Below are 68,835 nucleotides of genomic sequence, written 5' to 3' on the forward strand. Positions count from 1 at the left end.
ACCCTCACAGACAGCAAAACCACAAGCCCCGCATTTATCAGCACAGATAAATGGTGCCTGTGTGCTCTCCATTTATTTTGTAAAGGGCACTTTCTGCATTAGGAAGGCAAAGATACTCCGGGTGCTGGTTTTTGCATGTTTTGCCAGGTCCTAATATTAGCTAAGGTTTGCCTGTTTACAATAAACCCTGATTGATCTGTCTGTAAATATTTAGCCTAGTGACTCCTCCCCTCTAGCTGTATGGTGAAAGAAATCTTTCTCCTTTTTGGGTATTTTGTTTCAGAGGAGGAACGTCTTCTTCTTGCACAGTCTTGTAGATGAGATGACTTTGGACATGTCTGTACCTCGTTTCATGCCCTGCTCCGGGCTGGGTTGTTCACCCTGCAGTTATGTCTGCTCAGCCCTGGGGACAAGCCATGCAGAAGGAAGCCTGGATCTATTTCTCTTCACACGTGGCAGGAGGGGTGAGGATCCCTCCACCAAGATCATCCTTCTGAGGAGTTAAAAATTAATCACAAAGGAGGAGTTAAAGCTGTGAGGTTTGTGAGGGTTATCTTGTCTATGGGCAGGGTTTTCACTGGGAAATAAGGGAGGGAGGGAGGGAAGACACTGAAAGTAGAATCAGCAGAGAGCATGGATGCCAGTGGAGGTGGCAGTGGACTGAGGAGCTGGGTGGGAGGCTGGGGACATGAGAGGGAGAGGACACCCAGAGTAAAAACTGAATAAAGCCCTGGAGATGAGATGTCTCTAGCTGGACTGCGGTTGACTGCTTTGGCTTTTGTTTTTCTGTTTCTTGGTAGCCCTTCCCTCCACATATAAGAAATAGGAGAAAATGTGAATATTTCCAACATTTTATTGTATTTCCAATCGGAGAGAATTAGTAACTCACACTAGAATGGCACACAGTCATTTTGTTAATTTGTGCTTGAGCAGCGCTGACAGGAGCTATGGAGTTCCCAGGGTGGGTGGGAGAGGGGTTTGGGCAGGGTGACAGCCTGGAGCGGTACAAGGACCTGAGTGGGGGACCAGGATGTAGCAGCCGAGTAAAGAAATCTGCTAAGAGGATACACGGTATGGCAGCTCCTCATCCCTGCTGCAGCTCCTGGCGGGGCTGGGAGGAGGTGTGAACATGAAGCTATGCTGACCCTCTCGCAAGGCAGGAGGATGGCCACTTGGCAGAAACAAGAGTGGAAGCACATCACAGCAGGCGGCAGCAGCAGCTGCTGGGTTTTAATTCAGACCATCTGAATGCCTGTAAGAGGAGAGACCTTATAGACTGCTCGGGATTTCTGAAGGTTCAAGTGGAGGACAGGGGCTGGGATGAAAGGGGACATTCCAGAAGGGAGGCTGCACAACAGCAGCCACTGACAGCTGAGCCTCCTCAAGGGCTCCCTGTCCCGACACTCTCAGGATTTCCTCTCTGCTCCTGTACCACATCACTGGATCCGCTCCTGCTGCGGGCAGCGTATCCACGCTACCCACCATTAGTTGGTGTGATGGCTTTGAACATTTCAGCTTCACAGGAAGGTGCAGCAGCGCTTCCCAACATGGTAGGAAACTGCTCAGAGGAAGAGGGAATCCTGAATGCCTTGCAGACATGGACCTCAGGATGTTTCATAACAAGATCCCATATTATGGCATTCAACAGCGATTGCAGAGCTGAAATGCCTGAAGCAGAAGTTTTGGTTCAGGCCACACTATTTGTCCATTTCAGTTTGTTCCAAAGCCTACATCTGCAGTGCCAGGAGCAGAAGCGCTTCCAAGCCCCTGGACCGAGAGAAAGCTCTTCTGCTTCACCAAGGCAAGCCCTGGGGATGATGCCTGTGTTCAGCCTGTCAGGAAAAGAAACTGCTGTGTACAGTAAGAGGGACAGAGTCCTCTAGTCACGGCACCTGAAAATGCCACACATTGCAGCACACACCAGCCCTGCCTGCTAGAGACAGCTTGGGTCTGACACCCTATTCATCTGACTGTGCCACCCACCTCTGTCAGTCCTCAGCTGAAGCTTTACTCCATGGCACACGCCAGCCTTACACACCCCAACCCCTGGTAAAGGGCAGAATTTATCCAGCCTCATTTGGCTTCATTGCCCAGCAGAGATCAGTCCCAGTATGCTGACAATATCTTGTCTGAGATGCAGGAGTACAGATGCGCTGTCATGCACCTTCCTACTCTCCCTGTGTGCTGAGGAAAGAGAAATGGACACGGAATAGTCATTTATAAACTGCTGCAATTTGGGGAGGAGGAAACTTTGAAACCTAAGCCAATCAGGTTTTGCCCACATCCTATGGACTTTAAAAATTGCTAACTAGATTAATTCTTCTAAATAAACGCACTAGTACCCAGATTGCCCTGTGCCTACGTGCGTCCTGCTGTGGAAGGAGCAAGCCAGCAGATGTACTGGAATAAAACCAACACTTTCAAATGCGAGGAGCACTGCTGCAACGCTGCAGTGAAAGGTAAGCCACCAGGTTGCTTGGCTGAAACGTACAGACAAACTATTTTTTGCCAGGTGTCATGCTTGCAACAAGTCACTTGTTATTTCTGAATGACCTGCACACCACAGCTCGGAAACCCTGCAAGACAACGTGGCTTTTGGACTCTGCCTGCCACTTCTTAGCTTGGGAGCATCTACCACTGCCAGGGATCCCATAACAATTACTGACATTTTATCTGCATTGTGTCACACAGTGAAATTACAGCGGGATGTGACAAGACCGGCTATCTAAGAACAAAGTCCTCTATTATATATGAAGCAAAACCTGCAGAGCGAATATCAGCTTTGGCTCCTCCTGCTGAAATTAACTTCTTGGTTACTGATCTTTTCACATCAGCGAAGACAAAAGTCCCTCTAGAAGCTTGTCTGAAAATCCAGCACAGTTTTTCCCCCCAAAAAAGTACTGGATGTGTAGATCTAAGTGCTAATGAATAGAAGTTGTAGCTGGGATGTATTTTTGACAAATGGCTACAATGAGCTGAATCACAGCCAGCTCCCTCAGAGGAAGTTGTTGCACATTTTGGGTTAAGGAGTTACTGGTTAAAGCAAAGAGTATTCAATCAAAGTAGTACTGTCAGCCTCTCAACTTCTTAGAATTTATGAGCTTGATCTCTACAAACTATATATAAAGATTTCTTTTGATACAACAACACTTGATTTTTTCATTTACTGCTTAATTCTCAAGAGCTGTGGCTTAAAAAAAACCCAGGCCACATGAATATTGTAATATTTTGATAAAAATTTTGTGCTTATTCCCTAATATATCCTTAAATAGCTGAGATGCTGTAAGGCTTCAGTGAGTGGCACCTCTCTTTAATACAACCTGTGACTCTCAGAAAAGTGATTTTTATGGAGCTGAGTTTGGAAACCTTTTCAGCCCCCTCCCAAAAAGACGCCATCACTACAAGAGAGTTCCCGTAATCTACAAGAAAAAGAATGCTCAAATTTCCTTGAACTGAGCAGCCAAGACCCAAACTCAGAGGCTGCTTTTAATAATATTGGCTTTATCTTTCCAGTGCTCATTTCCTCTTTTTATACGCTATGCTGGTGCCTCCACAGAAGAATCTAATGAAGATTCGGCTTCATGCAAGTTGGTTGGAAAAGTGCTGAAATCCTTGGATGACCTCCACAGCAGAGGCAAAATCAGTGTTTACTCGATACTCCTAACCATAAATGAGCAAACGACAGCTAGCCCTAGCCCTGCTCCCTACGCTCCCAACTCAGATCAAGAGCTCATTCTGAACAGGACACACAGCTGTTAAAACGCTGACATGTGTTTCCTGAAGATAGACCAGAGCCAAAAGCAGAACTTGTTCAGAAAGACAAGCAATTTGATCATATTTTGGCAAAGATAAGAGGAAGCTTTACAGAACTGTATTCCCTGCAGGGGCCAAACTCCGATTAATTGGAACTGCTTGGTATTCAAAAGAGCTGATGAAAAACTTTTGAAAGCCATTGAGGCTGTTTCTTATTTTTCACTGGCACAAGCCACGATTATGCCATTCAGATGAAAGAATTAGATCAACATTGTGTAACCGAGATCAGAATCAGACCCATTCTACAAAGGCCTAAATTTTCTGTTTCTGTACCTCCCACCCCAGTGAGATAACAAACCCAGCCTATTTCCAATGTTAGGATTAATTTCTGTTGACCTCTTCTGCATAGTCTTTTAGCACCAGAAAAACAGTCACATGCCAACATTATACAAGTCTGGGCTTTTAAAATCTTGGGCTCCATTTCCCACAGAGGTATGGCTGCAGCGCTAGGCTGCTTTGCTAACTCGTTCAAGTCTGGCTGTGACACACAGCTTGCTTGAAGTTACATTACACAAGAGGATGAGATAAGATGACCCATTAATTTTTAAATCCACCAATCAAGGTGTCTTCATTTGTTTCTTAATAAAAAAGGGATATTGCAAACTTACTCACATTGAGATATATATGTACATAGAGAGGATATTTATATATTTATACAGAATATTTATAAAACATCAGTACACGAGCACTCACCCTACAAAGACAGAGCCTACTGTTTGAATTTCTAGTATGGGTGCGTATATATATGTATACACACACAACACATGTAAAAATTGAGAGGAACGCAGTATCATGTGTTTTATATGGGGCTGAAACCAAGGAGCTAAGAAATTTGTCAAGGATCATAAAACTGTAGCAGAATCAGAAATGAAAGCAAACTACCTTAAATACTGCTTCTGGTTTGGGCAGGGAAGTGCTCTGAGATCTGTCGATAACAGTGCATATAAGGCACTGTTATTCCTAAGGCAACATCTTTAGCTACATGATCTCCAAAGAGCTCGAAGAAGTGAGTTTTACCATACAAAGTATAGTAATTTTGGCTGCAATTCTATTGCCATTTACTCTACAGCAACCCGCACCAGCTCACTGGTTGCAACATGAGTCTATCCCACCAAAGTGGGTTCCACGCCTTGTGTTTTACTCAAAGACTGCTCAAGGGTTAAGGCTGAGCATATGCAAGTTACAAAGCATGCTGTGTCTCATGTGTGGGAGTAAATGTCATATCCCACTGCACAGGGTATTTATAGAACAGCACTATTTGGGAAGTGAAACTTTTTAATGGTGAAGTTTTCAACCAGTTGCTTCAGGTTTAAGTTCTGAAGAATGAAACTGCAGAGAACCCCGTTTTACACTTTCTGGGTCTAGTTGGCTCGGAATATTACCATGAAACAAGCGGGGTCTGAGTCCAGTTACTTCGGGTTTAAAAGGTCCAGTCTCCACACCAAAGGACTGCTGCTGCAGCTGACACGTCAATCCTGTGTCCCCACCGCAGGACAGAGCACTACTTTGTCACCGTTAGTCACACTACCTGGTGGAGGAGCTCTTCCCACACACAAGTACAGCGCAGTCCCCAAGGGTCACCCTCAGACAGGCATGCAGCTCCTGGGGGATGCCGTTCTTCAGGCAATCCGGCCGGCTGAGCACCCCAAGCCCCCGAGCTACTCCACAGTGGTTCTCCAGTGTAGCTGCCCATGGCCAGACACCAACCTTCAACATAAACTGAAGCAGGTGATCCTCTTTTCACTGAGAACAGCAGCCCTGGGAAAGCCAGCAGTAACGTACGGCACCAGTGACCCCCACGCTGCCAGTGCTGCCAGCTCAGCAGCTCACGCAAGGGCTGGACGAGGGATTGGATGTGTGGGCACAGACTGCAGCTGCATAAAGCTGGGGGTGACAGGGGGAGGTAAAGCGGTCAGAATTCTCCCTTGTTAAACTGGTGACACACCACAGGGGCTGAAGCTGGGTTGGTGGGATGAGGCTGAAGATCAGCCAGGGTGGTATAAGCTGTCCCCATCTCTAGATCCAGACTGAAGCTCACACTGGCAAAGGCCCCCCTGGTTCAAGCTCTTACACAACTTGCTATTTGTAACACTCTGCTTTTGGCTCACACATACACAGTGAGCACCAAATGTGGAATAACAGATCGAAAACTCCAAGTGAAAAAGCTGTTTTTTGATCAGTGGTCCCAGAGTAGATCACCTTAACCAAGCCAGGCAGAACCAAAAGGCCTTTTGTGAAACTAACTGTGCTTTCTGAGCTGTAACTATAACCACAGCACAGATTCCAACAAGTATGTCTTGACATTACTGGGTCACCCAAAGGGCAGGCTACACATATCTTGCACCAATTATTAATGCAGCTATTTGTGTTAACTCTCCAAATCGAGTAACTGATACACCTGGTGCAATTTACATAAATAGGAACACAGTTACATTTGCATTCACTCCATTCACACTCGCGTCGATAACTACTTGTGGGTTTTATTGCCACAATAGAAACTGTAGCTTGGCTGTACATGGTCCTGTAACCACAAAGAAGGGGCAGAGCGGAGGTTGGGCAGGCAGTGCCAGTCTCCCAGCCTCGCCCTCACCAGCTGGGTTACTTCTGCTCCGGTGGGTCAGACACATGGTGCTCTCACCCTCCTCCAGACATGCTCTTCCTGCTGGAGAGGTGGCAAAAGCGCTCTGACAGACCGGTACACGCTCAGGTTATTTCCAACAAATGAACTCTTTGTATCTTTGAGCTATTGCAGTGTGCCCTGAATACTGCTTGCTTATTGGAGCAGTCATTATTACATTATTTACACTTTGTTTGTGCTTTCAAGACATTCTTTACAGCTTAAGAGTGACAAACTACTCTGCCAGCAAGCTGACTGAGACCACCGATTCATTTCATGTAACTTAACCACAAAAGACAAGCAGAGTATTCTGGATTTCAGTATTGAACTACGGCTTGTAAGAAGTGCCACACATGCTTCTCAAAATCTCATTCCCATACACCTCCTGTTTGCCCTCTTCAGACAACAATTACAGAATGTAACTTCAATGGAGCCCACAAAATGAGTATTAAGGTTTGTTATGTTTTGTCAAAACCATTGTTTGATCTTCTTTCCACTGTGATAAAAGTGTCAAGGTCATAAATACCTCTAAATGCAACATTATGATCACCTCAACTACTCCGGCAAAAATAACCTAACAAAGACTCCCTCAGATTTTTAAAGGCAGAACTGCTGCCAAATTATTTCAACTTCTGAAAAGCACTGCCTTGTAAAAATCTCTCTTAATTGTTCTTTATCTTGACCAGCAGACATTCCATATTCCTTAAGTGAGGGTAAGACAGTAAGAAATGTTGAAAAAGATGTGACCATCCATTATCATAACTCCTTCCTCACTTGAGGTTTTCCTACTGCTTGAATACAAGGATGAGTCTTCACTCGGGACATGAGAGATGGGGTGGATCTCAGGGTCTGTGCCTGTAATGCATGCCACCCGAGCGTAGGGGCACACAAAACATGAACTAACTCATCCCTGAAGCCCAGCTCTCTCCATGCACCTCACTTGGCATTGACCACAGCTCAGTTCCTCCAGGAAGGACTTGACAAACCACCCGTTACTACTGGCCACCTCCTCATGACAACTGACCCGACGATACCAACCCCATTCCCAGCATTTTCTATTTCCACTTCAATAATCTCCAAAAGATTGGAGTAATCTGCAGAACAGCCTATTCACTGGAACATACTATGTATGATAGTGATCCACCGTGACAGGTTCATTTAACCTGGTTTTGTACTATAACCAGGCAGCAGGGGATTATTCTGCAACATGATATAGCTCTGTTCACTTAGGAAAGAGCTCTCAGGACCGAAGAGTTATCTCCAAACTACATCAAGAGTCTGAGCAAACGAGGTACCTGTGCAGAGCCAGTTTATACTGAAGATGAGGGACACTTGATCTTGCTACTGCAGATTTCGAGACTGCTCAGAGCACTGTCACGGTGGTTATCATACACAGCCTCTGCCACCACTGTGGGTCATCCTCCTGCATGGGGCAAAGCACATTGCATGTCATACACGGGGTGCAAATCCAGAGGGAATAAGCAACTGTATCAGAGTCCTTTCTTGAAAGCTCTGAAATAATTTATTTTCTGTAGCCCCCACCCCTGAGGCAAGGGTTGGGAGTTTCCCAAACATCCCTTTACATAGCGTCAAAGCAAAGAATAACGCTTCTTGGGCAAACGAGAATCTGCAGAATAAACTGTCGCTTATTGGGGAGTGTCAGGGCCAAAGTGAGGGGTGAAAAAAAAACACCCTACCACAGTTCTCAGAAACTTACACTGCTGAAATCTCCACAGCAGGACTGAAGCCCTTCCAATCACCTCCACAGTACCTGGGGACCAGGGCTCCCCCTCTTCTCTCCCACGGCCTGGACAAAGCTCTGACATCAGGCCCAGACAGCGCTCCTTGCAGCCCTTCTCTTAGCATTTAACTGGCAGGAGTCAGCACAGGGGGAAAAAATAACCACAGAAAGTCTCATAAGCCCGAGGCCCGGCTGGATGGCTCCCTCCCAGGGGCACCGGGGCCTGCGGGGGACCCGGGCCCTAACAGGGCTAACAACCGACCCGGGCGGCCGTTTAACGATACCCCGCCGCGCGCCGCACCCTCCCCGCGCCTGCGCACTGGGCTCAGCCGCGACACCGCGGCGCCTCACGGCAGCGACGCGCATGTGCAGCGCGGCGGAAGTGGGAGGGGCGGGGAGTGCTTGGCAGGAAGCCCCGCCCGCTTCTGGGAAGCCCGGGCCGCCCCCGCCGCCCGCCCCCCATTTGCTCCGGCCCCCCCGGTCTCCCCAGGCCACCCCCCGGCCCCCGCAGACCCCGGGCCCCCGGCCCCTCCCGGGCCCCCCTTGTCTCCCCAGGCCCACCCCTGCGGACGCGGCCGGGCCGGGCCGTGGTTGGGCGCGCGCGGGCGGCGGGGCGGGTTGGGGCGGTGTCACACGGCACGGCGGGGCAGTGATTGGTTGCGCGGCGGAGGGGGGGCGGGGCCAGAGCTGGCCGCCGCCTGTCAGTGAGCGCGGCGCCGCTGAGGAGGCCTGAGGGGCCGTGCTGGGACTCTGGGCCGCGGCGGTAGGTGCGGCCGCCCTTGGGGCGCCGAGCGGGGCTGGGGCTGGGGCTGGGACCGGGACCGGAACCCGGACCGGGACCCGGACCCGGGGAGAGAGTGGGATCTCCGGGGGGCAGCGGCGGAAGCGCTCTGGGCGGGACCCGCGGAGCGCATCTGTCCGGTAGGGCCTGACTGGAGCTCGCTGCCGGCCGGCGCCGGCGCTTCCGCGGCCGCCTGCGGGGGCAGGGTGTGAGGGACCCTTCCCTCGCCGCCCGGCCCCGCGGTAGGGCAGCCCGGCCGCTGCCGCCACGGGGCAGGCCCTGGCCGCCCGGGAGGCCCGGGGAGCGGTGCCCGCTGGCTAACGGGCCCCGGTGGGGCCGCGCCGCAGCCCCGTGGCTGGGTCCCGCCGGCCCCCTCAGCCGCGTCCAACTCAGCGCCCGGGTGTCGCCGACTGGGCTCCCCGCCTGTCCCGGAGCACCCACCGAGGGAGGCGGCGAGGGGCCGCCTTGCCGTGCCTATTGGGTGTTGCTAGGTGCTGCCTCCCCCAGCGATGCAGGCCCGGGGAGGGGGCAGGCCTGACATCAGCTAATCAAAATATTCAACTGAATAAGATCTGAAGTTCAGTTAAAGAGCTGGGCCGCTTGCCCCTCACATCTCGCCATCGCGCTTCTCTTTGACACCGCTTTTTTTTTTTTTTTCTGGCAAAAGGTTAAAGTGCTTCTTTGCTGATTAATAAGTTGCTGCTGTGGCTGTGGTTGATTTCAGATGCTTCCTGTCTGCTTTAATTGGTTGCATTAGAAACATGTGTTCGATGCTTTGCACATGTAAGAAGCAGCAGTCTGAAACTAGCATCCATAAACAACATCTAAATTTCTTTTCAACTGGCTTCCTGAACTCTTTTATGAGTAATAACTCACACCTTCTCTGCTGTGACATTAGCGATAAGAATAATCGAATTGGGCTTTGAAATATCTGTCTGTAGTGTCCTGCTTTATTGCATTTTAACTAAGTTGAAATCTGTTAGTGGCACAGCCTCTAGATTCCTTTGGAATGAGTCATTTGCTATTAACTATTAAATTTTAACTGTTATAAGAGAGTGAATCTTTACATAGCATGCTGAGAGGAAGGAGTATAACAAATAAATGTACAACAACTCAAAAACCTAAGGGTCTGGTCTAACATCACTGGAGTTAATGAACTTTGCCACTGGCTGTCCTGAATCTCATTTCAGTGTTAAATGTGAGAAGGTAGAGCTGAGCTTTTAGCTTAACAGTGATGCAGTGCCTAATTATTACTCTGGCTGCTAAGAGGATGGAGGCAAACGTGACCATGCTGTCACTTTGTCTTTCCTTTTGTGACTTTTGAAGCTTGCTGGCAAGTGTCAGTCAAACCTGCTGCTGGAGACAGAGGGACAGAGGTCTAGAAGACAGAATGATATCTAAGTTCCAAGAAGAGCAGCTGGCTTGGAGTAAAAGAGACCTGAGTTAGGGAACGGTCTGGAGATGCTGGGGAAGAGAGATCAAGAGGATGCATGGGGGGGACCAGAAGGAGGCCTATGAGGCTTAGTCTGTGGGAAACTGATTGTGGTTTAGTGACATCAGGGCCCCGGGGCCCTGAAGAATGTGGACTCTCACCTTGTTTAACTCTTTTGCAGTTAATACGGGAACTTGTGTCATGGGAGTTATCTCAGGCTGGACAGTTAGAAACTACTCCAGTCTGTTCATATTTCTACTTTATAGTATAAAATCATCATAAGCGAATTCACAGGATCAATCGTAAATTAAGTTGCATTTAAATGTTTCTATCTATATGAAACTTAACTAAACTTTTGGGTTTGCCTAGCATTTCAGCCATTTCAGCCTTACTGCTTCCTTGTGAACTTACATGGCATTTTATAAATGTTGTCAAAAACTTGAAGCTGTAAAGCAATGTATAGCAATAACTGGTGAAAACTCGGTCCTGCCTGCTTGGGCAGAACTGATTTTAATGTGTGTTTGTGGTTACTGTTGGAAGTTGTCCATTTAGGTGCTTTATTATATCATCTTGTTATAATTTAGGAAATAGCTTCACTCCACAGGTGGGTCTTAAAAACCAGGATGATGTTAAGCAGTGTCTTGAAAGCCAGTGTGAGAACAGCTAAGCCATGCTGGAATGCAAAACCTTGTCAGGCTGAAGTTTGTTCTGATGCTTTCTGTTATGCTTGTTTACAAAGCAGTTGGGAAAAATTAGCCACTTCTTTGAATGAATGGGGTTGTGGTCATGTTTATAAACTCTGGGCAAATGTTGTTATTCCTATCTTTATTCAACAACATGAAAAGAATTGTTAAAGGGCGAGTTGCACTCAAGGTTGTACTTGAGGAAATGAAGACAGGAGTGTTTAGATACTTTTAGAAATTCTGCTGATGGTTAAGGCCAGTCAAATGTTTTCCTACAGACTTTGTAACCAAACTATTGCAATATACTAATGTCTGGCAGCTAAAAAGACAGTTGAAGCTCATTATCCTGATGTTTACAGTAAGCAATACAAAGGGCTGAAACAGGGTTTTGAAGTATTTACTATCAAACCACTTCAAAGAATATGTTTACGTACTTATTATCATTTGTAGCATAACTTACTCCTGAACATAAGGCTGATAGTGAAATCCTTCAAACAGGCAGTTCCGTGGTGGTTTAGGTAGAAGTTTTTGCTTTACCTGGGGATCCTAAGGTAAACCTGTGTGCAGCAGTACTTGACAATATATGAGTGACTGAGAGGATCCAGACAAGATTTCAAACAAGACAAATGGATAACACTGGTTAAAGAAGAGAAGATGAAGGCTGTGAGCATCCTGGAATAGCAACTGGTGGTCTGACTCACCAGTATTTTAATCAGTCAGGCATTCTATTTATTTTTACGTTGGAACTCTCAGATATGCATGGGAAGCCTTTCTTTTTTTTTTTTTTTTTTTTTTTTTTTTCCCCCCCTTCTTTTTAACTTTCCTCTTGCACATACTAAGTTAAAATGGCATTAAGTGTGTTTTAAGGTAGGGGTGTGTGTGGAGTGCTACAACTTTTTTTTTAAAGTCCCTTCTGACACAAACTGAAACTTCTCCTTGCTGACAGCACTGAGCTTGTTTAAATAACCACCCCCGCCCCCTGCTACAATAATATGCCTTAAACCAACACGACCAAAAACGGAATAGTCTTAATTTCAGTTCCATCTGAAACGTGGGCTGGCAAGGAAGCCCCATCAATAGCATCCAAGCAGAGAAAGACAATGGCAAGGAGGCAGGGACAAAGGGAAACGGTGCCTGGGGTTTGAAGGGGTTTTACATGTGTATCAACTCCTTCGGCCCCAAACCAGGTCTTTAGTGTGATTCATTTCTTTTTTAACAAGTGTCATCTTTTTTTTCTTTGGTGAAACTTGGTTTTTGACAAGGTTTGATGTCTTTGTATGATGATTTTGTAGCTAATACACTGGATAGGTTCTTTTGGCTGCAGACTTGCTGCTTTCTTGAGTACTTACGGACAGTTCTTAGGACTGGAAGGTCCCCAGAAAGGTGTATGCTGTTCTTCCTAGTTGACATTCCCTGCTCTAGTAATGCATAAATTCCTGGCTCTTCCCAGTTGTTGCTTTGTTGTAGTGGTCAGCAAAGCAACATTTCTGAAATGCTAGTTGTGTTGTTTTAATAAACCAGTAGCAGCTGCAAAAGAGAAGGCTAACCTAAGTTAGTGCATTGTTCATAAAACTCTTCTCAATAAGGAAGTGGGAAACCTCACTGAGACAACATGATTTTTTTTTTCTTTTTTTTTTTCCTCCCTTCTAACTAAATGTCAATGTGAAACTGCTGCTGAACATTCGCAGTCAGACTAGGAGAAGAGATCTGCATACTTTGAAGCTGACTTATGAAGTCTAATGTATGCTTTAAAGCTCTCTCCCAAGCCATTTTGAACCAAATCTATGGGCTAATCCACAAAATGTTAACTGAAGATCTCCAAAAAGCCATTGGCAGGGGAGATTTGACCCAGACAGGCCAAGCAGGATCCTGTATAATGTTGTGCTGCCTGTATTTTAGTGCTAGAGAGGTATTTGCTTTACTTTTTTCTTCGAGCTATGAGTCTTGCTTTCTATATACATAGTAACTTAATGAAACATACAGATGTTCTTTTAAGGTCCCTGCTACACGTAGCTTCCAGTTGAGATGGAAGAGGTGAAGTTGGTGAAAAGGGACATGTTTAGAGAAGGGCGAGGGGAGGAGGTTTTAATGGAGTAGAAAGCACTTGATTATCTCTTATATTAATAGTGTTTGAGTGTCTCCTTAATTCTGACTCCCTACAAGTCTCAGATGACCTTATCCAGTATATTAGTTTCTCACAGGAGCACAGACATCATTTGAGGGAGGAGTTGCCTCTGCCACCGGACCGGTGCCTCCACAGCACAACTGATACTGTGTTTGGCTTTCATTCTGTAAAAACGCACTTTCTTTTTTACAGCAGTGAAAACTAACATTAGTTAACTAGAGGTGAGTGTAAAACCTTAGTGAAGGTAAGAAGCAAGTAGTCTTCAGCACTGCTAGCAAAAGCCCATTGTGGGCTAGGAGTGTAGTATTCACTTTTATCTACTGCATCATGACCTGACTTCCTCTTTCTTCCTTGAAAATAATGAGCCCATATACACATCTACAGAAGGAAGAAAGTCAGGGATATTGAAATAAGAATTACAGTTAAATCTGAGTGACCTGGATGAGGGAGAGCAGGTTTTGAAAACCAGAGAAGCAGTTCAGGGTATGAAACAACTACCCGCCAGCTCAATAACTTGAAGCTCCTCATGTTGCACGTACATCAGTTACGTCTGTACAGGAAGCTGTGCTCATCCTGGAGTGGTGGCAAGTAAATAGGCAGTGAAACCATAGCTCCAGCGTGTCTCATGTGGATAAATCCTGTTCTTAGTGGTCTTGCCATGGGACCTCAGGTACCCATTTACTGGTCCCAAGGCTGCCTTTTGTCTAGAGCTTCTCTGAGAAGGGCTGTGTGCAGGGCCTGGGCCTGAGAGGTGGAGGGAGTGTCTACGTCCAAGTTAATGGGGCTTACGAATGCTTTGCACCTCTCTGGATTGCCACCCCCTCCAGGTGCGCAGCAATCGGTGTTGTCTGTTCAGTTCTGAATATTGTAACTTCAAGAGAAGTTATGCTTCAAAAATTATTTTTAAATTGTGATTGTGTTTTTTTTTAATGGCAACTTCTGCCAACTATGCCTTGTTGTGCGTACTGTAAAAATAGTTGGATTTTTTGATTCTTACAAGGACCTGAAAATTGTGCAGCAACAGTTAAACTGGGCTGGGCTTGCAGCTTCTGAGCCTACGCAGCCTTGTAGACTTGAGTCACACATTAAACTGTCTGAGCACAGGCAGCTGCTGTGTTAGAGGACCTTGCTTACAATAGCTACGTCTTATTATTTATTTTTTTTCAGTCCGTGAGTGAGGTATGTGCTTTGTTGACTTTAATCTCAGTAATGTTTCCTTGTTATTCTTTTCCATTTCAGAGGGCGACAAGGACTTGCGATTTTACTTCTCCCCTCCCTCTATTGTCTTTTAACTAAGCTGAGGAGTGACTTGTAGAATTATGTATTTTTTGGCGATGGGAATGGTTTTGCGCTGCAGACCTTGAAGGTCCTTGAAGGTGAGGGGAGGGCAAGGAGAGACAGAGTTAATGCAAGTCAGGAGAGAGTGAGTCTAAAAATAGCTCTGAACTTGTCAGTTTGGTCACTGGTGGCTTGGGTTAGTCATCTGGCAGGCTCTCTTTCTGCTGCTCCAAGGGATTATTTTACAGCACTGAGATTTGACATAATTTCTGTTGAGGAGAGGGAGTGGGACGGGTGTAATGAGTGGGATACTGTCATCACCACTTCTTTTGCACAGCAGCTGTTCTCTGCTTAGCCGCTGAATGTGGTCATTGTTGACTTTCCTTGTACACCTGCCAGGTTGTTAGGTGACTCATCACACCAAGGTTCGTGCAGTTGGCTCCCAAACAGCTCCCTTTCCCTTTCCTTGGTGGTCCTTTAGGCACAGAGCACCCACTAGTTTTGTCATTTTCCTGATTGATCTCTGTGGTGCCAGGAGTCAGTTAGAGTAAATGTCCTGTTTGCCCCAGGCAACTGTTCAAGGTGGAGAGGAAAAAAAGGAAAGAAAAAAGGGAAAGAAAACCCCTGGTGCGGATTTAAACTGATGAGCCTCAAAGATGTGCTCCTGTAATCGTTCTAAGATCTTGTTTTTGTTGGCCTCCCTTCAAATGCCCCTCCTCCTTGTCTTATCCTGGGTTCATGGTACTTCACACCTCTATGTGTTTGCTAAGGTTTCTGAATTTTCACGGGTTATTTACCGACCAAAATGTTCATTTTAAGTTTTTGCATTTGAGCTGTGAGAGGACTGGCATGAGGCAGTGACCTTTACAGTTAAGAGTCAATAGAGCATATTCTGGTTTAAAAGAAGACAACTGTTTTAACTTTTTCAGAATCCAAGGTGAGGGGATCAGGAGCTAAACCAAAGCCGTGTTTCCTGTGGGCTCGTGTTCAGTGTGGTTGTAGGGAACTTCTGACTCTCCATGTTCCTGATTTTCACCCCACAATATACCCCTGCCCTGTCCCATAGTGCCTTACTTCCATGCTTCTTTATACTTCTCCCTTTCCACTCCTGGCTCCCTTCCACCTCCCTCTGCCCTGCCAGTTGGCCAAGATTTGGCGTATGCTGGGACTTGTTTGGAGCTACATTTACGCTAACCGGTCAGCTAGCAGCCCGTGCTGATTGACTCACCAGCTGCTGCCAACCAGAGGGGATTGTTTCTTCCAGCACCGTCGCTGTCCTCTGTCCAACACCAACTTGCATTAGTCCAATACATCATAAGACCTCTACTTTTGTCAGGCTTGACCAAGGATTTCAAAAATTATTGGCAATTAAGGGGAAGGAAGGGGAGCAAAGGAGGAGTGTGGGCAATCTGTTTGTCTAGCCTTGTTTCATTGGAAGGAAAAATGAGAAATGGATTTAAGGGTGACTGAGTAAAAGGAAGAAAGCAATTAGCAGGATTTTATGACCATTTCATGTGGTGTGAGAGCACCATGTAATTTTTCTTAGGTGTACTTTAGGAGAAAATCTTACATGTCTTCTCTTTTATTTCTTTTTTTGTGAATATTCTTTCTGTTTAGTGATACAAGAGTTCTCTCTTCTATATGGTTTCACTGTTTGCATTTAAGCTAAGGGAACAGACCAAGAAATAAATTTCCCTTTGAAACCTGTGTGGTCTCATATTTTTAGTACTGAGAATAACATCGATTATTCAGATGCTCAGTGATACAAGTCAGGGATGGAGAGGTGGCAGCAGTCTTGGGTTCTTTTTCAGCTCCATGCTGAGAGGTTGGGTAGGACTTTGATTGTAATTATTTAGTAATCTGATACCTTCAGCAGCCTCCTGTTTCTCATGAACTTGAAGCTGCTTCTGCCTGTGAACAATTTTGACAAGTGTTTTGCTTTGGTTTTTTGTCCTTAGTGACTTCCTGAACCTGTGAAATGGCAGTGATGGGAATTACATGCCAGGGATCTCCTGATCCAGCCGTCAAGCACAAGAAGGAGCTCACAGCTACCAAGGGGCTGAACGAGTCAGTGAGTGAAAAGCAGAGCAGTGTTTGCAAAGTAGAAGATTCGAAGAAGGTCATCTTTCACAGCCAGTGGAAAATCCTGAATGATGTAATCACCAAAGGAACAGCAAAAGAAGAAACAGAAGGAGGCTGTGCATCAATTTCTATTATTGCCCAAGCAGAATGTAAGTAGCCAGGCAGGCTGTTCTTCATTGAGAAAAAGGAATGTGTAATGCAGTATGAGATTTCACCCACTTTGCACTCCTGGAGAGCTGAGACAAAATCTATTTGTAATCCCAAGTGGGGTGGAGTTAGTGACACATCCCAGTCTCTATTTAGGAAGCTCATGAAATCTCTTAATAATGTGGCAGCATCCACTGAATAAAGCATAAATAACAGAACAGCATGAGGCCATTGCACCTAGCTTTGACTATAAATATGTGCCCTGCTGGATCATCTGTTCTTGGCTGACTTCTGAAAGGCGTTTTAAAAGAGGGAGGAAAACAGAAGAAAAACGAATTAAAACTGTCAGGTGGGAAAGAGCTGGGGGGTCAGGAGATCGCAGTGCTGGGAAGCTGTTTAATGCTGGGGGAGCAAGAGCATAGTGCTGGTGATGTGGCACGAGTGTGTGGTGATTTGTCTGGATCCCCGATTTAGCAGGTTGGTAGAGTTGTTTCTTGGTCCAGTTGTTACTAGGAGAGACTTTGCCTAGTACTGAAGACATGTGATGATCCTGTTTTCTTTCACACAGGTGAAAACAGTCAGGAGTTCAGCCCCACTTTATCAGAGAGATCCTTTATTGCTCATAGTAAGCGTTACAGGTGAGAGATCTCTTAACATCTGCTGACTTGATCCAAATCACCCTGGCTCTGTGTGCTTACAGTATTTTTTTCCAAAACCACTCCTGCTTGAATTAGCTTTTCTGTCTCAGGCTCGGGAAGAGTGTGTCTTTCCCCAAACATTTTCCTCAAAACCTTTTTGTTAGGAGAAAATACACGTTGAAGTACAAACCACTTGAAACACCTTGCAATTGTCTTATTGCAATGCCTTCTGATTTGCTGGCCCTTGTAGTTTTCTGCTTCTGTTTCTGGCTGGTCAAATTTGTTTTGAAATGACTGAGTGATTTTTATGTATATATATTATTTTTTTTTAGTTTCATGGGCTTGAAGTAGAAGGATCCAAGGGAAAATTTGCATTTATTTTTTTTTTTAAACTAAACTGTCCTGGTGCTTTTGAAACCAAGTTATACCATCCTCCTTGAAAAGTTGTGGGAAACTTAGGTTGCTGCTAGAAGTAGTCCTGAGAAAAAGGAACTGTTTCATTTCCAGGGAGGATAAACAAAAAGGGATGAGAGAAGAATCTTTGCCTGATGACAGCATCAGCAACAGAAATAGAGTTGTGAAGAGAAGCTGAAAGTGGTAGAGGGGGAGTAACAGGACTTGCTTTTCTGAAGTCATTTGAGAACGAGCCACTTTTTCTTCATGAAGAATATGTGCCCTGTTGGGGCACATACTGGAGTGTTATTAAGCACTGGAGCTTTACCAGGCAGCTCCAGCACATTGTGAAGTGGGCCGCTGGGATCTAGAATTAGGTACTGCCTGTTTTCTGGCAGCTTTCAGACACTGAATCTGGCCCTGTGAGGTATATGGTTTGACATTGCCCACTGACTTTACAATGTCCCATGAAGGAACTGAAGAAATGCTGAGGGAACCGTTTCTTGACGGGTTTATGTGGAAGGCACACCAGCGATATGTTCAGGTTCGAGGCAATGTGGTAATGCCATCACCTAGAACTCTGCTTATTTTATCTCTTAGCACTCTGTGTTGCACTGGAACAGCAGGAGAAGACGGAGAGAGCAATGCTGGCTGTGAACTGCATCACTGTTCAGTAAAGGCAGACAAATATAACTATTCTGAATGAATTAGGATTTCTTCATTTGAAGATCAAATATCCTGTTTTCTCTTAGAACTTGATTAAAAAAAAAATCTTAACTACTGTGGTTGGTATTGAATAACTGCAGATAAATGTTCCTCTTGAGAGCTGCGCCTGTTTGTGCAGACCCCCAGCTGGTGTGCTGGCCAGTGCTGTTTTGCATATGTATGCATTTCTAGAAATCATATTGTACTACTGATCTTTACATGCCAGAACATTTTTGCTTTTTGAAGCTATTTTATTTGCATGCACATAGTCATCCCTTTTCTTTGGTGCAAAGCCTATTTTTCTTTCAAGTAGAGCAGACACTTATATTACAAACACTTTTATTAATTTTAGAAATAGATTGCATTTATACGTAATCTCTGTGCATTTGCTATAAATCATAGACACAAGCTGTTTCAAAGCAACTTGGAGACATTTAGTGCTTTTACCTCTCCTTTGCCATCCAGTCTTGCTGTTCTTTGTAGAATTTGCAAATAGTGGGAGACTTAATGCTTTGCTTCCCCGCCACATCACCCATATTTATTTCTTACAATGCCAGGTGTACTACTGTGCATTGAGGTTACAAATGCTACATAGTAGAAGGCAGGAATTTATGTTATAATTCTCGATTCTTTAAATCTCAGAAGGCAGAATTTCTGATTCTCATTCTTGTTCTGTGGTTCATAATTGTTAACTGGAGGTGTGCTTTCACTGTCAGATCTAAGAGACTTCATGCATTTTGGTTTCCAATAGCCGGTCAGACAGTCTCGATCAAATCCCTAACAATGTGGCCCATGCAACGGAGGGAAAGATGGCACCTACCTGTTGGAGAGGGAGGCATCGTGGCAAGACAAAAAAGAAACGTCACAAGAAAAGATCCAAGCTGAAAGTACAAACAGTGGCTGCTGGCAGGCGAGGTCCCAGAACTCCAGAGCAAGAGAGCTGCACCCCGATTCCTGTCCAGGTGAGAATCCTTAAAGACTTCCTTTTGTACTGTGGGGGACCCCTGCAAACTCCTAACAATTCTTGGTTGAATTTCATATGGCTGTATTGAGGATCCTGCTCAGCTGTTTTGTTTTGGTTTATTTTCTAGGAGGATGAATCACACCAAAATACTCTTTACAGAAACCGTTTCTGGGTTTCGGAATTTAACAAGGACTTGGTCTATGATCCACTGCCATTTGAGAAACCTGAGAAAGTTCTGTCCACAGGCAAACTCCATTCACCAGGGAGCAAATACAAAGCAGAACTGCACAAGTTGATAAGCCCTATTCAGTGCCTTAATCATGTTTGGAAACGGCACTATCAGAGGGACAGTGTTCCACAGCCTGAAACTCTCCATCCTTTTCCCTACAACATAATACCCCCTCATTTCCCACACCTGGACAGTCCTCTCCCTGCCATGAAACGTAACGCTCTGGAGACATACTTGCATGGTGATCTCAACTATCAAGACAGTGAGCATCGCTTATCTGGCCTAAACTTAGAATATAGTTTCCCCAAATGCATCAACCAGTCTGTGAAAACCAGTTCAGACAAGATTTCTGTGGAAGAATACTTGGTAGACGCCTTGAAGGGGAGCGTGAGTCTTGGTGAACCACAAAATTTAGCCAGCCTAGCCAAGACGTGGAGAGGAGGTGGTTTGGACCTGAAGGAACAATTTCATGAAGCCAATGAAAATGAAGGCGTGCTACTTAATGAGGTGATCTTCTGACCCTGCACACTAGTGTTGTGGAAGGCAGTTTCTCCTGGGCTTCAGAAGAGAGATAATCTGCATCCATGTGCTAGTTTCTGTAACCAGACTGCATTTTCTGGATGGTTCTTGATACAATTGAAGACTGCCGGTTAAAGATGCGGTTTTGTTTTTTGAAGGATATAAAGCCCTGGTCTTAGATTGGTGGCTCTAATTTGTTCGCTTATTTACAGAATATGCATGCTTGTCTAGGAGAAGTGTTTCTTTGCTTAGCCAGTCTTCAAACACCTTCTCTGTTTGTCTGTGAAAGAACCCGGTCCATTCAGGTCAACAGGCTGCAATATTTTATTGGCTATAGATGACCTGAACGGTGACACAGACAGAAACCAGGGACGTGCAGATCGTGAACGTGCAAAAAGCATGTCTGCTTCCTTCCAGCAACTTACCTGTTGTCCCTTGCCAAACACAGGGCTTGGGCATAGCTAATGCGTGGAAATCTTAGAGGCATGATTCATTTCTTCTGAATTCAGTTCTTTCTTGCCACCATAAACTCCTCTTAGAGTCCTCTTTCTCTGGAATCATTGTGACCCTGTCAGTGTTGTCGGTGGAGTTCAGGGTGTCACCTGCCTAAATATGTTTACAGACACCTAAGGCACAATCTCAGTCTACTAACTATAAAAAAGGTTTAGCTCACACAGAGATGTCTACATTTAGTCACACGGATCTTATTTTGTTTGTAGCATTTCGCTTCGTATTTAATGTCCTGCCCATGGAGGGAATAGTTTGGAGCTTCAAAGCTATCCAAATACTGGTGGCCTTCCTTTACAACAATTGGATGCACTCATTTAGATCAGAGTCCACAGAAATCAAGTAGGTCCTCCTGTATCATTTCATCTCAAGCCCATAACAGAAGTAATTCTGTACAGGGATTTTTAGAGGGGCAGCAGTACCTATCGTTGTGCTTTTTCTGAAAATGTTCGTCTCTGTCTGTGGAGCTCAGCAGTTAAGTGTTACTTTCCTTGCTTCATCTTGTTTTCTGATTTTAACTTCCAGAAACTAAAGCCAGTGGATTATGAGTACCGAGAAGAGGTTCATTGGACCAAGTGTCATGGTTCTTTGGGCATTGGCTCTTTTGGAGAAGTATACAAAATAGAGGATAAACAGACAGGATTTCAGTGTGCTGCCAAAAAGGTAATTGTGTGTGAGAAAGGGGGGGGGGGGTCCTGACACAAGAAGGTCTATGGAGAAAAAGTCTTCTTGCAGCTGCTGTGGACTGTAGGTACCTTATTGTACAGCCACAGTGAAATGCTGCTGTGGTTATGTCCAAGGAAAAACTTCCAGGTGATGGCATGGAGAGAAGGAGCAGACAGAGAACCTGTATGTGCGCAGGGGGTGAAGCTTAGCAGCCAGAAATAGGTTCATTTGGCCTTCAAAGCGTGCTGCAAGGGATCTTGGGGTTTGTGCTGAGACAGGCTAAGCAAGAGAGTAGAGATTTCGGAAGGATTTTAAGGTGTGCTTAGTGAGTGTGGGAGAGAGACGGCTGTGTGAGTTGTCTGCTTATCTAACTGTTGTCATCTTAAAACATATCTAGTGTAAATGGTGACATGGCAGGTGTTTCTCTGTTGAAAAAGGAGTGAAGTGAAAAATAAGGCGGTTGGTAGGCACTTAGAACAGAGGTTTCATCTGTTCAGCGAATGTCATATACAATACTGGCGCATTGTAATGAGGTGGTTTTGTTACAGATGCAGCAAAGGATGTGTATTTTTCCAGAAGCTGGCATAATAATCTATTGTACACTGAGATACGCCATTCTCATACGATGTGTGAAGCCTGTGGAATATAACTTGATTCAGGGTGCTGATTTGTGGCAGGCATGGGGGGGCCTCAGAGGTAAAGGCAGAGTGATAATGCAAGTAGATGATGAGAATGTAAACTATTTTGTTTGAACTTGAATAGTTTCATCACCTCTGTGAGCTGATGTTTCTCACATTACTCTGATAGAAAACTTCAACAAGTGAGTGGGAAGCGTTTGTCTTGAGTACAAAAATAATACACGCAAAAAGAATTGGAACTTGTATTTGTCAATTGAAAATGTTGACTTTTCTTGTTTACATTGTTTTCACTTTGATGTATTGCCCATGGAAAGATGTAAATGCAAGATTAAGCCAGCTTGTCTGTATTTTTAACCATTTCATTTGTCAGGTACATAGAAGCAAACATATTTAAAGCATTACAAAAATGACTTCCTATTCTGCAACCTCACATTTTAGATGTGGAATTTTGTGGCAACATGACCAGCTTGTTTTCTGACAGTATGTAACTACTTAAATTTATCATCCATGTTGCAGATACACAGTCTTAGGAGAAATAGCTATTACTAGTGGGCTATGTTTTCAGGAAGCAGTGGTTGTACTGAAAAGAAAATGGGAGAGTAGGAGAAGCTGAAGTCTTTCAGAATGTCAAATTTATTTTTTTTCCTTATTACTGGAGGATTTCAAAGGATACTTCTATATCAGAAATAAATCTTCTCAGACTAAACTCTTGAACCAGTGAGGTCTAACATGCAAGCTGAATATTTTGCTATGATGTATTGCGTTTTACATCAGTAACTGTCTTCAGTTACTGCTGTCTGCCTGTGTTAGAAGGGGACTACCTGACCTTCTTTCACCATACTTGGTGTTGTAAGCACCTGCTCTCCAAATTCTTGAGATTAAAGAAAACTGGTGATAGCTGGATTGCTAACAGTGAAGAAACATGATACATCCTTTTCCCACCAGAATCTTAATGACTCACGTTTTCCTTCTGGTCTTTAGCAAATTCTTGTTTTATTTTGTTTGGCCAAACTTTCTTTAACCATTTTCCTGTGCAGGCAGAGTGCCACCTAAAACGGTGATAGTGTAGATCATTGCTTGTGGTCCTATTTCATCTTTCCTCCTGTTTTGGGGAAGTTTTATTTTTGCGAAGTACTGCATCATCCTTAATTTTTTTCCTTTTTAATGAAAGCAGAATGTTTAAATTGTCAGCATTACCTTTTTTAACTGAGACAGAAATGACCTTCCTCCTGAAGACTACCAGTACTCAGCTATAAGCCAGAGATACTGCAACTTGACATCTTTTTTTGACAAATCTTCACTTTACTCAGACACTGAGAATTTAGGGACTCATCATCCTTGTTAAGAATCATTCTGAGTGTTCCCCTTATTGTTGTACCCACTGATTTCTGTTAATGAAGGTCATCCTTGTGCCTCTGCTGTTAAATGGTCCAGGACACTCTGACCTAATCATCAGAGAGGGACAATTCTGTCAGGATTTGTCACCAAATCTGTTCAGTGCTGCTGCTTTGTTTTGCTAGGTACAAGTTGAACACTTCCGTGCAGAAGAGTTAACAACATGTGCTGCAGTAACGAGTCCTAAAGTTGTCCCCTTGTACGGAGCTGTGAAGGAAGGACCTTGGGTGACCATCTTCATGAAGCTGATGGAGGGTGAGAATGGAACAACCACAATGGAAGCACCGTTGTAACTGTTGAATGCAGTGGACATTGATCTCCTCTTCCTCCTGCCCCTATTTTAAATCTGTTAATTCTTTGCTGTATCCAGAGTGTTCCTAGTGTTAATTCCTGAGTGGGTTGGGATAGGTATGTGTCAACCCTGCTGGTGTGTGGCAATGGCCTTTCTTGGAAGGGAGTGTGTGTGGATAATTTCCAGTCCTGCCTCACTCCAGTTCAAGATGTGTATCTCTTGAACAGCAGCTGCAAATTCCCACTAGAACACATTTTCTGGTTTTTGCTTTCATGTTTTATTTGCATGGCACCATGGAAAGCACATTGTACTGGAAAAGGGAATACTGTATAAGCAAACCTAGATGCTTCTGTTGCCTGATGCTCTTTTTCTAGCCAGGACCATGGAAAACACAGTCTGTGAAGAAACAGCCTGGTGATCAGTAGCACCTAGAAATGTCTGATATGATCACAGAGTAGCTTTTGATGCAAAGCAACACTGTCAAACTCACACTAAGCAAAAGGCTTCATGACAGAGGCCAGTTTCTGTGGGAGTAAGAACTTGGGAATAAACAAAAGGAACAGACCCATGTGTGGAAGATCAAGGCTGTCATACCTGGCAGTTCTCATTTCTTCACCGGAAACAACGAGGAACGCTGATGATGCTGGGAAGAATTTAAAGATAAACTAACAGGGACTCTCTGGATTCCTTTCTAGGCGGCTCACTAGGTCAGCTAATTAAACAGAGCGGCTGCCTGCCAGAGGACAGAGCCCTCAGTTATTTGGGCCAGGCATTGGAGGGCTTGGAGTATCTTCATGCTCAAAACATTCTTCATGGAGATGTAAAAGGTAGGACAGTACTTAAGGTACCTGTTCTTCCCTTTTTCTTAGAAGCAGCAAACTGGAGATTAAGTTACTGAGTAGCAAAAGGTTTTTTACTAGATTTTCAGCTCTGCATTTGAGATTAGAGCTTAACTTGGTTCTAAGCAGCTGGGCGTATCATACTTGTCACCTCTTCCTTTCTGTCATCTGGTGGGTCTCACAGGCTGTTTGCCCAGCCTGACCCCTCACTGGGGTAGGAGAATTTCCGGGATAGATAATTGGTAGCTTATAAGTAGAGATAATTATAGTTGTCTTCTTGCTTAAGTCCTGCTCCATAGGAGTAATAGACCTTGGTTTGGGCTTAAAAAACCTGCAGCTCTGTGGGCTTTTGACAGTTCTCCCATCTCAGTGACCATAATACAAAGCAGACTGATTAATTAAAATTTTATCATTGCCAGCGGAAAATGTGCTCTTGTCTGATGATGGAAGCAGGGCTCTTCTGTGTGACTTTGGTCACTCTGCTCACCTTCATCCAGATGGCCTGGGAAAGTCCTTGGTCACAGGTAAGGATTTTCTGCTGCAATTCTAAAGAATTACCCTACTGACTCATTCTTTCTTTTTGAAAATTTACATATGGCTAATTTGCAAACAACTGTATTTTCCAGACTTAACATTTCTCATAGTGTCACATTTATTGATCCTACTGTGATGTATCCCACTGACAGCTAAAACAAACTTGAGGTTGAAAGGTGGTCCTTATCTCCCAGTCAAGAAGTCTGTTCTATTTTTTGTAAGATTATGTCACAGTGTACTACAGTCAGTGTTTTGTCCCTGCAAGGAGCAACATTGAAACTTAGAAGTCTGTCTTTGACGTGTTATGTGAACTCACTAACAGCTGGGAAAGAATCCTGACCTCCACTAAAGCAAAATTCCTCACTGACTTTTGGGCACTTAAACTTTACAGTGCTTCTTAATGCAGCTGTTGCAAGAGAAGGATATCATAGAATCACAGAGGGGTTTGGGATGGAAGGGACCTTAGGCACCATCTCATTCCAGCTCCCTGCAGGGACACCTTCCACTGGACCAGGTTGTTCCCAAGCCACATCCAACCTGGCCTGGGACACTCCCAGGGATGGGGCATCCACAGCTGCTCTGGCCAACCTGTGCCAGCACCTCAGCGCCGTCACAATGAAGAATTTCTTCCTAATACCTAATCTAAATCTGCCCTCTTTCAATGTAAAGCCATTCCCCCTTGTCCTGTTACAACATGCCTTTATAAAAAGCCCTTCTCCAGCTTCTTGTTGGCCCCTTTAGGCACTGGAAGGCTGCTATAATGCATCCTCAGACCCTTCTTTTCTCCAGGCTGAAAATCTCCCAACTCTCTCAGCCTGTCTTCACACAAGAGGTGCTCCAGCCCTCTGATCATCTTCATGGCCTCCTCTGGACTTGCTCCAGCAGGTCCATGGCCTTCTTATGTTGCCCCCAGAGCTGGACACAGTGCTCATGTTTTCTAATGCCAAGCTCACCAGTAGAGCGTGATGTTTTGCCTTTCAAATGTGCTTGGAAGGGGAGTTTAATACCTGATCCATATATAAGAGATGGGACTGGTACAGAGATGTAGGCTTTGAACAGTTTGTAAGAGCACACAATGCTGTTTTTTGGGTTAAGGTGACTTGTTTCTCACTTCAACTGAAACTGAAAAGACAAGGAGGCTGCCTTCAGCTTCCCAGCAGTTGCATTGGAACAGTTTTGTAGTTTACATGCAATGAGTTTTCATTTGAATGGTTTTAGGGAACTATGTACCTGGCACGGAGACTCATATGGCTCCAGAGGTGGTGATGGGAAAGCGTTGTGACTCCAAAGTGGATGTCTGGAGCAGTTGCTGTATGATGCTGCATATGCTTAATGGGTGCCACCCTTGGACCCAGTATTACAATCACCCACTCTGTCTGAAGGTAAGTGACCCAACATATCTCCAGTGAAAGGTACTTAGCCTGCAAAATCTCATTATACCTAGCTAGAGAGCAGTCATTTCAGGAAGGCTGGCTGAGAGCCAACTGGGCATCTAAGCCAACTGGGCATCTAAGATGATGCCAACCTTGCTTTGAAAGCTGATCATTTCTTATGCCTCTTAGACTGCTGTGTACTACACATGCTAGGGCTTTTCCTTTCGTATCCTGCTCATGACTTGGGTGTAACTTTGTAGCTATTCATCTGTAATAAAATTACCACTCAGGTGTCTCATTTAATGCTGTAATTTCAGTTAGAAATGGTCTCAGGGTGGGAAGAACCTTTCTGAAATCAAATTAAGCTTCTCTAGGTCTAAACTCTTTCATTTCCTGTTTGTTACACAGATAGCTAAAGAGCCACCTCCTCTGAGGGAAATTCCACCTTCCTGCAACCCTCTGACTGCTGAGATTATTAAGATGGGTCTGGAGAAAGAGCCTGTTCAGAGAGCATCTGCATCTGAACTGAAAACTAAGACTAGTGTTGCACTTGAAGAAGGTAGAAATGTCCTTTGTCTAAAGCTTCCTACCTGCACTGGTAAAGTGGCCAGTGGCTAATTACATCATAGTGGTCTTATGGGCACTATCAGTACGTTTTTTTACTGTTCAGTATATTGTTTGCACAGGCTTCATCACTGATGTATATTTTTGGGTTGATAGCTTTTACCCGCAGCCGGGTGTTTCTCACACAACTACATTAAAATTTCCTGTGTGCTGTCACACAGTCTTTCTTCCTTCTCTGCTTGAAGTAGACAATGTTTTGCTTTATGTGGGTTTATGAAGATGTGTGCTGTGGCTGGCCTCATGTTCAGCTGAAATATCAACTGCATCTATTGAGCTGGAGCCTGATATGCACGAAACTGAAAGCAGAGGTTTATTGCATCCTGAACTGTAACTCATACTGGTGGTCCAGTCTTGCCCTTGAGACTATGCGTAATTTATTTCAACTTAATCCTGCTGAAAGGTTCTGTAATGCAACAAGAATTTGTAGAGGTGATCTGGTTTTGTCTTTTGAAGAAGCTGGGCATTTTACAGCAAGATAGAGTTCAGAAACTCATTATGAAGGCAAGCTTTTACCTTTTTTTTTTCCTTTTCTTTATTTAATAATGTTTGTATGCTTTTTGTTTTTGCAGTGGGAGGTGTGACAAGCCCCTGGAAAGGCGAATACAGAGAGCCTAGGCATTTATCTTTGAACAAAGAAAACAATCCACAGACATCCCTGTCCCCCACAGTCAGCCCAGTTTCTGAGACTGTTTCTGACCCGAAATTGGCAGTCAAAGTTTCCTGTGCAAGTGCAGTCCTACCACTACCACCTCTAGAGCAAACCGAGGAGGTCGAGGGAACCCCTTGGAATGTGTGCAAGGAATTATCAGAGACCTGGGATCCTCCACCTCTCTCCTCGACTCCTCTCCTTTTGAAGAGCTGCAGCCATGTGGAGAAAGCAACAACCATCTCAGAACAAGAGCTTCAGCAGCTGGAAATAGGTAAGCGATGGGCTATGTAGGGAATTCAAATTTTTTTGCTTGAGAGCATGATAAAAATACAGCTGCTCTCCTTTGGCCTCTTGACAGTTATTTCTGGTTTTTGAGCTTGGATAACATTTTGCTCATAGTTCCTGTTTCGTTACACACATTGCTCGGCCTTCTTTTAAATTACCAAAACTACTAGCTCCTAACCAACTAAATATGCTACAGGGGTAGCGATCAGTATTTCCTCCCGCTGTCTGAACAGTGGATGGAACTTCTGTGAGAGGTGCAGGAACCTCTCAGAAAACAGCTAGTTTCAGACTTGTGCTTATGTACACCGTATAAACAGTGTCTGCAATTACAACTTCATCTGAAATTTTAGGTCTTCAAGTATAATTCTTGTCATAACAGGATAAGCCTGTTGGATGGCAGATGTCAAACAAAGCAATATAGCTAGGATCAGTCTGAAACTGTTTGTCCTGGGCATTGGAAAACCTGTAGCCACCAGCCAATGAATTTGATTACCAGCAGCAATCCAGAATTTGAAAACCAGCAGTAACTTTGGTGTGAAAGTCAGTGAAGCAGTAATAATCCAGTTCCATCGCCACATTATAACTCAACCTTTCACTGTTTTTACCCCGTATTTTCTAGTCTTAGTAAATGAATTGAAAACTTCAGACTAGGAAAAAAGTGTCTTGAAATCCGGCTGTTGTCGTGGAACTGAGGAGTAGCATTTTAGGGGTTGCTGAGGGTCAGGTTTCTTCTCAAATGGCTTTGGATCTTCAGCAGCCTTCTAAGGGCTGGATATCATCAGTGCAAGTTACTGCAAGAGTTGAGTACATAAGTTTGACTTTTCCCAGGGTATAATGTGGATGGATCTAGAATGAAGAATGATAGGTGACACAATAGGCCAAAACTGGGAAATTCTGGGTACTAGCCCTGTCTCTGGCATTTTCTATGTCATTGCACAATTCATCTGTCCTTTCTGGCTCAGTTTCCCTATTCTCACAGTGGTGCCCATAGCCTCTGTGTAGCAAAGGAATTGTCATGTGTTTTGTGGACACCAGTATCGATGTTCATTAGATAATGCTGAAGAAGCTTTGGGTATTAATTGCAGCAACTGCAATTAGAGCAGGGAGGCATTAAAGGAAACGTTGGAAATGTCTTCCTTCTCTTTCCTTTTGCTTGCAGAACTGTTTTTGAACAGCCTTTCACAGCCTTACTCGCTGGAAGAGCAAGAACAAATGCTTTCATGTCTCAGCATCGACAGCCCATTTGTGTCAGATGCTAGTGAGAAGGTGAGTGTAAACGGACGCTAGCCGTGTTGTGGGTGGGTGGTGTAGCGGGGTAAACACCTCGGGGAAAGCAGCGGCTGTGACCAGTGGACCTCTAGAGAGTTTCTCACAGTTGTTGCTACTTTCAAGGGTCCAAAATTGTGTAGCCTGCCATCTACAGGAGTAATTTCTGACTGTGATCATCATTGCTTCCTACTTCTGTTCCTCCTCTCAGCCTTTTAATGCTTTGTAAGGAGGACTGAGCAGAGTTCTGTACAGTAGTTCAGCTGTTGACACAGCATAGTGTGCAGCATAGGATGTGACTGTGCTTTTTTTTTTTTTTTTCTTTTTAACCCAGTACCTAACCCTAACATTTAATTTTACTTTTGACGGGTACTCGCCACTATGCTGATGTTGTCAGTTTGACCTTCTGTGACTCTAAGATAACACAGACTTTTCCAAGCAGTACAGCAATGGAGGGTCCGTAGTTGTTTATGTACAGTTAACTATTTTTCCTGTATGCTACTTGTGACTTACTGACATTAGAATTTTATCTGATGCTTTATTCTCCAGTCACTCAGTATGATAAAACCTCCCTTTCTCATCTGACTCTTCAGCTGATTATTGATTTCATTATTGAGAATATCTTATGATGTCTGCAAATGGTTGCATTGCTATTCATCCCCTTTTCTAGATGTCACGTGAATGCTGAGTAACTCAATGCCCAGCCTTAGGTCCCTGTGTATTTCTACTTTTTTATTTCCTGATGTTGTTTTAATGTTTGTCTCATGCAAGCTCATTTTCTTTAGGAGCCTTTGAAAAACTGGTGCTTACTTTTGCAGAACTCCATGAAGGCTTCTCATAGCTTGAGGGACACTATGAGCTCTGGAATTCATTCCTGGAACAGCCAGGCAGATGGACAGAGCTTCAGCTGGAACAATCTGCTGAACCGCAATCGGCACACAGACACTCCTAGCTATTTCAACGGTGAGCCTGAAATTCTGAAGTTTGGGTAAATGGTCAGGTATAATTTTCTCAGTATGTAGAGGGACTGCGATATGGAGTCTTTGAGCTCTTCTTACCCTTTAGTTGCTGTGTCAGCACAGACCCTCCTAAAAGCACACTGTTGTCAAGAGGCTAAGTCTGCCCCAGTCATAGATGGGTGGAAGACACTCAGGTCTACACTGTTTAGTAAAAGCCAGAGAAGTTCCTGAAGGCACAGAGTCTCGTTCAGCTTTGCATGCCTTGCCTCGTGCAACTGCCATGTGCAAGAATATATGCTTTATAACCATAAATGTCTACAAAGTATTTTTGAGGGCTTGTTGTGCAGATCAATACATCTCTTCAGCTGTTTTCTTGCTAAATCCAGCTCTGCTTTGTGAGTCATTGTTGTCTTCAGCAAGCCTCCCTGCTCCATGAAAGCCTTACCTAAATTAAATGCTTAATGACAAAAAACCAGTTCTTCTGATGTATGTACCTTGCTAGTCAGTTGTTCTGTGGTGGACTGTGAAGCCATTATGCCTGCAGCAGAAGTTAATGACTTCTTTTGCGCATTTCAGGAGTGAAAATCCAGATCCAGTTGCTAAGTGGAGAAAATTTACACATCAGGGATTTTCATAGGACAAAGGTGGGAGACATTGCCACTGGGATAAGCAGCCAGGTGAGACACAAAGCTGGGAGTTAAGTACAGCATTTTGTCTTGAGAAGCAATTTCTTCCATAATGCAGCCTCATAGTGCCTTAAAACCAGTGACCCAGAAATCCATTCGAGGACCCTAATGACATTTAGTAACATAACTTCAGTGTCACTGTTGTAAGCGTGACACCAGAAGGTGTTTTCTGTATCATAATCCATTGCTAATTGTCATAGGGACCATAGGGACCTCCAGATTAGAAGGTACCTGTGCTGCAGCATAAAAATTCTTCTGCTCGACAATAAATTCTTTCCCCTCTCCCTAAAGAGGAATCGCTGTATGACTTGTTCATCAAGAGCAGTAATATCAGCTATGGGAAACAGGCTGTATTTGGCTGTGATGCTTCCAGATTGTTAGGTTGGAGGAGATACTGGCAGACTCCAGGGAACCTCACTGTGGGCCTCTTTGGCAGCCCCTGAAAGAAACTCCTGAGTGGTTGTGGGACTGTGACTCATCTGAGTGTAAAATGTGGTGATCATCTCTAAACAAAGAGGTTGCAGAAGTCCAGAAAATGTTTTAGTGGTGTTGATTCTCTTTGGTATACTTAGTTCTTTTGGACATCACAAGCAAAATATCGCTAGCCTGCAGAGATTCGCAGTCCCCAAACAGAGGCAGCACAGGAACCGCCAGCAACGGTCAAAAATTTGGGTGAGGCGATTCAGCAGCAGGGTGGGTGCTACCCAGTCCAGTTTCTGAGATACTTTCCTACAAGGGAAGGGTAGGATGTTACTGCTAAGCTCGAGCCTCTCTCCAGGAGCTTTTGCGGGGCTGGGAAGCTATTTGCTGGGTTTGATAGAGGGATATTCTGCCCTGAAAGAGACTTGAAGTGCCACTCAGATCTGTTTGTCCTGCTTCACAGATACCAGTTCCTGCTTTCAGTCTGGTTACTAAAGAAGGCCAGTCAGTTCACTACGACATGGAGGTCCCCGACTCTGGTATTGAGCTGCAATGCACCCTTGCCCCTGACTGCAGCGTCAGCTGGACATGGCGAGTCAAACATGGTCAGCTGGAGAACAGACCGTGAAGCTGTTTCTATTTTGGAGGTTTTTACCTTGTTGAAAGAAGGAATTGCAAAAGCTTCCAACCACCCCTGCCGTGGAGCACCAAGTGCAGTTACTGGTGTTTTGTGCTGAAGTAGGATAGCAGTTCACCAGCTCGCTGCTCTTGGGCCTCATTTCTGTTACCTGTTCTGATCCAGTTCCAAGACATGTCCTGAGCTTAGATCTTCTCCAGAGCAGTGGGAATTACTTGTTTTGGGTGTGAGTGTTAGGTTGAGCTTGAGAATGGTGGGTGGAAATTCCTGCTTTTCAGAGGAATGCGATTGTGCTTTTCAGGAGAATAGGGGGATTGGATGAGAACTCGTGCTGCTCAGCCTCTGAGGTGAAGCCAGTCGTTGGTGGGCTTGCCCAAAGGAGAAGGCTGGGCATCTTCTGTGCAGCTATGGTTGGTTGTGCTGAGGGGAGCTGGCTAACTTCCTTCTAGCTGAAGGAAAAACTTAACGTTTCTGTAGGCTTGGTAGCATCATCTCTACCTCAAGCCTTTTGCATGGGGAAAATCTACAGCAGTAACTAGCTGGGTTCTTGGTTTCACCTCCCACCCTTCCCCGCAGACGCTTCCTTCTTGAATCACAAAATAACTTTGTTCCCAGAAAGAGCTTTGCTTGCAGCTCTCACCTTCAGGTCTCCTCCCCGACTTTGGAGCTGGTGCTCTCTCTCTGGTGTTGCTGCCACCTCTGGCAGGTAGGGCAAGAGGAGGGTATGGTGTTCCTTGGTGGGCAGGGTGGAGGGCTTGTATTCCTCCGTCCTCTTTCCACCACTGGCTTGGGGCTTCACAAGAACTGTCCTGCCCAGGCAGCTCCATCTGGAGGGGGGAGGGGCAGTGGTTCAGTCAGCTCAGAAAAGGTGTGAGTTTTGCTGCAGCATTTATATAAGTCTTCCCTTCCCAGCTATCTACGTGGCTGGCTGCTCGGCCCCTCCACTGGAGATCGGTGCCCCGGTTCTGCATGGTGTGTTATCTCAGCTGCTTTCACTAGCACTTTGGGACTGGCATGGGGCGTTGTACCGCTCCCCTTGCTGCAAAACGTGTTAACAGAGTGGGATGGGCAGCTGGGCCCAGAGTGCCTTAAACTTTGAACTTTTTTTTTTTTTTTACTGATTTGTGAATAGTTTGGAGTATACTAAAACTGCATGGGTCAAATTCAGACGGGCAGGTATTGCTAGCCCTTCTATAACCTGGAGCAGCACCAGAGGGAGGCGTAAGCTATGACTGTAGTTGTTCAGGACTGCTCAAAGTCCTTGCACACCTGGAAGTCACGGTCACTTGATGGTGTCCTGTGGCTCTTGCAGAGTGCTGAGTGCCATGGCCTCTGAGGAGGGGCTATCTACATCCAGGCAGAATAAAGAAACAGTTCCCAAAAAGCAGGGTAGGCCCTGCCACATCCATGCTGGTTCTGAGGGATGCAACGGGGCAGGAATTTTGGCAGTTTTCTTAAGTGAAGGTCACTTAGAAAATAGCTGGGAAAAGTTAAACTCTGGGCCTTCCTTTTTGAGGACTGGTGCTCCTTAAGCACCTGATACCCTTTGGTCTCCCAGAACATCAGCTGGTATTGATACGCTAGGCAGTGACATCCCTAATCAGAAAAGTAAAGTTGTGATGTAATAAAAAAGTGGAACCCTTGAAGAAATATTGAACCTGTCACCACTGTGGGTATAGTTTTTATAGCACTTTTTGTTCTAAAGCACTTAATATGTTGTCCAAAATAGGCACCTAATTATATCTGAAATGCCACATTAAGAGTCTTTTTAGTAAACAATTAACAGATTACGCACATGTCTTCCAGGAAGGAGTGGGGAGAGTGGGTAGGTTGGCTCTATTTCTTTTTTCAGATGCCACAAACTACTTAAGAATTGTAAGCTCAGGAGCAGAAGGCATCAAAAATGCCTCTCCAGGCTTCTCAGGAGCTCCCAAGCACATGTCGAGTACACCAACCAAACTTCCCACGCCTGGCACCCTTCCTAGGCTTCCTCTGAGGTGGGGAGGAGAAAAACCTGTTGGTTGTTTCTAAGAAGAGTCTGCTGGTGATGCGTCAATATGACACATCGCTGTTGGTGGTGTGTCAATACGAAAGCATGGTCTGTTCCCTTCCCAAAGGCTGCGTCTCGTGGTTTTCACTGTTGTCTGCTAAATGCTTCAATGTATAGGTGTACAGTTTGGTACATTGATGTTAGACTCGCGTTCTGCTGAGCAGTGGGGCAAGGACGCAGCAGCCCTCTGTCTGCAGGACTTCTGAGCTTTACACTTCATCTATAGCATTAACGTTAATCTCAGGCCACCTACACAAACCTTGCGAACCCAGAATGTCTTTGTTGGGTAGAGGGAGATGCCCATGTTCTCCTGTACTCTCACACCAGCATTAGCCAGTATCTCCATCCTCTTTGTTTTGTCCAGAACCTTCAGTCCTATTTTGCTGCCACCTCAAGTGAGAAAGTGAGACTGCAGATTTTCACCTAACAAATCTTGTGTTGGACAGCCGGCCAGACATGCGGGCTGTGGTGTCAGCAGTCCCTGCCGAAAAGGAAAGACACTTCAGCTAATACCACAAACCACTGGTGTTTTTCTTACTGTCCTGAAATAATGTGGTTCTCCTTTCAGGAGTATCTCCAGGGTTTTCGTGTTTTTGCTACCTACCTGCTTGAGGTCTCCTTGACTCTCTTCTGCTGCCAGGATGGTTTCCTCTCAATTTGGCTGGTCGTTCTTGCTGTGACAGGCATAGAAAGTCCAGCTTCCAGATCAAGGCTGGCTATGCAATGCTGACAGAAGGGAAAGTCAGGAAAGCTTTTCGTTATCCACGTTAAAATTTGGCTGAAACTGTGTATAACAACATAACTGGTCTTCAGGACAGACCCCCAGTTCAGGATAGGGAGGACAAATAGCAGTAGGAGTGATAAACGCAGATGGCTCTTGTTGTGTAGCTCCTTCCGAATGTCTGGAGAAATCACTGTTGGCAAAGCAATATGAAGCTCGTAATCTCTTTGGGATGGGCACTGTGATGGAATGACTAGCTTGTATTGAACGAATGACACTTTATAAAACTGTGATTTCTTGAAATTAACATTTTTGACCTGCATTTTCACAGGGAAAAAAATAAAGCTGGAAAAAAAAAAAAAGATTCTTCGTTCTCATTGCTAGTGGTATGATATGTTGTCCCAGAGAACAAGATGATGGTGCTGAATAAGACGTTTTTCAAGAAGGGGAGCCTGGTATGATTGAACTGTGCTGTACGTTACCCTTGGTTTGGGGGGATGCAGAGAGAAGTCATTTCTGGGTGTGAAGAGGCAGCAACAGCTGATGCAGTGATAACTAACTGATGCATCTAAGCACAGGCTTTGCTAAATATACTGGCATCTCTCTCTATTTCCAAACAGATATCCCTTTTCCTTCTCCTGTCCCATTGCAGGTGGGGGGATCCTGTGGAGAAGGCCCTGGGAGTGCTGGTAGGCCAGCAGTGTGCCCTCATGGCCAAGGGGCCAGTGGGACCCTGGAGGGTACGAGGAGGAGCGTGGCCAGCAGGGTGGGGGAGGGGATCCTCCCCCTCTGCTCTGCCCTGGTGAGGCCATGTCTGCAGTGCTGTGTCCAGTGCTGGGCTGCCCAGTTCAGGAGAGACTGGGAACTACCTCAGAGGGGCCAGCGGAGGCTGCGGAGATGAGATGAGGAGGAGGCTGGAGCATCTCCCTTGTGAGGAAGGGCTGAGACAGCTGGGGTTGTTCAGCCTGGAGAAGAGGAGACAGAGAGGGGATCTTACCAACGTCTACAACTACCTTAAGGGTGAGTGTCAGGAAGATGGAGCCAGGTTCTTCTCAGCAGTGCCCAGTGCCAGGACAAGGGGCAACCTGAATACGAGAAAGAACTTGTTTGCCCTGAGGGTGAGGGGACACTGGGACAGGCTGCCCAGAGCAGCTGCGGGGTCTCCTTCTCTGAGGACATCCAAACCCGCTGGGATGTGGCTCTGTGCAGCCTGCTCGAGGAGAGCCTGCTCTAGGAGGGGCTGGGCTGGGTGACCCCCAGCACTCCCTTCCCACCCCGACCACGTGTGATTTGCTGTACTGGGAGATGCTGAGTCTTCCCCTCGATGGGGAAAAGTAGGTCTGGGATGCAGAGGCACCAGGCCAGGCAGGCAGAGCTCTGGAGACCTGCCCACACCTTCCAGCAAGTGCTTCTGCTCACTGTTGGTGTAAGAGCTGTTTATCTCCGCTTCGGTGGCACGTTCGTGTTAAATCTGTGCCACGGACTAGAGGTGTGCTCGTGGCACTGCCAGTGAGTGAGTGAGGTGGGTTATCTTGGAACATTAAACCCCAAACTGAAGCCGGGGGGGTTTGCTGCCACGTACCAATATCGGCACTGTGAACGCAGGAGTCAGATCGGTTAACCACAAAAAAAAAAAAAAAAAAAAAAAAAGGTGGGTGTTTGTCACTAACTAACTCCCCTGTAAGGTGCAGGTCAGCTTGGGGAAGGACCAGAGCACTTCTTGTCTCTGAGTACAGCCCGGCCGAGCAGCCGTGAAACAGCGTGTGCCAGACCTCGCCTCCTCAAGCCGGCTGCTCCCACGCACAGTGGATGGCAGCAACGGTGGCCCTTGCCACCAGGTAGCCCAGCAGGTCTGTACGTGGCCATGTGGGGGCCGGGGGTCCAGTAGCCCTCTCCTTAGGGATGCTTGTGAAGTAAGAAGTGGGACTGCTTTTTGGAAGAGCCGTAAGTCCTGGCTTTTCCCTTCTGTTGCCCTGTGGCATGTGTATTCCTTCTGTTTTCGCCCATTTGATCATGCCTGCCTAGAGGCTGCCAGTCTTGGGGAGGGGGGGCAGGGCCTGCAGGGCTGAGCAGAGCCTTGAAGAGACCCTACCCCCTGGCTGCCATCATGGGCAAGTCAGAAATAGATCTTCCACATCAAAATGCTCAACGGTCGCCGCGCCTGGCAGCCGATCCTTGTGCAGGAGGTAACACGTCGGTGGAGCAGCAAGCAGCAGCTCACGCATCTCTCCCTTCCCTGCAGCACCCCCCGCCTCCAGGTAAAGCTTCCCCCTTCCCACAGACAAGCGCTTTATCCTCAGAGTAATTTTATTACCAGTTCTGCTTTAGATTAAACAGGCCTTCAGTATATAAAAATAATGTATACAAATTAGCAGTTAATGTTTTACATTTCTGGCTTAAAGGCATTTATAAGTTACACATTCATTTCCCTTCCCTCCCCTTTGAGCTTGTGTGCGGTACTGAGCCGGCTGGCGCGGAGCAGCGTAATTACAGCAGGAAGCGGTTGCTACTCCGGTGGACGGTGAGGGCTCACCCCAGGCTACGAGCTGCAGCTAGCGAGAGCGTACAGGGCCGCCAGCGTGCCGTACGCGGCAGCAGGGCGAGCAGGGGCCATTTAATGAAGCGAATGCGCGAGCAGGTTAATTGTGACGGTGCACGGTTTGGATTCACCCAGCAGCAGCAGGGCGGGGGAGGAATGGAGTCCAGTGTGTTATTTGGAAGCTTGTGCAGCTCTCTGGCCTCTTCCTCCTGCGACTGCAGCGGTGACCCTGCAGCATTTTGGGCTCACGGTGGTCGCTGGAGGCTGTCTAGCACCTGCTGCGTGTCGCGTCCTGCAGCTCCTGCTCCTGCTCCCCAAGGGCTGACCATCACGGCTGGCTCCCAGAGGCTCCAGCCCTGACCCAGGGGGTGGATGGATGGGGAGGGGCAGAGCTGGGTACCACCACGCAGAGACTTCAGGACAGTAAATCCTTGACCCTGCTGCTGATTGTCATAGCTACAGAGCCTGCCCTGCACTGAGGGACAGCCTAGTGCTGCTCACTGTGGCCTTAGGATCCTGGTGAGACCTTGTATATGGGTATCCCAGTCCCTGCTCCTATAGCACAGAGAAATTTTAAGGAAGACTTAAAAAAAATCCCACTGTAAAATAGCACCCCTGCCAGCTCCTGGGGTACGGGGAGTGCCCAGGGTGGGAGCGTTGCAGCAGGCTCCGCGCTGGAGGCACAGCCCCGTGCCGGCTCAGCTCTGCAGCAGAGAACACAGGTCTCAAAGGGCACTGCAAGGCTGGGGGAGAGGGGGGAGATGTGCAGGGATTGCTGCATCCCTGGCGTATGACCCTCCGCCCCCCTGCAGCGGGAAATCAAAGGCACCAGCAAGCTGAAGAGTGGGGCACACCGGCGCGCAGGGCTGACCCTGGGGCAGGCGTACAACGGAGCAGCTCTAGGGGAGGGATGGGGCAGCCACTCTCCTCCTGCCAGGGCGAGCTGGGGCCCCTTCTGTGCTCCCCCTTCCCTGCCTGTAGCCAGGAGGGTCCCCCAGCCCTGCCAGCCTGGAGGAGACAGCTCAGAGGCATTGCTAAGCAAGAAGTGGGGCATCCCTGCGCCAGACCCCAGGGCACGCAGGGCGGGAGCTGGCACGGGAAGCGGCTGGAGCAGCTGGGAGCAGGCGCTGTGCCTCTGCCCCGCTTTGTCCGGGGCCAGGGGGTTGACATCCTGGGGTCCCATCTGTGGCAGGAGGATGGTCCTGGCAGCTGCAGGGCCGGCGCCGGTCACAGTGAGATGTCCGGTGTCACCTGCAGGCTCTGCCCCGCAGCCCGTTTCTTGGCACTGCCGCGGCCCGTGTCTGCGCGCCGGTATGGGTTGTTCCGCAGATCTGCAGCGGGAGAAAGTGTGGAGCTGGCTGAGCTCCCCTGCCCACCCGGTGACGGCTGGACCCCCTCCCCACCCAGGAGTCACACCTTTGGGTAGGAGGATGCTCAGGAGAAGCCCTAGCACAGAGCCAGGAGGAGCAGCAGCTACGAAGAGCCAACCAGCGGGACCCCGGCCCCTGGCTCAGGAGGGGGCAAAGCCTAGCAGCCCCCATTGCCCTGCCGGCACCGCGCTGGCCCCACGTTACCTACAGAGGACTCTCCTCATTGAAGCTCACGTCGCAGAAGAGCCGGGACGAGCGTTTGCCCGTCCGGGCTGTGAAAGGAACAGTTTTCAGAGCTGGGTAGAGCAATCCAGAGAGACAGCGAGGAGGAGGAGAGAGGAGGAAGAAGCAGAAGAGGAGGAAGAGCTAATGAGACAGGGCAGGGAGCACTCGGCAGCTCTGCCGTGTGGGATAGATTTGGTCCCCAGAACGGGGCTCGGCGGCCCTCCAGCTCCTGGCTGTGACCGTCCCCTGCAGCCCCCCATCACCAAGGGTCTCCCCGCCAGCACCAAGTCTGCCACAGGGGGGGACACCTGGCTGGTCACCTGAAATAATCTCTCACCTGAAATAATATCCTCGATGGCACCATCTTTGCCTTCGTAGATGAGCGGCTCCTTCACCATCTGCTTCTTCTTCAGCTCGGCGATCACGTCCATCTGCTGCCGCTTGGCTTTCTGGGCGGGCAACTGAGGTTGGGGACAGCGCGGGGTGAACGGTGTGGCCTCCCGCCGCACCCCAAAGGAGATGGGGTGCCCTCACCCTCGCTCTTCCACAGCGGGACCTGTTTTGCCCTTCCCCACCATGCAGCCCACCCAGGGCTGGACCCCTGACACGTGGGGCACCTTCACCTCAGGACGGTTCTCACTGCTGGGGGGGGCAGATTCCGGCTCTTTGGCCACGGCCTCCTGCTTCTTCCACAGCTCGATGTCCTGCTCTGCTTTCTTGGGAGAGGTACAGGGAGGGGGTGCTGAGCCAGAGGGGTCCTGCTGTGGGACAGCAGCCCCCCCCATCTCCCCCCAGCTCAGCTCCAGCATCCCCGAGCACCCCGAAGCACGGTGCTGAGCCCCAGGGTTTCCTGTCCTGTGAGCCCCAAGCCCCCAGCCCCGTGCACAGATTGTGCCAGTCACTCCAAAGTGGGGTCAGACCCCCCCAAACCTTCTCCCAACCCCCAGAAACACGGCACACACCCCCTGTCTCCTCCTACCTTGTAGGCTCTGATGAAGCGCATGAACATGGGGAAGAAGGTGGTGGGAGGACTGGTCTTGGGGTTCTCCCCAAAATATTCCACAGCCGACTCGTACGCCTCCTGCGGGCACAGACACCTCGACTGGGGGGCTGAGGCCGGGCACCAGCACTCCCTCACCCACTGCCTCCTCCCAGCCCTTCCCACCACGCCATCCCCCTCCAAACCCCTCCCAGCTTTTCTGCTGGAGCCACGTCCCAGCCAGGAGCCTCTCCCATGGAACAGACGTGTGGGCACAGGGCACCCCAGGGTGTCCCACCTAGGAATGGGGGGGCCAATCCCGCTCCACAACCCTGCGCTACCCCCAGCACCCACCTTGGCAGTTTTGCTGTCAGCCTGCAGCTTCTCCATCACCTCTGAGTTGACCTTGAGGAACTCCTTGAGCACGGGGCTGTCGTCCTGCCGCATGAACTCCTTGCGGGTCAGCTCCATCCCCTGCTGCAGGCTCCGCACGTCCTGCAACACGCCGTCCAGGGAGACTGCAGGGAGGGCGAGCAGTGCGGGGGTCAGAGCAGACTCGGAGAGACCCTGTACCACGGCTGCAGCCTGTCATGACTCCCCCAGCCCAGCGCCCATGGGCGCTACCTGTGCCCGCCTTGTCAAGGAAGTGTAGCTCGGTGTGGAAGCCGGTCAGCTCGGGGTACTTCTCCATGATCACCCGCACCAGGTAGTGCAGCAGCGTTTGCTTGCGGTCTGTTGACTTCATCTCCAGGAGCTGCGAGAGAACAGCATCAGCCCCGACCCGCATCCCATCGCCCCCCGCACCTCCCCCCGCCGCTCAGGGTAGGCTGCATCGATCCCTGCGGCTGGGTCTCATCTTCCTCCATCCCCACAGCTGCTCCCTGCATCCCTCCATCTCTACATATCTGATTTCTGCATCCTCCGAACCCCATGGCTATCTCTCGGGCATCTCCACCACTTTGGTTCCTCCCCCTGCCTCTCCAACCCTGGTCTCTTCATCCCTCCATCCCCACAGCTGGTCCTTGTGTCCCTCCATCCCCAAGGCTGATCCCCGGGCAGTGACAGTGTCCCCATGGCCCAAGCAAAGGGGGCAGCCCTGCGGGGACCCTACCGCATCCAGGCTCTGCAGGCGGAAGCCGTAGGCTGCCCCGCGCTTGCTGCTGTTCATGTAGTTCCCGAAGGCCAGGACAATCTGTGGAGACACAACGGCTGGGGTACACAACCCGGCATGGACGGGGCACCCTGGGGAGGGGGCACAGCACCTACACATGCCCCAGCAGCGCCCTTCAGGCACCCATCCCAGCCCCACGTCCCTCCACCAGGGCCACCCCATGCCAAGCTCCTGACCTCAAGGATGTTGCGCAGTTTGCTGGAGGACTTGAGGGACATGGAGGCGGCGATAATGGCGTTGAGTTGCTGTGGATGGGAGGAAAAGCCCATGAGCCTCGCTGCAGGGTGCCACCTCCTCGCAGCCCCCCACCCACAGCCACCCTGTGCCCCCCGCAGCACCCACCGGCATGAGCAGCTGGGCTGTGTCGTTGAAGTTGCCCAGGAAGATCATGACATTCATGCGCTCAGCCAGGCGTGGGATCTTGCTGAAGCGGATCATGAACTGATCCTCGTCTGAGAGCTCCTCCGGTGGCTGCTGCTCCCGCTCAAACTTCCGGATGAGTGTCCGCTCATACTCGGTGGGCAGGAAGCGCAGCAGCAGCTCCAGAAAATCGAGGCTCAGGGCTTGCTGGTCATACCTGTGGGTGGTGGGAAACCCGCAGTGCAGTCAGACCCTGCGACCAGCTCCCCAGGGCCCTGTCACCCATGGCTGGTCCCCGCATCCCCCCGTCTCTCTGCGCCTGGTCCCCGCATCCCCCCATCCCCCCAGCTGGTGCCATCACCCCTCCAACCCCAGCACACCCAACACCATCCCAGCCCCCTGGTGTAGCTGGGCTTGTGCCTGACCTCCCATCAAGGAGGGGACACTCACGTCTCGATGGCTGTGCAGATGTCCTGGATGCTGCGGCCGCCCTTGCGGAGTGTGATGGCCAGGTTTTTGGCTCGGTTGGATTCCATGAGGGTGACCTTGCTGGGAGCCTTCTGCATGGCCTTCACCTTGAGGGCACTGATGTCCAAGCCGGGGCCCTGTGCCTTGGTCTTAAACTGCTCCTCGAAGTCTCTCATGTCCAGCTCCTGCAGGGAGACAGGGCTGAAGGCACAGCAGGGAGGTGACACAGGACATCTGGGATGAGGACAGGGCCAGAGGGCGAGGACAAGGGGGTGAGGAGCGAGAGGATGAAGATGGAGCAAGGGGATGAGGTCAAGTTGAAGGGATGTGGATGGAGCAAGGGGAAAAGGACAGGGACAGGAAGGGCATAACGAGGGGACCAGAGGACGAAGTTGTGGAAGAAACGGACAGGATGGGAGGATAAGGATGAAGCAAGAGGACAAGGACCAGGTGACCGAAGGATGGCAGATACCACTTTTTCCCTTTCCGTGGTGCCAAGGAGCTGCTCCAACGTCCAGCTCCTCCAGCAGCCATGTGACACCACAGATAGGCACAAGGGGGGCATGGAGGCAACCTCAGCGTGGGTGCAGTGTGGACTGGGGCTCTGGCCAACCAAGGGTGCTGCACCCAGACCCCCGCGGACCCTCCTGTGTCCTCACCTGCAGCACCTTCTCATCATTGAGCTCAGTGAAGACGGTGCCATTGATCTGGCTCGGCTTCAGGGCCACCCAGTTGAAGACTGGCATGCGAAACTTGGTCTGGATCGGCTTCTTCACCTTCACTGTGGGGTGACAGGGAGGGGGGACAACACATCGTGGGGTGGGGGGCTCCCAAACCCACCCCAGGGTTCCCCCAGCCCTCACCTGGGGGACATCTCCACCGTCCCTGGGCCACGCTTACCTGAACTGCCAGCAGGGTGAGGGGCAGCCGGCCCAGCTGGGAGCTCCCCACCCAGGGGTGGGGGTGGCGGAGGTGGGGGGACGGGGCCCTCCAACCCCCCTGGGAGCAGTGGGGGTGGGGGTGGCACTTGGGTGCCTGGGAGCGGAGGGGCTGGTGGGGGGTCGGTGCCTGCAGGCAATGGGAGTGCGGGGGGCACTGGGGGGCCAGGCTCAGCCCCCGGCAGTGGGGGGGGGGGGCGGGGGGGGCGGTGTGCCAGGTGCTGCCGGAGGAGCCGGAGCCGAACCATCTGCAATGGAAAGAAGACGTGGGTGTGAGGGTGGCACAGCAGGCACAGCGCCACCGCCACATCCCCTCTGCCACCGAGTGACCCTGTGTCCCCGGGCACGTCCCTGCGCCCCCCTCAGAGACGCTGCTGCCGCGCCTCCGTGCCACGTGTCCCCACTAGGAAGGGGACACTGCGGGCTGCTGCCATCCCCCCGCACCCACGGTACCTGTGCAGGTGGCAGCGGTGGCAGCAGTGGCCTCTCCAGTAACCGCGGGGGCTGCTGGCGTTTCTATGACGACGGGAACAATTTTGATGGCGACGTCCCCGTCAGGCCCACGCAGGATCTGCACCAAGCCCTTCTCCTCCAGCTCTGCCAGCTGCCGCTCCAGCGCCAGCCGGTAGCACTCCTGGGGCTGCGGGGCCGGTGGGCTGGGTGGCCGCGGCGGGCTCAGTTGCTCCTGCACCGGTGACAAGCCCCAGCAGATCACCCGTGTCCCACTGCACCCCTCAAAGCGCGGTCCCCCAGGCACCCACCCCTGCCTCCCGCTCCGTAGCGCCCCTGGGCGCTCACCCGCAGTGCCTCCAGCTCCTGCCGCGCCTGGCTCAGCTGCTTCTCCAGCTCCGCTATCTTGGCCATGGAGTCGTTCTCCGCATCCTGCAGCTTCTCCGTCAACTGCAGGGGACGAAGTGACGTTGCTCAGCCCCATCCTCATCCCTCCCTCGGGGCTGGCGTCAGCAACTCCTGCCCACGCGCCCGCATCCCACCTGGCTGACGTGCTCCTGCAGCTCCTCCATGTGCTCCAGCACCGCCGTCTTGGTCTCCGAGTCCTCCAGCACAGCCCCCACATCGAAGATGTTGTCCAGGTAGGCTTGGATCTGCACCTGCAGCTTGTCACTCTCGGTGAGACGGAGACTCTGCCATGAGACAGCCAGTGGCACCGTCACAGGGCACCCACCCCACCCCCCCAGCAGCAGGGCTCAGCACCGGGGCGGTGCAGGATGACCCACCTCCAGGTACTGGTCCAGCCCCAGGTGGGTGAACTCGTATTGCAGGAAGACGCGGAAGTTCATGTTCTCCACCGAGTGAACCACGATGTTGATGAACTGCATGCAGGCCACCTGCGGGACAGGCACAGGCTCAACGTGGCCACCAGCATGGCATGGTGGCCCAGTAATCCTTGGGAACACGGTGCCCCAGGTAGTGCACAGTGGACTGGTGGCCCTCGGGGACATGGTGGCCCCTGGGGAATGCAGGGCGGTTTCACAGCCCTGGGGAAGCACCAGCAGCCCTGGGGGACACCACAGCCCTTGGCACACCCAGGACAGGACAGTGGCTCAGCCGCCCCTTGGGCACACGGTGCCCCTGGGGACAGCAGAGCACCAGCCCTACAGCTGCTCACCATGAAGTCGATGTTGGTGTCCTCGTTTCGGAAATACTCCATCAGCTTCTCAAAGCGGTTCTTCTCCCCGCAGACCTGGGGTGGGAGAGCAGGGGGCTGAGGGCCAGGAGGGACACAGCCAGGGTGGGCACCCAGAGATGTGGCAAGGCAGGAGACACCTGCCAGGGATGTCATCCCAACTCTGAGAGGTGCTGCCCGCCACCCAGTCCCGCTGCGATGTGGTCCTGGCATGGGGACATCGAGCCCAATGGCTGGAGCACCCACAGGCAAGTGACAGGACAGGCGTTGTCAGGACAGAGGATGCCCTGATGATGCAGGGCTCTGCCGCACAGAGAAACTGAGGCACGAACCCAGCCAGAGCACAGGTGTCCCTGTGGGGACCACGCATGGCTGCTGGGGACTCACCTCCTTGAAGTTGTCGAAGGCGGCCAGGATGATGTCATGGCCACCTCGGACAAGGCAGACGGCAGCCAGCAGCTCCAGCACCAGCGCCTTGGTCCTGCAGACATGGGGTGGGAGGGGGTTGGGGCCGGGGCCGTGGCACGGGCTGGGGGACGGGGGGACAGGGGATGGGTCCTACCTGGCGTTCTTGTTGTTGAGGCTGAGGGTGATCTCGTTGACGCAGGCTGGGTGGTTCATCACCAGGCTGAAGCCAGACTTGGGGGCAAAAGGAGCATTAATGGGGTTGTGCATCCTCCTGTCCCCAGCCCAGGGATGCTCCAGGACCTTGGGACATCCCCACACCGCATCCCCACCAGACACGAGGTTGAGTGAGGACATCTCAGAGCGAGGGGATGGCGACAGGGTCCCCCCCCGACCCCTGACCCTGAAGATGGCCCCACAGGGGCTGAAGGCTTTCGAGGAGCCCCAGGTGGGTCCCCGAAGACCCTGCCCTCCCCCACCTGGTAGTTCATGATGGCGCGGAGACACATGATGCAGACATGGACATCATCCTTCTGGTTGATGAGGCGGGAGTTCCTAAGTGCCTTCCTGCTGTGCGAGGGGTTCAGCCTGGGTGGGCGAAAGGGCACTGAGCAGGGGCTGGGGGGCAGCCAGGGCGGCGCAGCGCAAAGCCGGGGGGGTGGGGTGGGGGGGGGGGTGGGCAGCAAGAGCGAGAAGACACCAAGGGACCTGGACAGTTGTGTCCCCACGGGAGAGACCCCCCCACGTCCGTGTCCGTCTACAAGCGCTTGGGCTGCTGGGGTGCTGGGGGTGGGATGGGGGTGGGATGGGTGTGCACAAGGTGGTCTCGGAGGCTCACCGGGGTGGGTAGGAGCTGCTGGGTGACCTGGGGCTACTGTCCCCATCACTGCCCAGGGCACTGCAGGGGACGCTGGGGTGGACCTGGCGGAGGAGGGTGTGGATGTGCTGGTTCGAGAGGCAGCAGCTGGAGGTGCGTTAGAGCCTGCAGGACAGGAGGGAGAAACGGGGCTCCCGCGGCGCCCCTGGGACACCCGGGCTTGGGGACACAGCTGGGGGACAAGGGCTGGGACCCCCTCCGGGTGCCACGTCACTCCTGACCTGTCCCTGGGGCTGGAGGGGGACACCTCGGCTCCTCCAGAGCTGCTGGCAGGCGATCAGGGACCCCCATGGTCCCCGGGGTGCCACATTACGGCTCCCAGGGTGACTGTGGTGGGGTGTCCCCTGGGACCCCCCCCTCTGCCCACTGGGGATGCCCCACAGGCACTGTCCCCAATGCCGGTGACTGGCAGCGGAGTCCCGCCAGGGCGTCCCTGTCCCGCCAGTGCCCTGGCCCCATCACCTACCGTCAGCGCGTCCCCCGGCAGCGTGCAAGAGAAGAGCGGGGTTAGAAGGGGGCTGCGGGGGTGAGTGGCGCCAAGCGAGAGCCACCAGCCACGGGGACCGGCCACGGGGGGCGCAGGCCATTCCTCCACCCGGTTTTAAACTTGGGGGGGGGGGGCGGGGAGCAATTTGCAATTTGCTCCCCCAAATTCTCCAGCATCTCCAATTTTTGCTTATTCGTGGATTTTGCCCAGAGCATCCCACAAGGGTCACGGTGTGGGGCTGGGGGCCTGCAGGGTTTGTCCCTTGCATGCATACATGGGGACGTGGCTTTGTCCCCCCCTAAACCAGCGACGGGGACCCATTTTTAGGACCAGGCCTGCGTCTCCCTGCCAAGCCCCTCTCTGAGCATGGCGCGGCTGGGGGTGCAGCGAGGCGGAGAGCGTGGAGGCAGAGGGGGACAGCTGGGGACGGACCACGTGTTACCTTACAGTGAGGTGCCGCACTTTGGAGGAGCCCTGGGTGGGGGACGAGGAGCTGCTTTTGCTCAGGTCCTCCAGCGACCGCTCCAGGACCTTGCCCTTGTCAGAGCCTGGGCTGCCGTTCTCGGCGCTCTCCATGTCGTACCTGGTGGCCCGTGGGGACACAGAGATGGGTGAGATGTGGCACCCCGATACGGGCAGACACCCCCACCGGGGTCCCCAAGGCTGGGGATGCTGGGATGTTCTGCTCAACCCCAGCGATGGAGGATCCTTAGGTCCATCACTCCCGTGCTGGGGAAGAGCCCCCCAGGACATCCCCAGCCTCGCTGAGTCCCAGGGGAGGTGGCCCTGGCCCGGGGGATGGGGCAGCCGGCGGTGACATACGCGACGGAGCACTGGGCAAAGGCGAGATACTCCAGCAGCACATCCAGCCCCTTGTTCTCCTCGTTGAGGAACTCCTGGACCCAGCTGTGGGGTGCAGGGGGTTAGTGGGCTCCGACAGCCCTCCTCACCCTCCCGTCTCCCTGCTCCAGCCCCCGGTCAGAGGTCCCCAGCGAAGGTGGGACACGCTGTGGACATGAGGTGGCACCATGAGCTGGCACAGCTCCCGATGCATGGGCGGGGGACAGTCTGGGGGCTCTGCTGCCACCACGGCAGGACAGCTTGACCCTGGGTGGTGGGACACAGGCACCCATAGCTCAGAACCCACCACACCGTGAGGGGTTGGGACACGCAGGGTGGGGACCAGGGTCCATCCTGGCACCCAGGGGGTACCAGAGAGCCCAAATGGGGTTCAGGTCCTACAGCACCCCCGTCCTCCCATCAGAGCCATCTCAGAGGAGCAGGATGAGGCCACCAGCCTCCACATCCTGCTGTCACCCCCACGGCCACAAGCCACTGCCAATCTCTCTGCCAGCAATGCCAGGGACAGCAGTGGCAGCTGGGTGACGACAAGGACGCCTCCCCCTTACCCGATGTAGTTGGTCCTCAAGGAAATCTCCAGTTCCCGGAGAACCTGTGTCGATTCCTGTACTCGCCTCTTGAACTATGGGATGGGGAGAGCTGTTGGCACTGTCCCCACACCCAACCCAGGAAGGGGACACGGGGTGCAAGGGGGAGTCCTCACCTTCCTGCTTACGCCACCCGTGTCCAAGTAGCTCTTCAGCTTCTGGATGTAGGCAGATGGTGGGTTTTTCACCTGGAAACGCTCCTACGAGCCCCAGAGAGAGGCTGAAACCAAACTGCCCGCCCGCGGCGCAGGGACATGCCACTGTCTCTGCAGCAGCCAGTGTCCCTGTCCCTGCCCCCGTACTGCATCAACGCTTAACCAGGTTAATGAGGCACTGTAGCTAACAGGGATGGATGTCAGCACTCGGCACATGCCAGGCTGGTGCCTGTTCCACAAGTGGCACTTGGGGACAGGGACAGCACCAGAGACACTGTGACACCTGGACCTCACCTGGTCACAGATGAGCTCCCACTTCTTCTCATTGTCATACTGGTTGAGCAGCTTCATCTTGTCCGGGGGCAGGTTCATGGAGTTCTGTGGGGTGATAGTGTCAGGGTTGGGGTCATCCCCTGAAACACGCCCAGGGGCTGTAGCACCCGCTGCTCATCCAGCACCCGGTGTCCTTGCTCAGTGGTGGGAGGATGGGGACATCGGGGGGAGGATGGGGACACCACCATTCCCAGGATGTTTGCATCCCACCAGCCATGGACCCATCAGCAACGTCCCCACCTGGGGCTCCCTGAGGCAGAAGGTGTTATTGGAGGACAGGAGGAAAAACTGGACCCGTCCATCCGTGTCACAAGCGCACAATGCTACCAGCCTCAGCCAGCCCAGTTCTGGTGAGGAACAGAGACGCAGGCTGGGGACACAGCTGAGGAACCCCAGAGCCTGGGCCCTGCTCAGGGATGACGGTCACCTCCCAGTCCCCCGCTGCAGGTGCGTGACGAGCCTAGCTGGTGAAACCAGCGTTTCTTTAGAGACATGATGTCAGGGCAGAGTCTGGTGTGTCACCACATCCCTCCGCAACACCATTGCACAACCCTGGCCCCCGTCACCCCCCCGGGGCCACCCTGGCAGGACATGATGTGGTTTCCGCTCTCCAAACGGCACGAGGCAGCTGCCAAAACCACTCCACACCACAGCCGGGGGCTTCAGGGGGCTCCCGGTGCTGCTCCTGCCGCTGGGGTGCTCAGGGCACCCAGCAGGTCCCTAAGGGACACCATAGGGTGACCGGCAGAGCCTTTAACAGAGCCCTCACCATGGCCTGGGCCATGCTGGGAGCTCAGCTCTGGTCACAGGTGATTTATTTTCTCCAAAGAACCATTTCTTGGTGATCCAGCCCCCAGGGGGATGCAGGAGCTGAGGCTGCTGCTCGCCTGGAGAGCCCGGCCACGCTGGCACATGGAGGCAACGCGCAGCCCCGGGTCACCTTTAACATCCAGCTTTAGGGTCCCCTGATGTTAAGGACTGGGCGTGTGGGGTGCAGGCACCCTGGGACAACCATATCCTTGGGGAAAAGGCATCTCCCACGGGTTTGGTTGCACACAGAAGAGCAGGTCCAAGAGGAGAGGTGCCACAGTGGCGGGCAGGAGCAGAAACCTCACCACCTGCCTCCACCAAGGACCTGTCGAGCTGCTTTTGCAAGAAGTCAAAATCAGGAGACGTGGGCGGGAAGGAGCCAGCACTCGGCCAGATTTAGCCAGGGGACAGCTCGCACGGAGAGCTCTGCAGGGAGGGTAAAATTAGACGGCAGGGTCAGAAACAGCCTCATTGCAAAGCTGACAAGGCTGCACCGGATCTGCCAGCTGAACCCAGGGTGGGCTAAGTGGCAGCAGCACCTGGATGTCCCCTTTGCTGCAGAGCCCTCTCCTTGTGGTCCCCAAGCTGCCATCCTTGGAGTAGACAAGCCCCCCCAGGAGGGTCAGGCCGAGGGACATGGCTGTGCCAAGAGGACTACGTGCCCAAACACCCCACCCAGGGCTACAGCAGCACCTATGGCACGTTGTTAGGTGCTCTTGGCAGAGAGGGGATGGTGGCACCTGGACCACCTTTTCCAGTCGACTATGTGTGGGACTTGGAAAAACCAGGACTAAGCACAACCAGTGGGACAGGACGTCCCATGGGTTCCCCACCACGAGGATGCAGGCGGGGCAGGGGGATGCTGGGGATGTCCCTGCGGAGGCGGTTCTGCCACAGAGCCCTGCAGTCCCTCCTCACAAGCAGGGCTGGGCTGGGCGGCAGGATGTGGCACAGTTCGGGTACAAACTGGGTGGTGGCTGCATCCCGCCACGGCCCCAGATGGGCACGTGGTGCCGGGGGGGGGAAGGAAGTGGCTCCACTCTAGTCCTCAGCATCAACCAGCAGTGTGAAGAAACTGGTTCTCATTTCCTGCTGGGGATCAGGGGACTGGTGCTGTGGGAGGTGTGGGGCAGGGTGGGTGATGTGGGGCAGGGCAGCAGCCAAGCACATCAGAGGTGTCAGAGGAAGGACTTAGTCCTCCTCCTCGGGGGACAAGGATGGAGAAGCCACAGGGACTTGGCCCCAGCAGCCACATCCCACCTCCCATCACTCTCCGGCCGGCACCCAGCACCCTTGTCCCACCCCAGCGTGGGGCTTCCCCAGCCTCCCAGCAGCATCACAGCCCACCAGGTTAATGAACATCCATCCCCCACCAACCCTCCTGGGACACAGGGTGCCATGGAGCCGACAGTGCCATCCCACCCACGTCCAGCACCAGGATGCAGCCAGCCAGGACCCACCAGCTCAGCCAACACCAGCCGTAGGGCTGAGCTGGGCTTTACCCTGCACCTAAAACTGAGGCTGGGGTGACGTAAAGCAGCACCTACATCATTTTCCGGTATGAAAAGACCTTTTCATATTGCAGCACCCACAGCGCTGGGGCTGCTGCCGTCGGAGAGATGGAACTATTCTGGGCGTCAGACACCTTTATTTTGTTCTGCACATGAGCGGTCAGAGCTGAGCAGAGCCAGGCTCTGCACCAAACCTCAGCACAAAAAATTCAAAGCATCCTTTACGGAAGTGTTTGCTCTGAAACACCGATGGGCTGGAGTGAAAACCAGGCTGAACCCAGAGAGCATCGTTTCTGGGGCGTGTGGGGGATGTGCAGCCGTGAGATGGGGATGGAAAGATGTGGCATGGGAGAGCATCCCAGTCCAGACATCAGGTACCAGCCTTGCCCGCTGCAGGGAAGGGGCCAAAGCAGCCCCAAGATGGCAGGTTTGGGGCTTTCACCGGCCACAGGAAGGACTGAGGTCGCCGGGTGCCTGAGCTAGTGGCCAATGGACCACCCCACTCCCGGGATTCTCCATCCCTTATGGCCACAGAGTGTGATACTCCCACCCAAGGGGCTTTGGGACGTGCCCAGCCCCACAGCACCAGCCAACCCACGGCATCCCCTCCAGTGCCCCTGACTGCCACTGGACCCGTCCTCCTGCCTCTTCCCAAGGCTCAGAGCTGGGCACCCAGCAGGATCAGGCCCACTGAGGGCTCTCCTGCATGCAGCCAGCCAGGGTGGGCAATGCTCCCAGGACCAGCTCCTCCCACCAGGGAACCCCTGGATCCAGCCAGGTGCCATACCCACCACATGCCAGGCAGGGACAAGCCAGCAGAGGAGCAGAAGGGTCCCTGTGGATGGCCGGATCCTGTTGCGAGGGTGGCAAGGAGCAGGCTGGGGGGTGGGTGGCTGCTGCTGCCTGCTGCTCCTGGCTCTATTTTAAGAACGAGCAGAAGCTGCTCTCAGCACAGGCTGGAGAAATGAGCCTGATGCAGCCACCATGCCCACAGCCCCACCGGGTGCCTGGTGCCCCCTCGTACCCACACACGGGGGGGAGCCCTGCACTGGGACACCCTCCTCATTCAGCCAGGGCCCGATCCATCACAAGCCGTTCCCCTCTCTACCCCAGGCACACGGCCCCCATGGGGGCACCCCATCGCAGCCCCCACAGCAACCAGCCGGACTCGGCCACCGCGCCAGGACCAGGTGCAGGATGGATCCAGCAGAAAGCCGAGCATCAGGTTTCCTTCTCAGTTGAGCAGAGGCCGACACTGCAGCTGGCGCTCACTGGGGATCAGTCTCACCACTGAAGCCAACAGCACATCCGCAAACATCTGCAGCAGTGACGTTTGCCATACTCTCCCCCAGGTCCTGGGAGAGGAGGCAGCAAAGCCCCTGCCAGCAACCCCCCCCTGCCGGAGCAGCCCCTGTGCCCATCGGCCGCCATCCCCAAGGCTCCAACCAACCCCCCCAGCTATTCCCAGCTTCACCTCCACCACACCCTCAATTCCCAAATTAATTTATATATTCCCAATTGCTGCCTCTTGACATGCAAAAGGAGAAAAGTCCTGACTGCTCCAAGTGGGAGCATCTCTATCCCAGCAGCAAAGATGCTCCATTTCCTTCTCTCCATCCCAAAAAGCCACCTGGGCACATCCCAGACCGCGTGGCACAGGGACAACCCATTGCTCTGCCAGGGCAGCATCTGCCACAGTACCCTCCCTGGGCAGAAGTCAGCTTTTGAGGATAAAACTAAACTCCCCATTTCTTGGCACGCGCTGGGTTTATCCAGTTTGGATCCTCTGCGCTCTGCCGTTGGCTTTTCTGCCCAGGCTTTGCCCTACCAGCTCTCCCAGTCTGGGATGTCCAGCCCAAAACTGGTTTGCACAGATGTGCGCACATGGCATCACTGTAACCATGGCAACATGTCAGAGCTGGATCATGCCCCACCAGGAGATTGCCAGCCCATCCCCTCCTGCTCCATCACTGATCTCACAAGCTCAGGAGGTGGAAGAATGAATCCCGAGTCATGGAACATGGTTGGGGTGGGTGATGGCGGAGGGATGTCCCCAGTCCCTATCCCCCCCTGCCCCCCAGGGGTCCCAAAGTCCCGCCAGCCACGAGAAGGGGAAAGGGAACCTGTGAAAGGAGGAAGCAAGATTGGGACAGCGATTTCACAAGGCACTCAGTTCCCGTCTGGCCGAACCCCAGCTCCCTGGGTCCCCTGGTTCCCAGGAAAGGGCTTTCCCTCGTGAAGGCGGTGAGGGCCTGGAACAGCGCTTTCCCCTTTTCCAATGTTTTTTCACTTTAGGATTTGCAACCCGCCACCACCCAGCTGGGCAAAACGCGCCATTTCCTGAGGCCTTGCAGCAGCAGCGGAAGCACCCTGAGGTCCCTGCCACCACCTTCCCCTCCTGCCGCCACCACCACCACCACACCTGGCAGCCATTGCTGGCACCACCGCCCAGCTCGGCCGCCTGCCACCATGGGTATCCCACTGCAAAGCCCCCTCCTCGGGGATTTGGGGGCCCCATGCAGGTCCCCACCTTGCAAAGCTCTTCACCATCACTGCCCCGCGCCAGGGGCCGGGAGGCGGTGGGGGCTCTAGCTGCTATGCCCATCCCTAAATAATCCTCCTACAAATGCCCCACGAGAAAAAAAAAGCTTCCCAACGATTTGTGCTCAGGGCTGGGATGGTAGATCCCACCTGGTGGATCCTACCCAGTGGATCCCAGTGTACCGGCATCTGCAGGAGCTTTTCCCTGTGGTTGCTCCCGGCACAGGGAGGGCAACTCCAGCTCCCACCGGGGAAACAGGGCGTTAAAGCCGCATTTTTTTTTCCAACTCCCAGCCTGACTCTCCACCACGGAGCGTTTTGGGAGAGGGTGCGGGATGGAGTGTGGCTGGCTCCCCCGGTGGGACCGCGGCGCGAAGGTCACGGCCAGCCGCCAAGGACGGAGGGCAGCAGGCGCGAACTGCTCTCCCGCAGCTCCCGGGATTCCAAGGAGCTGTCATCCCACGAGAACGCGGCTTGGGGGGACACCGGGAGCGATGCCGGTGGTTTATGCCAGGGAGAAGGGCCCCGGGAAGGAGGAGGCAGGGGAGGGCGGTGAGCCTCGCCATCCGCAGCACCGGCTGCCTGCAGCACGCTGCCGGCTGCGGGCCCTGCCAGCTCCCCGCCACGGCCGGGTGTCCCGCAGCCGGGGTCACCCCAACAGTGGGTGGATCCCCCCGTGCCCCCCGGGGACCGCACCGGCTGTGGGGCATCCCGCGGGCTGGGTCGAGCATCCCCCGGGAGTAACCAGCGGAACCATTACCCTTACTAATGACAAATACTACATCAACCGGGGTGGATTTAATTAATCGCTCGACTAATAAAATGAGAGCAGAGCAAAACTGCCGCCGGGGTGGGATGCGGACGCCCGCGCCCCCCCGCACTCACCAGGACGCGGCCGAAGCGCTCCTCCAGCTCGGCGGCGGTGGGCATGGGCTGCCGGGCGGGCGGCGGGGCGGCGCCGGGGGGGGGGCCTGGGGGCCGGGGGTCGCGCCCCGCCGCCCCCCCCTCCATGCCGCCGGCCGCGTTGCCCATGGCGGGCTGGGCTGGGCTGGGCTGGGCTCGGCCCGCGCTGCTCCCCCGCCCGCGCTCCCCGCCTCAGCAGCGGCTCTCGGCACCCGCCGCTCCCGCGGCGCGTTATCGCGCCCGGCGCCCCGCCCCGGCCCCCGCCCGCCCCGCCCCCGCCCCCACACGCCCCGCCCCCGCCCCCACACGCCCCGCCCCGCCGCACCTGCCGCCGCCCGCCCCGGCCATGAATCGCCAGGACTTTTTTTCTGTCTCTTTTTAACTAATTCGTCCTAATTAGTTATTACGGAAAAAGAAATAATTGTCTCTTCATTTCCATTTTCTTCATTTTCTAATTTATGCACTTAATATTTCATCTTACTGTTTTAATTTTGGTTTATCATTTTGCTTAATTTTTAATTCACACTGTTTTTTCTTTCATTCTTAATTTCCATTTTTATTTTATTTTTTTACTGCAATTTTTACCTTATTTATTTAATTGTATTTACCTTTTAAATAGTTAATATTTCCTTTCCCTTTAATTTTTTAATTTTATTATTTATTTCATCATTTCATTCTTTTATTATTTATTTCATCATTTCATTCTTCTATTATTTATTTCATCATTTCATTATTTGTTTTTCCATTACATATTTTATTATATTCTTTATTTTAATTTGGTATTAATTTATTATTTATTTCATTCTTTATTTTATTATATTACTTACTATTTTATCATTTTTTCATTTAATCTTTTTTTATTTTATAATTTATTTAATTTCAATATTTATTTTAATTCCTTTTACATTTTATCCCATTATTTTAGTTTTACTGGTCAGATGGGAGCACGGAGGGCAGGCGGGACGTGCTGGGCTCCCCCCCTCCCACCCCAGCCAGGAGAGCCCAGGCTGAGCAAACTCCCTGCACCCCTGGGTGAGGGACCTGCGGAGTGGGTGACACCGGGTCTGGGGACTCCCTGGGGGGTGACACACCCCCAGCGCCCAGCTGGCACGGGGCAGGCAGGGAGGGCCCCGCCGGGAGGGCCCGATCCTGGGGGCCGGGATGAGCAGCACCACCTCACCCATGGGCAGGGGCGGGCAGGGATGGAGCCAGCTCCGGCATCGACACTCCCAGTGGCTTGCCCAGGGGACCCGCAGCACCCAGCACCCTCAGCTGAGCACCCTGGGGGGCACGGAGGCCGGCTTCACACTCGCTCCCTGCCCACGCCGAGGCCACACCAGCAGTGACAACCACAGCCCCGCACAGCCGCCAGCGCACGAGGCACCTTATTCCACCGGGATTTGGCCAGATTCCACAAGATTTCCTGAGTTTTCATGAGATTCCATAAGAATCGCTGGAATTTCAGCTGTGAGGTGAGATCTGCTGAGGGCTGCGTGGAGGATGGATCCAGCTGGGATCCCAGAACCTGCTGTGGTCCAGCAGCCCCCATGCATCCCGGGGCTATTCCCGTGCCTGCCCAGCTCCTGTGGCACCTCCTGCTCAGCGAGACCTGCCGCAGTGTCGCGGCAAGGCACCCTGCGCCACGGGGAGCAGGACGAGGCGCCCAACCGGTCCTGCCGACCTCTCCCACCCCCTGCAAACCCCAAACCCCATCCAGGACATGCCCGACGCGGGCTGGCAGCTGCCCCCGGCAAGATGCTGCAGCCCCTCTGGCACTCCCAGGGCTTTGGGAGGTCGGGGAGGAGCCGTGGGCGGCTCAGCAGCACCGAAATTGGGGTCACCCACATTTGGGGCTGTTCTGGTTTTCCAAAGCTTGATTTTGCAGCTGAAGCCTCTTTGTTTCATTAAATATTTCGACACCTCATTAAATATTTTGCATTTAATTCCCTGATCCTGGTTTTTTAAGGGAAGGCATGGCGACCCTCTGTGGGGACGGGGACGGCCACCCGGGGCAGTCCCAGAGAGGTGCCAGGAGGGCAGATGTCACCAGGACCATGTGTGAGGACCAGAGCTTTCATCCATGCTGGGGAGGGGCCCTGCTATGGGGCAGGGGGTCTGTGGGGACCCCAAGGTCTGGATCCCCCCCCGAGGGTCCTGCCTGCATGTCAGCGTGAAACCCAGGTGCTGTTTGAGCGCCTGTACTCATGCTGGTGACACCAGAGCTGGAAAGGGCGCAAGGACTTTTCCTGATGGGAAGCACCAGGGTTGGGATACCAGCGGGGGGTGCAGGGTAGGAGTGGAGACCCCCACACAGGAGACCTGGTGTGGACAGAGCCTGGTGGGAGGTGGGACACTAGGACATGTCCCAGGCGTTGATCTCAAAGGTCCCATCCTGACTTGGGGTGGGATGCCCCATGCCAAGGGCAAGCAGGATCAGAGCAGCAGGCAGGCCTGGGCAGGACAGGGCTGGCGGGAGGGACAACCTTGGCTCTCCATCCCCAAAAGAAGCAGGGACAAGGCCAACAGTACCATCTCCTGGACATGGGGAGGGCTGTGATGGTGGGATGAAGGCTGTGAAAGCAGGGCATGAAATAGGGGCGCTGCACTGGGAAGGACAGGGCTTGTGGCCCCCTTTGCATGAGGACGTGTTTCACCAGGGATCTGGCGTTGTTCTGATCCTGGTGGGCACGGAATCGAGCTCCAAAGTGGGTCCCCAGCCCTGGATTTCGGGGTGCTGGAGGTCCTTGGTGCAGGTTGGATGTGGTAGTCCTGGCAGAAGCAGTACCTGGAGGACAAGATTGGGGAGCATCCTGCTCACCCCTCATCTCAATCCCAGAGACCCAGGTGCCACCAGCGCTGGTGGCCCAGCTGCTGGGCCCATGGTCCCTGGGTGAGGGAACTTCATGGCTCTCACCTGCTCTGCTCTTGGGCCAGCCCTGCACAACCCATCCCAAGTGCTGCACCTTGGGGTGATGGTTGTTGAGCTCCTGTGACCACAAAGGGCATCCTGACCTCTTGGAGCCTGGCTGGGACCTGGCCGTGCCCTTTGGGAAGCAAGGACACCCCGCCTGGCTTGAGGAGCTTTGCTGAGAGACGAGAGCATCACAGCCCAGACGTCGCTGATGCTCCTTCATCACTCACAGCTTCTCTCTTCATTCAACTGCCTTTGCATCTGTCGCTACCGAGTCCTCGTGCTCTCGTGTCTTCTCCCCTTTCACCACTTCTCCAGTGTTTGACTTGCAATACATGAAGGCTTTTATCTGATAATTCAAATTACGGGGTGTCTATTCGCTCCCTGCTATTAAAGTTGTTAAAAAAAAAATCTGGAAATTATGTGTTCAAATAATCATCTTCAATAGCCCAGGGCTAATTACTTTTTTACATTAAAGTTGACTCCAGACTTAGGTCTGTTTTCTTAATTAATTTCAATTCACTGGAAAGCACTCAAGCAGGACACAGTACTCCTCAGGGTTTTTTTTCCCCTGAATTTGCAGGTCCACGAAAACCCCGCTATTTCTTGATGTTGGAGTTACCCAGGCAGTATTCCCTCATCCAAACAAGCATTCCTAAATCTAGATCATGCAGCCCAGAATAAACCCAAGATTATCATGATAACTTGGCACTGAAGTACTAAGCTCCAGAAGCTTGAAGGTGTTTGAAAAGCTGACCCCCCACTCAGGTACCACCAAGGAGCTGGACCTAGGGGTACCTGGGACAGGCAGGGAACCGCTTCTGGAGGCTCCCCAAGGGCATCCCTCTTGCCTTGGCAGAGGATTCCTGATGATTTCAGTACCTACCCTGAAGCTGTGTGGCTGAAGTGAAGGTCAGCCCACATCTTTCCTGATGGAAGGATCAAAATCTTAATTCCTCTGCCTCTGAAATGCTGAGATGGGTTTTCTATTTTCAGGGCTTGCTGCTGAATTTCTCAGTGGCTTTAATGAGCTCCAGGTATAACTTCACTTTGCATTTTCCCATTGGTTTCTCCAGTGTACGTTTTACTGTATTAAGCCATGGGAAGCAGTGGAAGGAGAAGAACACACGTGCCTTCTGTTGGTAAATCAGCTTCTTCTGTAGGCAAATCAGTTTTTACAGTACAAAATACAGGATCATAGAGAAAAAGGTCTCATCTGGAGTCCTGGGATATGGATTTTCAGGGCTGCAAGGAGTTTGGAAAACAGATGAAGATAAACAGAACTCCCAACCAGAAATATTTTGCTAATGTCACATGGTAAATAGCTCATCAAGGGATTGATTACACGTAACTTGGTGTTTGCTTATCATCCGCAGCTTGAAGGCATTCAGCTTGGCTCCCAAGGGATGCGTGTGAGTTCAGAGACTGTGTAAAGAGGAAAACATGGAATATATAATGGGTAAAAATTGGGATGTGATGCATGTGAACATCAAGAGAAGAGCGGTAGAGGGGAAAGGGTTCCTCAGCCTCTCTCTGTTACTCTGGGAAAGGAAAATAAACGCTGTGAATAGAACGGGGAATATTTTTGGTTTTTTATTTGCTTCTAAGGAGTTTCTCTTCCAACTCTGAGCAGTGAATCCACTTCTCCTGCGGAAAACATGGAGGAACAAGAAGCAGGTGAGCTCTGTCAGGAGATGTCCCACCCAGCCATTGAAGAGCCATGGATGGATCCTGTGAGGAATCACAGAATTGTTTAGCTTGGAAGAGACCAGCTCACCAAGTCTGACCGTTAACCCATCACAGCCAAGTCCATCACTAAACCGTGTCCCCAAGCACCACGTCTATGTGGTTTTTAAAGACCCGCAGGGATGGTGTCCCCACCACCTCCCTGGGCAGCCGGTTCCGGTGCTTGGCCACCCTTTTGGTGAAGAAATGTTTCCCGACACCCAACCTAAACCTCCCCTGGCACAACCTGAGGCTGCTCCCTCTTGTCCTGTCCCTTGTTACCTGGGAGCAGAGACCGACCCCCCCTGCCTACAGCCCCCTGCCAGGCAGCTGTAGGGAGCGATCGGGTCCCCCCTGAGCCCCCTCCTCTCCAGGCCGAACACCCCCAGCCCCCCCAGCCGCCCCCCATCAGACTGGTGCCCCAGCCCCTTCCCCGGCTCCATCGCCCATCTCTGGACACACCTCAGCACCTCCCTGCTGGCCACACTGCTGCTGGTGCAAGCCAGGATGCTGTTGGCCGCCTTGGCCACCTGGGCACACTGCTGGCTCACGTTCGGCCAGCCACCAGCCAGCACCCCCAGGTCATCCCCAGTTTGCCAGGGCTGCTGATAAAAGATGGGAAGCAGTTCAGTCAGCTCTTTCACCAGCCCGCTTGGTACCCTCTGGTGGGTCCTACCCAGCCCCATGGACTTGTGCGTGCCTGCGTGGTGCAGCAGGTCACCCAGCATTTCCCTGGGATTGCGGGGGCTTCATTCTGCTCCCCTGTCTTCCAGCTCAGGGGGCTGAGTACCCCAGGAACAACTGGTCTTACTACTGAGGCAAAGACAACAGTAAGTACCTCAGCCTTTGCCACTGTGTTTTGCTCCACACCCAGCAAAGCGAGCTTGCTCTTGGCATCTTCAACCCAGGCTCGGGGAGGCAGCAGGCTGCCCTGAGAAGTGGGTCCAGTTGGCGTGCTGGGCACGCTATTCCCTTGGGAAGGTGGTCTCCCGTGGGAATGACTCACCTTTTTTTCTTTAAGGAAGTGGTTTTGACACAAGGCACAGGCCAACTTAACCTCGGTGATGACCCCTTGTCCTCGGTATTGTGGGGTTACACTGGCAGAGCCTCACACCCACTACACAGGGGCACCCAGGAAGGTGGAGCGGTCACAGAGATGCATCTGCTGCACCCGGCAGAGGCTTGCTGCCATGGCCCTCACCCCTTCAACTGCTTAGAGCTGCCCACCTCCACAAATGACCTACAGCACACCAAGCAATGAAAATATCAAGGTGGCCTCGCCATCACTGAGGGTGCCCAGAAGGGCTCCCCATTCTCTGGCTGGAGCACCATGCACCAGCTTCTAAATTAAGTTCCTTCTTAAGTTGCATCTACTGTTGCCAACAAGGGGAGAGACCAGCAAGTCCCAAGCAGAGCATGTCCCAGCTCTGCCACACCACAGCCATCTCCTGCCTCCCACGGTCAGATGTACCCAGAAGCAGCCATCAGCCATACACATTATTAACAGGAACAGGCTTTGCCACAAAAATTCAAGTCAGGCCTGGGCACTGATAAAGCCTTGTCAGCTGGAGAGTTGGTGCCACAGTAATGGGACAGGAAGGTGACAGCATCCCTCCCTGTGAGCCCAAGAGAAGAGCAGAGAAGAGCCACCAAGTCCCCCAACCACGAGACCACAGGCACTCCGGTTGCTCTACCATCTCATGAGGCAGCAGGATGCCAAATCCTGATATAGAAACCTCCTGCTGTGGTGGCCATCAGCTTCCTAGAGCCTTCAGCAAACTATTCAAAAGTGGATTTGTCATCGCTGGTCTGGCAGCAGCTCCAATTGTTGGTGTCCCTTTCATTCGTTCCCATGAGTGCCGCCAGCCAGAGCTCTGATGTGTGTCCACATCACGGTTGTGAGAGTGGGTGGATTTGGTTCTGTTTAATAAAAATAACACTTTCCCCCTCCCTCCTGGTGGCGTTGCCCAGCAGGAGTGGAGGGAGAGGAGGAGTAAAGGTCAGAGCTATGCCTCAGCTGCGTGTTATCGGGTACAGCTGCGTCCTGGCAGAGGCCATGGGGCTGGACCACTGCAGCCAGGGCACCTTCACCAGTGCTCTGGTGGTCAGCACATGCTGGAGAGCAGCCCCCAGCCCAGCTTCAACAGGAGCTGGGTTTTCACAGAGTCACAGGACAGCTGAGGCTAGGAAGAACCTCTGGAGGTCATCTGGTCCATCCCCCTGCTCCCACAGGGGCCACCCAGAGCAAGTTGTCAAGGACCGTGCCTGGACAGTATTTTAATATCCCAAGGATGGAGACCACGCAACCTCCCTGGGCAGCCTGTGCCAATGCTCCATGTTTCCTGAGGTTCTGATGGAATCTCCTGTGGCTCAGTTGGTGCCCATGGCCCAGTTGGTGCCCATGGCCTCTGGGCACCACCGAGAGCCTGGCTCCATCCCCCCTGCACCCTCCCTTCAGGTGTTTGTGTCTGTCTATGAGATCCCCTCTGAGCCCTCTCTTCTCTTGACTGCAGTCCCAGCTCCCTCAGCCTTTCCCCATAGGTGAGGTGCTCCAGTCCCTCCATCACCCTTCGCTGAACCCTCTCCAGTGTGTCCATGTCTTATGCACTGGGGACCCCAGAACATGACACAGTCCCTCAGGTGTGGCTTCACCACTGCTGAGCCCAGGGAAGGACCACCTCCCCACCCCTGGGCTCTGGCGCAGCCCACTGTGACACTGCTCACCCTTTTGCAGCAAGGGCACGGCCCTGGTTCATGGTCAACCTGGCATCCACTCAGACCCCCAGGCCAAGCTTCGTCCCAGCTGGGCATCCCCCAGTACGTATCGGTGCCTGGGACTTCCCCTTCCACAGGGGCAGGGCTGTGCACTTCTTGTGGAAGGAGAGGGGCTCCCCAACACTGGTTTCTGCCCAACCCCCCTCCTCGGGGGGTAGGTTGGGAGTCAAACAGCAGTTTCTGGGCTCCTTCCAGCCCTGCTGGTAGCAGAGTTGGACCAGAAATGGAGAGAGCAGAGTCCCCAGGGCTCCTCCTGCCTGTGGGCTCAGGACATCACACCACCGCCCCGCGACCAGGAGGGAACACTTCCGAACCAGGGACACCAAGAACTGCTGCTAGAGCCATTCCCACCCAGTCCCTGGCCCCAGGGCCAGCATCTCCCCTGGAGAAGACAAGGGTGGTGGCCCAGGTTGGTGGAGAACCTGGTGCCAGCCCCCAAAATGCAGACACAGCTTGGGCAGCTCTTGCTCACCCCTCCCAGGAATTTCTGAGGGAAAAAGGAGCAGCGCGTGGAGTGCAGAGATCCTCGGTGCTTTATTGGTGCCAGCTCAGGCTCAAGCAGACAGCACTGGTTCCTTGCTGGAGGCAAGCGTGGCTGTCCCCACACCGGCATGGGGACACCGTGGGACCCCAGAGCCCACCCACTGGAGAGGATCCCTGGGGTCTGGGGCTGCCCCGAGCTAGCCAGGTCATCATGTGAGCTTCTGGAGGCGGCTTCATCCCCATCACTCCCTGCCCCTCTCTCCCCACCTATTCTAGGTGGTCCAGGACAGGCTTGGCACGGCCACGCTGACACTCCACCTCCCTTGCGGCTGCAGCACTCCCACCTTCCTCCTCCTCCCCTCGGTCTGTCAGCAGTTCCGAGAAGCTGGGAATTTGTTGGGGCAGAGACCCGGAGGCTTGGTCCTCTGCTCGGCTGCAGCCTGTGTCTGTGAGCAGATGGGCAGAGGGAGCAGTGAGGAACTGAACAAGTCCAACCTCCCTCCTCTGCTGGAGGAACCCACTGGGCACCAGTGGGCCAGAGTCCAAAGGGATCAGCGCTGGATCCCAGAGATCCAGATCACACACGGTTCCCAGCCCTGCAGAGTGGGATGTGCCCTTCCAAGGCCGCATCAGAGGTTACTCCTTGGGGATGAGGATACTGAGAACCTCAGGGCACTGCAGCTGGCCCAGAGTGGGGACATATCTGAGCATTCAGTGGCAGCAGGGCAGGTTGGAGCAAGGGTGGGGGAAGATGCCCAGGAGTACAAGTGGGGGATGGCAAAGCAGAGAGAATGGGTTGATGGGGTGTGTTGGGGATGGTGCTTCAGGGGCCATCACCTTCCTCATCCTGAGCCCCAGACTCTTTCCTCTCTGGGCTCTGGGACAGCAGCATCAACCTGTTGAGGGCCAGCAGGGCTTTGCCTGTTTTCTGGAGAGAAGAGAATGAGCACTGAGCCCCATCAGAGCCAACCCCCATCCCCACGTTCTCACCATTCCCCCAGGTACCTGCCACTTTTGACGCATCAGGAACTGCTTGATCCTCTCCTTTGACAATGCCTTCGTGCTGTTGGGCTGGGGCTGCTGTAGCCAGGGGTGCAGCAGAGCCTGCACGCTGGAGAGGCGGCAGCTGGGAGCAGATAGGGCAGCCATGGGGGGTCTGCTCCACCATCAGACCCTTGGCTGCTGGCACAGCACCATTAGCATCCCCTCCACCCGCCGCATTCAGTGCTTTCCCCTGCCCATCCCCTTGGCACCCCAGAACCCAGGGCAGCTCAGCACCCCACAGCTACCCCTAGGTCCTACCGGGGGTCCTTCTGCAGCAGCTGGCTAATGAAGTCCTTGGCTTGCTGGGAGATCTCCGAGAAGGTCTCCTCCTCAAAGTCCCACTGGGCAGCTGTGACGTTGCTCAGTGTCTCCATGTCATTGTCCCCCTGGAAGGGGGACTCCCCACTCAGCCTGGGGAGGTGGCACAAGGACATCAGTGACAGCTCAGCCCCCTCCAGCCCGACCTGCTGTTCCCAGAAGGCCACTCACAGGATGTAGCAGATGACGCCAACACTCCACATGTCCGTGGAGAAGCCCACAGGCTCAAAGGTGACCACTTCTGGAGCCATGAACTCAGGGGTGCCGTGCAACACCTTCACGGGGGTGTCTGGAGCTGCAGAGAAGACGCATGGGGGAGGTGTCCAGCTGGGATCTCGCCGGGGCCCCAGTGGCACACCAGCATGTGCCACGCGGATGAGCCCCTGCTTCCAGGTGGAGCTGCCGCCCCCCAGGACCCATCACAGGTCTATGGTCTCCTAGAGCATCTCTGGGTGCTGGGCACCCACAGGAACAGGGGTGTTGGAGGGGGTCTCCACCTCAAAGGCAGGGCTGGGGACACGCAGGTTTCCCCAGAGCATCTTATGGTCACCGGGAAGGGCCCCAGTCTGGTGCCACAGGGCTGCCTGTCCCAGAGATGCAGGCAGGAGGATGCCAAGCTCCTTGCTGATAGGCCTGGCCAGATCAGGTCCCTGTGCTGGTGACAGTCCCTGCCCTGGTACCCCAACACCCCCATTCTGGCTCACCCAGCTTCCGTGCCAAGCCAAAGTCGACGATCTTGAGCCAGTGGCTGCCAGGGCTGACACAGAGAATGTTCTCCGGTTTGAGGTCGAGGTGGACAACAGCCTGGCCATGCATGAACTGCAGCCCCTCCAGGATCTGCTGCATGTACTGGGCACTGCTGGGCTCCGTGTGCTCGAAGTCATCATCCACGATGCGCTCAAAGAGCTCCCCGCCTGCCATGCTGGGGGAGGACAAGGTGCTGGGGTCCCTGCTGGGGTCCATCAGCACCAAGGAGAAGTCCCACTAGGGAGCCCAGACTCAGCATCTGGGAGCATCTCACCACCCATACCTCCAGGGTCTGCAGGTTCCCTATACAGCCTATGCCCCATGCCAGCATCCCACAGCACAGGGACCCCTCCCCGCCTTCAGTGCTCTCCTTGGCAGAGCCCAGCACTGTCCCCACCACCCCCCAACTTGACTCTGCCCCCCCCCCCACTCACTACTCCATCACCATCACCAGCTCGGTGGGGCCCTGGAAGGCAGCAAGGCACTGCACGAGGCACGGGTGGTGCAGCAGGTTCATGAGCTCCACCTCTGCCAAAGCTGCCCGCTTCTCTTTAGCTGTCCGTGTCCGGATATATTTCCCAGCCCGGATTTTGCCAGTGGCTTTTTCCTGTAGCCGGTACACCGTCCCAAATTTTCCCCTGGGACAGAGAGAGGATGAAGGGTGGAGAAGCCATCAGCAGCACCCTGCATCCCACCCAGGGCTGTGCAGGGACAGCCCCGGAGCATCCTCAAGCAGCGCGGATGCGGGGCCCCCACTTACTCCCCCAGCTTCTCCAGCTGCATGTACATGTCTGAAACCTTCTCCTGGCTGTTGACGACCACATCGCAGCATTCAAAGGTCTCCTCACCTCCTGGGAGGGATGGAGCAGGGTGGTCCATGCATGGATCCCTCGTGCTTTGGGGACCGGCTGCCTGTACCCCCCCCTCCAGTGCTTATTTCTGCCCATCTCCCCACACCCCCCACATATACACTCCATCCAGGTGCACCCACCCTCCCCACCTGGTGCAGATGGGACATGGGGGGGGGAACACAGGGACAACAGGGACTGCTGCCACAGAAGCTCCTGGAGCAGCCCAGCACCCTGCAAATCAAGGTTTGGGAGGAAAGGTGCTTTTAGGATCAAAGATCCAAGCAAAATGGGGCCATCAAACAGGATGGGGTGGAGATCAGTGCTGAGCTGGGGGCGGGGGGGTCACACCAGCACTGGGGTTCCCCCTGCAAAGCCTGTGCCTCCCCCAGCACAGACCAAGGGCTCAGCCATACCTTCTGCCTGGGACATGGTGGTGCCACCAGCTCCTCACTGGGCACTGGCAGTCAGGACAGGTGCTGGATGTGGCCCTGAAGCTCCCGGCAGCTCTGTGCTCAGGCCGGGGTGCTGAGACGGGCGATGTCCCCGCGTCTGCTCCAGCCGATCCCCAGAGCCCCGCACCTTCTCCCTGCCACGCGAGACTGCCAGCATCTCTCCAGCCCCCCCTGCACTCCCCACCCTGCCCAAGTCCATCGAGGCGACTCAGACAGACCCAGCAAGGGGCCAAACCCAGTTTTAAAGGGAGGCCCCTTCTCAGAGGGGGACAACCTCCTTCCAGTAGTGCCTTGGACTCAAATCCAATGTTTTTTTCCTCAAGCCCTACCAGGAAATCCCCAGGAAAAACCAGATTTCTAGGTCAAAGGACCTGCTTCCTTATGCACATGCCCTCCCCGCTCCATCCACGTGAAGGTTGGGAGGACAGGGCAACGACACCCAAGGGTGCCAGGCAGCAGCACCCAAACCCCAACCCAAGAGCCACAGCACTGACCTGTCACCATCTGGTCCTGTCCCAGGCCACCAGGCGGTCCCTGATCCTTTCTGGTCACTATGGAGCCACAATGGAGCTGGAGGGGGAAGGAAGGGGCAACGCTGGGGGTCAAGGACTGCTGAGACCACACGTACGGGGCACGTCAGGTCTGACTCTGGGCACAGCCAGGGGCATCCCTCCCGCTCCACTGCCAGGAAGAGCCCTGGCTCTCCCCTCCCTTTCCTTCCCAGCAGAGTGTTTCCGGACTTCGGGAGATAAACAACAACATCATCACCAAGGCCTTCCCCAAACCCCTCTGTTTGGGACCACGCAGAGCCATGGGTCACTAACACAGGGGTCTCAGCCAGAGAAATCCCCAGGGGGATAGCTGCAGAGATCTGATGCACCTCATCACACTGCAGAGAGCTCAGCCTCACGCATCACATCGTGCCCCCACACACATCCAGCCCTCCAAGCCTCTGGGGAGATAAATCCACCGGCAGCCCAGCCCCAACACACCTCCACCTCCTCCCCCACCCAGTGGGTGGGTTCCCAGAGGGGGCTGAGCACCCACACCTGCTCCCCTAATCCCAGCTCCACCTGCAGCCAATATCCCACCGGAGCCATCACCGTCCCCGAAACCCACCCTGGGCTTTGGGCTTCCCCAGGTGAGCTCGGCTCCATGTTCAGGGAAGCCAGAGTGTTGCAAAACTCCACCGGGGCCCTGAGCCTGGCAGTTCAGAGGGAATATGGGGTTTTCCAGCTTTTATCCCCCAAAAGTGGGACTGTGCAGCTGCTCTGGCACCCACACGCTGCCATGCAGCAATTTTCCCTGCTTTAAAACAGGAATAACGCCGTGATCTCCTCCCAGAGCTGAGTGCAGACCTGGGAATCTGTGGCGCTGCTGGGGGACCCATCCTCCCCGGGGACCCCCATGTCACAGCATCCCCCCATGGAGGGAGTGTCACCCCGCTGTTACCTGCTGTCCGAGGCCAGGTCTGGCCGGCGATCTGGGGCCCCGCCAGCACCGACAGATGCGTCACCACCACCACTCCCACACTCAGCACAAAGTCCACGCTGTCGGCAGGGTGTCAGGGACCAGTGTCCCCAGGGCCAGGGCAGTGGCAGAGCCACCCCAATCTTGCCGCTCACTTGTCACCGTGACTTTGCCACCGGCAGGTCAGAGCTGCACGATGGGGATGCTGTGGCCAGGGGGGTCCCCACCAGCACCCCGCGGGTGAGGGATGCTGCCGATGCTCCCTGCTCAGCAATGCCGTCAGCGCACTCGGCTCGACCCTGCTGGGATATCGACTGCCGTGGCTGGGCATGCTGGGGACAGGAGTAGGACACAGGCAACGGCCTGGCTGGGGACAGGCAGTGGGGGGATGAGGGAGCACAGCTGGCCACATCCTGCCTGCCTGGCGAAGGGTGATGGAGATCCAGTCGGGCTGATGTCTGGCACCGCTGGCCACGGCTCCTGACCCCGCTCAGCTCCGGGCCACTCTCTAGGCAGGATGAGGCTGTGTGGGTGACGCTGGGCTGCTCCCAGCACAGGCAGAGGCAGGATACGGCCCAGGCGTGCAAGGGATCCCAGCAGCCACTTGATGTCAGTGTTGGCCTGACAAAAATGAGCAGAAAAAGGCCAAGAGGGGGAAAAAAAAAAGATTTGGGGTCTGAGGGATCCATGGAGGGGTGGCAACACCTGCCATCCCTGCGAGGATGCACTGAGATTCAGCACTTGGCTGGAGTGTGAGTCCCTTGGGAGCTGCTTCCCATCCCACCCGTCTGGATGCAGAGTTGCATCCATGGGACAACCCCATGGTACCAGCCCAGAGTCACCAGGGATGCCACACTGGTGGGCCACCATGCCGGGCACCACCCAGACTTGATTTCTTGCCACCAACAGGCATAGATGTATTTTTTTCCCAGCATTCGATGAGGATAACGAACAGCTCGGAGCAAAGCACAGGTCTGGGACAGCACAACTGTTCCCAGCTCTGCCCCTCCGTCACACAGCACCAGTATGAATCCTGCTCCCAGCCTTGAATTCCCATGGGAGCAGAGCCTGGCTCAGCCTCCTCTGAGCCCAGGTAAGGACAGCGTTTAATTTTCAAACTCTAAATCAAAATTCCCCTCAATCTCATCTACTGGAGCATCCCCAGGAGTTTAAGATCAACAGCTGGCAGGATTTTAAGGAGCAAGGTAAATGAGCCAGTCCGGGACGGATGAGCAGATCCATCCACCCATCCATCCTTCAGTATTTTCAAGCCTTCAAAGTGAACTCGTTACTGACAACGCTTCATTTAGCGCAGCTGACCCCTGGCTCTTGCTGGCACCTTTGCTTTCGGGTGTGGGAAGGTGGCCTGTCAAAATGTCCAGCAGCACATGACGCACCGTGGACATCATCTTCTTGTGCCTTATAATTATTAATTGTATTAATGAATTAAATAATCATTAGCACTCGCACCCAGGCACCCCTAGGTTCCCACTTGGGTGATCAAGTTGTCCCCATCTGCCCGGAGGAGTCCCCAGCAAAGCTGAGATGGGATTTCCAAGTGACGTCCCCCAACCCAAACCCTCTCCATGGGGTGCCTCATGGACCCCCCTGCCTCACCCCACCCCCTAGTGCAGCCCCTCAGCCTCTGGGCTGAGTCAGGCCCCCTCTGTGCAGGGCCCTGGGCAGATGTAGCTGCCTCTGCTGTTTTGTAGCCCCTACAATAAATGGTGTCACTGCGGGGCTCAGCCAGTGGTCCTTGGCACTGGGTGACAGCATGGCTTGGTGGGGGTGGCAGTCACCCTGTGGGGTCCTGGATCTGGGCGTCTGTCCATCCATGATCCCATTGTGCCTGAGGAATGGGCTTGATGACCCCAGGGGGACACTGTCCCTGCTCCCTGTCATCTGGGGGTGCAACACGTGGCGTGTGCAGCAGGACCAGGCGCGTGGGGACATGGGTGACGTGGTGATACAGAGGACATGGGTGTATGTAGGGCATGGGGACATGGCGGAAGGGCAGAGGAGGGGCACAGGGGACCTGGGGGGACATGGAGGACATGGAGTGCACAGGGGACCTGGGGGGACATGGAGGGCATGAGGGACACAGGGGACCTGGGGACGCAGGGGGCACTCAGAGGATGTGAGGAGAACACGGAGGGGACACAGGAGAGGCAGGGGACATCAGGGATGGGGGGAGGACATGGGAACC

General features: G+C 52.5%; 3 protein-coding genes and 1 long non-coding RNA gene across 10 annotated transcripts; 1 reads left to right on the forward strand and 3 right to left on the reverse strand.

Moving 5' to 3' along the window:
- Positions 1-835: 835 nt before the first annotated feature.
- Positions 836-8,794, reverse strand: LOC308055693. Of its 5 annotated transcripts, XR_013924587.1 has the most exons (4): positions 8,733-8,794; positions 8,148-8,300; positions 7,726-7,853; positions 836-5,571 (listed from the first exon to the last, which is right to left on the reverse strand). It is a non-coding gene; the product is annotated as an uncharacterized lncRNA (long non-coding RNA). The 5 variants fall into 5 exon arrangements; XR_013924588.1 differs by lacking the exon at positions 8,733-8,794 and having other exon boundaries at positions 8,148-8,705; XR_013924589.1 differs by lacking the exon at positions 8,733-8,794 and having other exon boundaries at positions 836-1,558; positions 8,148-8,704.
- A 48-nt stretch (positions 8,795-8,842) lies between these two features.
- MAP3K14 (mitogen-activated protein kinase kinase kinase 14) lies at positions 8,843-35,718 on the forward strand. Of its 3 annotated transcripts, none has more exons than XM_080369959.1 (16): positions 8,843-8,934; positions 16,429-16,701; positions 17,268-17,337; positions 19,187-19,397; positions 19,527-20,135; positions 21,180-21,317; positions 23,479-23,608; positions 24,341-24,472; positions 24,904-25,008; positions 26,237-26,400; positions 26,800-26,950; positions 27,585-27,935; positions 29,109-29,215; positions 30,034-30,178; positions 30,751-30,851; positions 31,744-35,717. In XM_080369959.1, exons 2-16 carry the CDS (start codon positions 16,449-16,451, stop codon positions 31,906-31,908), a joined length of 2,832 nt encoding a protein of 943 aa, XP_080226085.1. In that variant the 5' UTR covers positions 8,843-8,934; positions 16,429-16,448; the 3' UTR covers positions 31,909-35,717. The 3 variants fall into 3 exon arrangements, with proteins under 3 accessions (XP_080226085.1, XP_080226086.1, XP_080226087.1); XM_080369960.1 differs by having other exon boundaries at positions 8,878-8,938; positions 31,744-35,718; XM_080369961.1 differs by lacking the exon at positions 8,843-8,934 and adding an exon at positions 8,995-9,092 and having other exon boundaries at positions 31,744-35,718.
- A 2,378-nt stretch (positions 35,719-38,096) lies between these two features.
- FMNL1 (formin like 1) lies at positions 38,097-54,048 on the reverse strand. The gene is given in 27 exon segments (XM_080369955.1): positions 38,097-38,558; positions 39,160-39,283; positions 39,440-39,538; positions 39,802-39,903; positions 40,156-40,319; positions 40,426-40,555; positions 40,913-40,993; positions 41,149-41,217; positions 41,315-41,549; positions 41,783-41,985; positions 42,460-42,581; positions 42,701-42,936; positions 42,938-42,986; positions 43,192-43,423; positions 43,537-43,638; positions 43,731-43,880; positions 43,974-44,084; positions 44,366-44,440; positions 44,771-44,864; positions 44,946-45,022; positions 45,268-45,376; positions 46,595-46,735; positions 46,975-47,058; positions 47,562-47,635; positions 47,717-47,800; positions 48,050-48,133; positions 53,836-54,048. Coding segments are annotated over 27 exon segments (3,282 nt in total). The 5' UTR covers positions 53,983-54,048; the 3' UTR covers positions 38,097-38,454.
- Positions 54,049-61,779: 7,731 nt separating this feature from the next.
- Positions 61,780-66,117, reverse strand: LOC308055689 (myosin light chain kinase, smooth muscle-like). Its single transcript, XM_080369968.1, has 10 exons — positions 65,654-66,117; positions 65,121-65,293; positions 64,617-64,707; positions 64,291-64,494; positions 63,814-64,031; positions 63,281-63,404; positions 63,050-63,202; positions 62,753-62,873; positions 62,585-62,675; positions 61,780-62,193 (listed from the first exon to the last, which is right to left on the reverse strand). Exons 2-10 carry the CDS (start codon positions 65,134-65,136, stop codon positions 62,015-62,017), a joined length of 1,197 nt encoding a protein of 398 aa, XP_080226094.1. The 5' UTR covers positions 65,137-65,293; positions 65,654-66,117; the 3' UTR covers positions 61,780-62,014.
- Positions 66,118-68,835: the final 2,718 nt, after the last annotated feature.

This window comes from Falco punctatus (assembly GCF_963210335.1).
Source record: "Falco punctatus genome assembly, chromosome: 19".
NCBI lineage: Eukaryota > Metazoa > Chordata > Aves > Falconiformes > Falconidae > Falco > Falco punctatus.

Coding starts and splice junctions, on each gene's coding strand:
- MAP3K14 (XM_080369959.1), top strand. CDS start 16,449: ATGGCAGTGATGGGAATTACATGCCAGGGATCTCCTGATCCAGCCGTC. Junction 21,318..23,478: donor TTCAGTGTGCTGCCAAAAAG/GTAATTGTGTGT, acceptor TTGTTTTGCTAG/GTACAAGTTGAACACTTCCG. Junction 30,852..31,743: donor CCACTGGGATAAGCAGCCAG/GTGAGACACAAA, acceptor CCTGCTTCACAG/ATACCAGTTCCTGCTTTCAG.
- LOC308055689 (XM_080369968.1), bottom strand. Junction 62,676..62,752: donor TGATGCGTCAAAAGTGGCAG/GTACCTGGGGGA, acceptor TCTTCTCTCCAG/AAAACAGGCAAAGCCCTGCT. Junction 62,194..62,584: donor TGGGGCTCAGGATGAGGAAG/GTGATGGCCCCT, acceptor ATCTGCTCACAG/ACACAGGCTGCAGCCGAGCA.